The sequence below is a fragment of the Trachurus japonicus genome, chromosome 15, assembly GCF_045865225.1.
Source record: "Trachurus japonicus isolate A0001 chromosome 15, Traja_1.0".
Taxonomy (NCBI): domain Eukaryota; kingdom Metazoa; phylum Chordata; class Actinopteri; order Carangiformes; family Carangidae; genus Trachurus; species Trachurus japonicus.
The window spans coordinates 7,212,983-7,285,071 of NC_140921.1; the positions used below are offsets into that span (position 1 = coordinate 7,212,983).

At 39.0% G+C, this 72,089-nt stretch overlaps 1 protein-coding gene across 1 annotated transcript; it reads right to left on the minus strand.

Annotated features, from left to right (window-relative positions):
• Positions 1 to 23,440: 23,440 nt before the first annotated feature.
• LOC146973123 (sterile alpha motif domain-containing protein 3-like) lies at positions 23,441 to 27,281 on the minus strand. The gene is made up of 4 exons (XM_085801027.1): positions 26,311 to 27,281; positions 25,677 to 25,838; positions 25,491 to 25,586; positions 23,441 to 24,380 (listed from the first exon to the last, which is right to left on the minus strand). Exons 1-4 carry the CDS (start codon positions 27,271 to 27,273, stop codon positions 24,072 to 24,074), a joined length of 1,530 nt encoding a protein of 509 aa, XP_085657153.1. The 5' UTR covers positions 27,274 to 27,281; the 3' UTR covers positions 23,441 to 24,071.
• Between the last annotated feature and the right edge of the window lie 44,808 nt (positions 27,282 to 72,089).

Here is a 72,089-nt window from a genome sequence, read left to right on the forward strand (position 1 = left end):
AAATGAATTCAAATCAAATGACCTTGATTCCTTCACTTCTTGACCCTGCAAATGTACAGAAACGTTAGTATATAAAACACAATTTTCTTTCTATCACCATATTCCAATATATATTATAATAATTTCATTTCAATAGGCTACACTGAAATCTGCAATCTTTTGAGTTTTTCACCATATTGCATTGGATAGATGTAGCCATCTTTTATTGATAAAATTGATATAGTAAATTTCCTCTCTGACAACTTCTTGTAACCTCTCTGTTGTGTGCCTTGGGCACCTTGGGCTGCGTTCAATAGCTCAATGCTCTAATGTAAGCTAAACTGGCTATTAACCCATCTGGTTGCATATTTCTTAAGCCACATTTTATGAACACAGTCTTCAAACAACACTCTCACTTTATAGCAACAAAAATGTGTCGAGGAATGATGCTTGGGTGTTCCGTTTTGAAACGTTGCCTAATCCTATTGCCTTTGAACGCATCCCGTTCAGACCGCGAAACAGCGTGGCAGAAATCACGTCTAAACTAGCACTAATACATTACTATTTTTATATTTTATAACATACAATCTCTCACGATATAAACATATATGTCATGGTTATGCGTTTTTTGTTAAAGAATGAGCGAATAGACACTTTCTGAACCCTAGTGTGACAACCCCAACCCCAACCCAGGAGAACGACACAAGAACTACATGTTGCCATAGTGACACGTTGACTGTATGTGCGCTCAGCCATATTGGTTGTAGTTCTAATGTGTTTTCCCTATTATGTTTATCTAAGACCAGGAACATTGTAATCTTTTTATAGGTTTTCTGGGTGCCGAGCACATATGTTTGGTCAGATTTGATGTGTGTTCCTGTTAAAAGGGAGAAAATGTGTTTTGTGCCATATTTGACCCTATTCTTGACCCCTTCCTGCTGGTTTGCCATTGGACCTGATAGTAGAGGTCAAGAGCTTTCCAAAAATGTGTATAACTTGTCTGTAGCACATTTTGTTGCTGCTCTAGAAGCCTTTAAAAGTGTGTCAGGATCAAGGTTCAAAGGTCACTTGTGGGGAGCAAGAGCTGACCTAAGTTTTCATACTGACACATGTTACTCCCTACGTCAAGACCTTTCCAACGATGTCTTCATTGTTGTCCTACGACAAAGTTTAATTTTCATCTTGCTTGAAAACTATGGCCCTTTGAGATATACGTTCCTAGCCCTATCTATGAGCCTAACTGGATGAAATCAGTCAAACATGTTTTCAGGGGTAGTGAGTGGCCAAAAATTGTTCAAGATGTTGGTGTCTGACTTATACACTGTTAGACTTTAAAATTTTGACCAGTTTAGACTAATTTTCCTCATAATCTACATCTACACAAAGGTCAGACAAGGAAGACCAGCTGTCCTCTCTCTAATTAGGATGCCCTGACTACCCAGAAAGGAGGTCAGCAGCAGAGAACAAAACTTTAAATAGCCTAACCAATCATTCTATACAATTTTCCCACTTGCCCTGATAAAAATCTATCTATAAATCTAAATTTCTCTTATAAATCTACACCAAATTGATACTGCAGTTTTGATTTGTGTTAGCCCCTCCCCCAAATTTAGGATATGTTACAGTCTTACAATCACAAGTGCACTGTATGTTGGATGGGATACCCCTCCTCCCCAAGTATATAAAAAATTATTACATAACTCTGTTATAAATCTGTTATAACACCTTACTCTATAATGGCTGAAAGCCATATGGTCTCCTCACCTTCCTTTTCTCCAAGGCATTAGTGAAAGGTATTAGTGATTGCGGTTTCATTTGTACAAAACACACACACACGCACACACACACACACACACACAGAAACCATTGTTTTTGTCTATAGTAATTGTCAGTATTGCAGTGGCTGTGTTTGGGAAGTTGGATCACTGTTGAAATATCCTCTGGCCATGAAGCAGTCAATCGTGTTGGTTGAGTGAGATCAGCCCTTCCTTCTTGGTCTTCTCTTCTTCCACTGATGGACTTGTCAAGATGGGCTTATATGCAAATGCTCATAAAAACGAAATCTGAAAGATGACAGTCTAAGGCAACCTTTATTTAACACATACTACAAGGTAAACTGTACTCTGGAGAACATAGTGTTTCAAATGTACTACATTTCTTCAATTAACAGGCATGCATATTTTCCATTCGGGTTGATGAATGCAATACTTTTATTTTGTTATCTGTGGGAAGAGATTTTCAAACATGAATACAGTATACAACTGATGAACTCATGGACTACCGTTTAAAAAATGATTAAAAGGACAAAAACACACAAAAACTGTACAATTGGATAAGCATAACTAACCAATCTATCAACTAATCCACCACTCAATCATTCATAACAATATAACTATAATCATTAACCACATAATTGTACATTGTTTTAAGCTGTTTGTGTGGCACCCAGGAATCTCTCCATCATGTTGCTACGAGAAAGAAGAAATGGAAAAAAGAGAAATTCTTTTTAGTAACAGTTGCTTTAGTATCAATGAATCATGAATTAAACATGATGTTGAACATGACATACACACTTCTTTTAGAAATACTGTATGGTGTTACTTGCATTCAATGTTGATTGGTAACTACAGTGTTCTGAACTATATCTGTTACTCCAGCATGAATGTTCACCTTGTAACCCAGAAGCCTCTCATACAGCTACGCTTCATGGCAAAGTTGTGCACAGAATTTGAGATGTTGCATTTGTGGTAATGCATCTATGATGACACAACATACATACTGTACCTCTTCGAGCAGGGCAGCCATTTCACCTTCACCTCGCTTATCCCCTGAAAAACAACCAATAACCAAAATGACTGAAAATTAATACAAAAAATAAGCAGAAATAATAATCTATAATAATATCTATTATAACATTAGCCTAGAAATCTAGACGCAACCCTAGCGGCAGCAAAAATATTGTGTCGACCAATCACAGCGCTCTATCTGTTTAGAGAGTCGTTGGGCGGGCTTAACGCCATGACGACATACATTTTAATTGGCTTGTCAGGCTAACGTCATCCTGCTCTTTGCTCTGATTAGTCGTAAGGCTCAAGCACTACCCCATTACGTGCAGAGGCAGTTTGAAAGACAGCCTTCATCCCGCCCCCTGGATTGAGCCGAGGTCTACCGGTCGTTGCCAGACTAGACATTTTAATGATATAGTCTGGCTTGTCAGGCTATTATAACACAAGATCTTAACTTTAAACTGTGTGTGGTGAAATGGTGATTATAGAAAGTTTGCAGTAAATCTGTAGGGGAGACTGTGGTACGCATGCATTGGGCAAGCTGAGCCACCCCTTGTTGCTAGGGAACCATTAAGAAAAATAGAGCATGTGACCAGATATTTAGGACAGAGGAAGGCATCATTTCATGGAATTTGTGACGTAAGAACCACATGGGTTAAACGGTTAGACATCTATGTCCGAAAAACCATTTTTACTCTCGAAAGTGAATTTTTGTCAATCACAAGTTTCATGAGAATTGTGTTTAGACCAAAAGAGATTATTATAAATGTGTAGTATGCATCAGTTGAACCTTTTTAGCTGTGGGAAGTATTAAAGTCAATATGGTAACTGCGGGGTACGTTGTGCCACCTGCCCCATACACTACATGAATGTATTTTTTATATTTTTCCTTTTTTTAGTTCAGTTGAGAGAGACAGGAAATGGGGAGAGAGAGAGAGAGAGAGAGAGAGGGGGAATGACATGCAGGAAAGGACTGCCCGATGCGGGATTCGAACCGGGGCCGCCTGCAGTGAGGACTGTAGCCTCTACATATGCTCACTTGATGCTCCTAAATGAATGTATTTTGTCTTTACTTGTCCTGATTACTAAATCAGGATTCTGGATGTTTATGATTACAGTAAGTACGCTGCTGAAAACAAGCTGCTGTTTATGGTGAGCCATGTATTACTTTAAAAGAGAAAGATGAAGGATTCTTCCCAAGATGCAATGTAATCACAAAACTCCCCAAAGCTCAGTGAGTTGGTGGCTCAGCAGCAGGTCACTGCAGTTTGTGTTCACCTGCCACCTGGACAGGTGGAATATGAAGTAAAGGGGGAGGTGGGAGCTGGTGGGGGTCGGGATGGGACTCAACTTAGATGCTCCTATACTCAACTTGCCCAATTCTCCTCTGCATGGTGAATGTGTATATTAAATGGTTCATGTAGCCTACATAAAACCCTGAAAAGATGAGAAGTGTTGGTAGAAGCCCTTGTAATATCTGCACACTAGTACACAGTATTCAACTAAAAACAACAGAAACAACAACCACCACAAGGACAACTTACTTTGGTAATCCTTTGCCCCACAATCTTGGAATAAGGGAAGCTCTACAGGTTTATGTGGACGTCACAGTCTGGAAATGAGTGAAAGTTTGTAAGTTTAGCATAAAAGCACAAAAAGCTAAATTACTGAAATGACTAAAACACTTGTTTTGATAGAGACATCCATGAATGACATGAATACAAATATTAAATGACATGAATACAAATATTAATACTTAGAAAATAATTTGAGCAATTCTTAATATTAGTGATGCTATCTACATAATGGATGTGTGTGAATGCATATACACCTGCCTGTACATGTGCATCCCTGTATACAAGATCTTGTTGTTAACAGATAAAGTACTAAATAACTTGGAGAGAAGAGTATAGTGTCAGTCAGCTGAAAGTGCTGAAACAGTTACAGTTACCTCTCACTTGATGCCATATGCCTTGGCATAAAGCACAGACAACAAGGACGTCATGGTGGTCAGGTGGCTGTATTCAGGGCAGGCTTCACTTATGTAGGACCAGTACTTGCCAACTACGTCCATACAGAAGACTGGAGGACTTGAGAACATGGGATATGCGAAGATCTCTCCCCTGTAGGATTGCATACAGCATTAATAGCAGTAATTGTTGTACTGATGGTGAAAATATATTAACAGTCACACATAAAGTAGTAAGTAAAATTGCAATTAAACTCTTATTGTCTTCTTTCAAAAAACAAACAAACAAAACAAAACCAAAAGAGCCCAATAGATAGATTCATTCAACTGCTGGGTTTTTGTTAGTCTGTGAAAGTGAGTTAGTGAAACCTTAATCAATTATTCAAGTGTAGTACGGTTGTGAATAGATGAAGTGCAAAATGACTTGTAGAGAAGAGTATAGTGTGTCAGCTTAAACAGTGAAACATGTTGGTTGCATAGATTTAGGAGAATATGGTTGAGGACTATCAACAAGAATAAGAATGTTATTATACGGTACTTGCCTGTACATATTTAGAGCACAAAGAATAATGCCATGATGGCATAACTCTTATATGATACACACCTGCTCATCAAGGCAAATTGAATTATCATTTCATGACCGGAGTCAACAACATTTTGTTGTCAAGGTAACGTGTCGTGAGAGTGCTGTTCCAGTCATGTTTACAGCATCTGGACCCTCACAGACTCTCACACTCTGTCTTAGATCTGATGTCACTTTAGTCAGTGAGGGTTCAGGGCCTGAGTCTTTAGGGGGCGGATTGGAACTGGGCCTATAGTGTGGGTCAGCTGATGTGTGGATATACATACATATTTAGAGCACAAAGAATAATGCCATGATGGCATAACTCTTATATGATACACACCTGCTCATCAAGGCTGGAGCTATTCCCCTAGTCCTCCTCGTTGTCCTCGCCTTTGCTGCATTCAGCTGAGACCGACCACAGATGCCCTTTCCTGGTGCATACAAAGACAAAAAGTTTCTAGTGTTATTTTAAAAATAAACTTTCAAGTAGTACAAGAAGTTCAATGAGAATCTATGTGGAAAATACACAAAAGCACTTACTGTACATGCTTGGCCCTCATTTGGAAGTCATCATCATTGCAGAGAAGCACCCGTCAAAGTAGCCCCCTTCCTCAGAGCTGGAGAAAATAAAAAAATAAAAACAGTACATTGGTCACACCATGTCCATTTATGTCCATCTCAGTTGAATGAACCCAAACATGTTGCAAAAATGTTGCATTTTGTCATTATTGTGTGTCTCCTGCACCCACTCCCCATTTAACTAACTCACGCAAGCCAAAATAGTTTTGGCTCACTGAAAGATGACGGCAAAAATGGACGCATCTGTCCTTTTGGTTGTTTAACACGGCTGAAAATCATCATCTATTAATGGAGTTTCCGCTCCTGCCCGCTCCCGTTGATTTTTATTCCCGTCCCGTCCCAATCACAGGATTAATAAAACTTTGACTCCCATCCCGCGAGAATCACGTGACCCGTGGGAATTTCCAACAAGTGTCATCCTCTATTCTGCGCACAGCTTGTCCACCTTGAAAGAGCTTATCACCCACTCCATAAAACTCTGGTAAAACGGTGTTCAAACACACTTTGCCAGTCTGTTGACAGAATAATTGAAAATACACTTATATGTAGAATTAAAGGTGGCAATTGTAAATATTGCATAAGCCAGCCCACCCTGGCATACTCCATTTTCTGCCAGCATCCATATGAAGTTTAGGCGAGAGTTCTCAGGTGGTGTTATGTTGCGTGTGTTGGAAATATGATTGGTAAGAGCACCGGTGTGATGCTGCACTGAGCTAATTTAAGGTGGTACTGTGGCTTAAATCAGGCCCTGTGAAAATCACATTCTAAATGAAGTATTATGGTGATGTTGAGGTGTGCAGGCCTACGACTACAACTACTACAGACTTCAGAAAGCTTCTTGGACTGGTACATCCGCATAGAAATCCTAACATGATGTTTTTCTACCAAAATAAGAATAATGATGCACAAATTATCATGATCACATACCAAATCCTGGCTCTTGTTCATCAAGCATCTCCACACCGGTCTCCTCAAGGACACAGAGATGATCATCACGTTTTCTCCATTGTGGCAGGTCTGATGCCTTTGTCCTCTTTTTTGACCTAAAAAAAACACACAATATAATCAAAGTAATGCAGTTAACCACACAGAATTCCTGCACAAATGCATCATAATATCTGATCCCCATGCATGGAATAAGATATTAAACTAGAAAATTTCCTCTCGGGAAATTTTGAATGGGCCACGGGAGCTACTGCGGGTTGTGCCATCTCTGTCAACATGGGAATCAAACCCACGATCTTAAGGTCAAGACAGAGCTGATCAGACAGACACATGATCATCTTTCTATAAGCACTGATATGGAGGAGCTGTAATCACATTAGGTTAACTGTGTGTGTGTGTGTGACTGTAATCACATGAAGCTGGCTCTAGAGTCTGTGTGTGACTGACTTGACACATAGTTAGTTAGTAGCTGCATCCTGTGTCAGTCTGATTTAGCTGTGTCTGTGTTTATAAACATTTAAACGAGCGCCAGGTGGATTGTTTATGAAGTTAACGAGCTCTGGCCTGAGGATCAAAGAGGTTACCACGGCGATAGGGGCCCCCGCAGGCTGAGACAGACAGAAACGTGGAGAAAAAGAGCCATTTTCTGCCTCTAAACCGGTCTCACAATTAGGCTTAGCATGACAAAACGGTAACTCCTATCAGAACAAAACACAGATCAACGTTGCTCTAAGGACTTACTGAAAATTTCGGTACGATTTGGTGTTTCTACAGTAAATATTTTGGCGACGCTGGCAGTTTTAAAACATCAGGCCGTTCTGCTCCTCTCAGAAAATATTTGTATTGGACTCAATGAGGAGCAGAGACAGACGTGGCCGCACTCAGAGGCTGATTCTGTAAGTTCTGTAAGTCTCTCTGATATTTTGAGCACATGACATGAGAGATAACAAGTTTGTCTTACAAATTCTGAAAAAATTATGTCTGTAGAGTGTAAATTGTGGCCGTGCTCACAGTTTATCCAGAAAAAATACAGAATGTTTCTTCACTCTCTCCCACTCTAACCGATGATGTCACGCACTCTGACACGAACATTCTATGCAATACACACCCATTATAATCTCATAATTTCTCCAAAAATGATCATGGTCATTGATCAGGGATTGATCAAAAACTATATGACCTATCAAAACGTGGAGTAATGCGACAATACACAAGACTTGTGTCTACTGTTTAAAGTTTAAATGGAGTCTCTAGGTGAAAGTATGCCTGAGCAGTAGACGTTTGTTAAACTCCAATGATTGGTCTTTTTCGCTCTTTTTTTTTCGCCCGTCCCATTGACTTACATGCAAAAATTTTGCGCAGTTTTTCGCGACTTGCGTCGCGAAAAATTCGTACACTGTTGAGAAACGTAATAGCACACCGATCCCGATCAAGCCGCACGTTCTGATATATAATATGTCCTGCAACTCTTCGAGTTGCAGGACTAGTAGCGAACCGAAAGTCGGCCGGAAGTGGAAAAATAACTAGAAAAAGCATTTCCAAGAATGGAAATGGTGTGACTGCTGATAGCAACTGAACGCTGTTGCAGAATTAGCAAATAGTGCAAGCAGTGATCACCATACAAATGTTTGACCAAGGTCGGAATTGAACCCACAACCTCATGGTCATTAGACTTCCACTCTGCCTCTAGGCCACAGTTCACACGCAGTTGCAGAGACTGTTGTCTGTTAATGATCTGCACACTGTCAACATCAAGAAAGCTTGAGAGTCAAGCTTGAATGACTTAGAATGAAAATTTCTGTGAATTTCAGGCTGAGAGCAGCAGTTTCAACATGAAGCAAGTTATCAGAAGTCAACAGAGGACAACTGGGAAAATAATTCACTATAATTGTTGTTGAGGCAAGATTTGAACCAGCAACCTTCAGGTCTCTAGACCAGCAAGCTAACCACTAGGCTACAGACAGAGACAGTATGTGAGGGGTAAAGAAAACCTTTGATAAGAGGATCACTGGCTTCTGCTTAAAAAAAAAAGTAAGGAATCGAACCCATGACCTCATGATCAATAAACCTTTACTCTGCCACTTCGCCACAGAGAGCACAGACATAAGCATGTTTCAGACAGAGTTGTGGAGAATTCTCAGCATTGGGCTGAATGAGAGCAGAGAGCTCCCTGGCTGCATTTAAAAAATATTTAAAATTATTATCTAAGTCTCTTTGCATTTTTGACCAGAATTTTAGCCAGAAGACAAGTGTGGCTACAAAACTGGAGAAAATAATTTGTCTAGAGTTTAATTTGCAGAAAAAGTTAAATATTTTAAAAAGTATAAATAGTTAAAAAGAGAAAAGTAACGCCGATTAAGTTCAAAAAAAGCTGCACGTTTTGATATATGAATTGTTGAAATAGCACAACACCTAACACACTAACCATATGGCCACAGAGAACCTGAGTTACAATGAGCTTTATACTATGAGGAATCAAAGACTGTCCAATGACAGCTGAATAATTGGAATCAAAAGTCAAGCAATGATGTGAAATGACTGAGGCAGGAATCGAACCCGTGACCATATGATCACTAAACCTTTACTCTGCCACTCGGCTACAGAGAGCACACTGCTTTCAAGACTGTTGTCATTCATTGTAATGTGATGATGTGCTGCAAACTGGTACGAGTAATCAAGGAGATAACAAACACCTGTAACCAATTGAAGGCGGGGGAGGAGAGCAGAATTCAACATAACATAACAAGAATTCTTCCCTTGGATTCGAACCAGTGACCTTAGGGTTGGCAGGCAGTTACCCTAACCCCTACACTACAGAGGAGTTGTCAAGAAGAGAGGTTGAGACTTTGATGAATGTGAGATTTTTCAATGATGCTTAAAACAAAAATAAATTAATATAAATTAACCACACCAAGTAAGAAGAGGACTTTTTTGTGACCTGTGACTATTTTTTGGTGAATTCAAATGAATTAAAAAGCACTTAACAGCAAGTTACAAAGTTGAGCTCCTTCTCCTGCTGATGTGAAAAAAATGCATTGAGCTTAATGAGAGCAGAGAGCTCCCTGGCTGCATTTAAAAAATATTTAAAATTATTATCTAAGTCTCTTTGCATTTTTTGACCAGAATTTTAGCCAGAAGACAAGTGTGGCTACAAAACTGGAGAAAATAATTTGTCTAGAGTTTAATTTGTGGCCATGCTGACAGTTTAGCCAGAAAAACTCTAGAATGTTTTTTTGCCTCTCTCCACTCTGACACCACTCTGGCTCTGCTCGTTAGATGCAATACACACACATTATAAAGCTGAAAAAAATCAGAAAAAGTTAAATATTTTAAAAAGTATAAAGAGTTAAAAAGAGAAAAGTAATGCCGATAAAGTTCAAAAAAAGCTGCACGTTTTGATATATGAATTGTTGAAATAGCACAAAGTATGAAGGACTAGAAGAAGACCGTAAAAAGGCGGAAGAAAATGGCCAAACAGAAGAACAATAGTGTGACTGCTTCAGCTTTTTTTGAACTTTATCGGCATTACTTTTCTCTTTTTAACTATTTATACTTAAAATATTTAACTTTTTCACAAAAAATCTCACATTCATCAAAGTCTCAACCTCTCTTCTTCATAACTCCACTGTAGTGTAGGGGTTAGGGTGGATGTTTGCCAACCCTAAGGTCACTGGTTCGAATCCAAGGGAAGAACTCTTGTTATCTTATGTTGAATTCTGCTCTCCTCCCCCGCCTTCAATTGGTTACAGGTGTTTGTTATCTCCTTGATTACTCGTACCAGTTTGCAGCACATCATCACATTACAATGAATGACAACAGGTTTGAAAGCAGTGTGCTCTCTGTAGCCGAGTGGCAGAGTAAAGGTTTAGTGATCATATGGTCATGGGTTCGATTCCTGCCTCAGTCTTTTCACTTCATTGCTTGACTTTTGATTCCAATTATTCAGCTGTCATTGGACAGTCTTTGATTCCTCATAGTATAAAGCTCATTGTAACTCAGGTTCTCTGTGGCCATATGGTTAGTGCTCAGCCTGAAATTCACAGACATTTTCATTCTAAGTCATTCAAGCTTGACTCTCAAGCTTTCTTGATGTTGACAGTGTGCAGATCATTAACAGACAACAGTCTCTGCAACTGTGTGTGCACCGTGGCCTAGAGGCAGAGTGGAAGTCTAATAACCATGAGGATGTGGGTTCGATTCTGACCTTGGTCAAACATTTGTATGGTGATCACAGCTTGCACTATTTGCTAATTCTGCAACAGCGTTCAGTTGCTGTCAGCAGTCACACCATTTCCATTCTTGGAAATGCTTTTTCTAGTTTAAATTATTATCTAAGTCTCTTTGCATTTTTGACCAGAATTTTAGCCAGAAGACAAGTGTGGCTACAAAACTGGAGAAAATAATTTGTCTAGAGTTTAATTTGTGGCCATGCTGACAGTTTAGCCAGAAAAACTCTAGAATGTTTTTTTGCCTCTCTCCACTCTGACACCACTCTAGGTCTGCTCGTTAGACGCAATACACACACATTATAAAGCTGAAAAAAATCAGAAAAAGTTAAATATTTGAAAAAGTATAAATAGTTAAAAAGAGAAAAGTAATGCCGATAAAGTTCAAAAGAAGCTGCACGTTTTGATATATGAATTGTTGACATAGCACAAAGTATGAAGGACTAGAAGAAGACCGTAAAAAGGCGGAAGAAAATAGCCAAACAGAAGAACAATAGTGTGACTGCTTCAGCAGTCACACTAATAAAAACTAGAAAATTTCCTCTCGGGAAATTTTGAATGGGCCGCGGGGCTACTGCCGGTTTTGCCATCTCTGTCAACATGGGAATCAAACCCACGATCTTAAGCGCAAGAAAGAGCTGATCAGACAGACACATGATCATCTTTCTATAAGCACTGATATGGAGGAGCTGTAACCACATTAGGTTACCTGTGTGTGTGTGTGTGTGTGTGTGTGTGTGTGTGTGTGTGTGTGTGTGTGTGTGTGTGTGTGTGTGTGTGACACCAACAAGGTTTAACTTTAAAACCAGATTAAATCATGGTTTAAGTTTAAATTCTGTTGCACGTTAACTGTGTTTTAATCACATGAAGTTGTGTGTGTGTGTGTGTGTGTGTGTGTGTGTGTGTGTGACTGTAATCACATGAAGCTGGCTCTAGAGTCTGTGTGTGTGTGTGTGTGTGTGTGTGTGTGTGTCTGTAATCACATGAAGCTGGCTCTAGAGTCTGTGTGTGTGTGACTGACTTGACACATAGTTAGTTAGTAGCTGCATCCTGTGTCAGTCTGATTTAGCTGTGTCTGTGTTTATAAACATTTAAACGAGCGCCAGGTGGATTGTTTATGAAGTTAACGAGCTCTGGCCTGAGGATCAAAGAGGTTACCACGGCGATAGGGGCCCCCGCAGGCTGAGACAGACAGAAACGTGGAGAAAAACAGCCATTTTCTGCCTCTAAACCGGCCTCACAATTAGGCTTAGCATGACAAAACGGTAACTCCTATCAGAACAAAACACAGATCAACGTTGCTCTAAGGACTTACTGAAAATTTCGGTACGATTTGGTGTTTCTACAGTAAATATTTTGGCGACGCTGGCAGTTTTAAAACATCAGGCCGTTCTGCTCCTCTCAGAAAATATTTGTATTGGACTCAATGAGGAGCAGAGACAGACGTGGCCGCACTCAGAGGCTGATTCTGTAAGTTCTGTAAGTCTCTCTGATATTTTGAGCATATGACATGAGAGATAACAAGTTTGTCTTACAAATTCTGAAAAAATTATGTCTGTAGAGTGTAAATTGTGGCCGTGCTGATGGTTTATCCAGAAAAAATACAGAATGTTTCTTCACTCTCTCCCACTCTAACCGATGATGTCACGCACTCTGACACGAACATTCCATGCAATACACACCCATTATAAACTCATAATTTCTCCAAAAATGATCATGGTCATTGATCAGGGATTGATCAAAAACTATATGACCTATCAAAACGTGGAGTAATGCGACAATACACAAGACTTGTGTCTACTGTTTAAAGTTTAAATGGAGTCTCTAGGTGAAAGTATGCCTGAGCAGTAGACGTTTGTTAAACTCCAATGATTGGTCTTTTTCGGTCTTTTTTTTCCGCCCGTCCCATTGACTTACATGCAAAATTTTTGCGCAGTTTTTCGCGACTACGTCGCGAAAAATTCGTAAACTGTTGAGAAAAGTAATAGCACAGCGATCCCGATCAAGCCGCACGTTTTGATATATAATATGTCCTGCAACTCTTCGAGTTGCAGGACTAGATGCGAATCGAAAAAGCGTCCGGAAGATGAAAAATAACTAGAAAAAGCATTTCCAAGAATGGAAATGGTGTGACTGCTGACAGCAACTGAACGCTGTTGCAGAATTAGCAAATAGTGCAAGCTGTGATCACCATACAAATGTTTGACCAAGGTCAGAATCGAACCCACATCCTCATGGTCATTAGACTTCCACTCTGCCTCTAGGCCACAGTGCACACACAGTTGCAGAGACTGTTGTCTGTTAATGATCTGCACACTGTCAACATCAAGAAAGCTTGAGAGTCAAGCTTGAATGACTTAGAATGAAAATGTCTGTGAATTTCAGGCTGAGCACTAACCATATGGCCACAGAGAACCTGAGTTACAATGAGCTTTATACTATGAGGAATCAAAGACTGTCCAATGACAGCTGAATAATTGGAATCAAAAGTCAAGCAATGAAGTGAAATGACTGAGGCAGGAATCGAACCCATGACCATATGATCACTAAACCTTTACTCTGCCACTCGGCTACAGAGAGCACACTGCTTTCAAGACTGTTGTCATTCATTGTAATGTGATGATGTGCTGCAAACTGGTATGAGTAATCAAGGAGATAACAAACACCTGTAACCAATTGAAGGCGGGGGAGGAGAGCAGAATTCAACATAAGATAACAAGAGTTCTTCCCTTGGATTCGAACCAGTGATCTTAGGGTTGGCAAACATCCACCCTAACCCCTACACTACAGTGTAGTTGTGAAGAAGAGAGGTTGAGACTTTGATGAATGTGAGATTTTTCAATGATGCTTAAAATAAAAATAAATGAGTATACATTAGCCACACCAAGTAAGGAGAGGACTTTTTTGTGACCTGTGACTATTTTTTGGTGAATTAAAATGAATTAAAAAGCACTTAACAGCAAGTTACAAAGTTGAGCTCCTTCTCCTGCTGATGTGAAAAAAATGCATTGAGCTCAATGGGAGCAGAGAGCTCCCTGGCTGCATTTAAAAAATATTTAAAATTATTATCTAAGTCTCTTTGCATTTTTGACCAGAATTTTAGCCAGAAGACAAGTGTGGCTACAAAACTGGAGAAAATAATTTGTCTAGAGTTTAATTTGTGGCCATGCTGACAGTTTAGCCAGAAAAACTCTAGAATGTTTTTTTGCCTCTCTCCACTCTGACACCACTCTGGCTCTGCTCGTTAGACGCAACACACACACATTATAAAGCTGAAAAAAATCAGAAAAAGTTAAATATTTGAAAAAGTATAAATAGTTAAAAAGAGAAAAGTAATGCCGATAAAGTTCAAAAAAAGCTGCACGTTTTGATATATGAATTGTTGAAATAGCACAAAGTATGAAGGACTAGAAGAAGACCGTAAAAAGGCGGAAGAAAATGGCCAAACAGAAGAACAATAGTGTGACTGCTTCAGCAGTCACACTAATAAGAAAAAATCCACACAATAACAGTAGTGCCCGGGCTTCGCCCGGGCACTGGTCCCTGCAGCTATTTCATAGCTGTTGGGACCAGTGCCCGGTGCGATTGCCCGCGGCCCTAACTAGAGAATGCATTTCCTGAAGGAAATACGGGTGAATGCTGAAAGCTGGAAGCTGAATGAGCTGAATAAATTGTTGAAACTATGCTGAATTAAGTTAAGAAACTGCTGAAGAAATCTTGAATATATGAAGAGTATGAAATGGTTTGAAATTACTTGAATTGTTGAAGATCAGTATGAAGAAATTAAAAGTCTGAAGTCTACTCAGATTTACTTAAAACTGACAGTTTGAAAACATTTTTGAACCATTACTAATGTAGATTAAACAATATCTGAATGGTAAAAGTAGAAGATGAAAGATGGAGGATGTATGAAATGGGTGCTAATTACTTGAATTAGTGAAGAATAGTATGAATGAATTGAAAGGTTAAAGTGCACTCAGATTTATTTTAAACAGTTTGAAAACATTTTTTGAACCATTACTAATGTAGATTAAACAATATCTGAATAGTAAAAGTAGAAGATGAAAGATGGAGGATGTATGAAATGGGTGGTAATTACTTGAATTAATGAAGAATAGTATGAATGAATTGAAAAGCTTGAGTCTACTCATAGAAGTTTAAAACTGGTGGCTTGAAAACATTGTTGAACCATTACTAATTTATGAAAGAATATCTGAGGAATAAAAGTAAAATAACATAGAAGTTGTTACAATCCTTTAAAGGGAAGGATAAGTTAGAATAACTACATCATATCTGAAGGCTAAAAGTCGAGCATGTAAGAGTAGAAGGGTTGAAATCTGAAATACGTGAGAAAAGATTAAAAAGTAAAACTTATAAGAAGGACGTTGAATTTGTAAGAAATGTTTGGAAAATTACTTGTAAGCAGGAGGCTGAATGATATGGAATGGATGCATTTGTTGTTATTTAAAACAGTTAGAATTTTTTTTTTGAACCATTACTAATATAGATGAAACAATATCTGAAGTGTAAAAGTAGAATAATATAGACGAATTCGGAGAACGTTTTGTGTATGCCGCCATCTTGCGGCGGCGCCATTGCTGCGGTGACATGTGTCAGTCATAGTAAACTGATTCTCTATGACAGCATCATAAATAGGCTGCATTTGTGATGTTTAGTGCCCCCCAGTAACTGATTAAGGTATCTTACATGAATACCAATATTCATTTAGTAATTAATCATTTGTTTGAGCGATTAGCAGGAAAGATTAGAGTAACAGGGAGATAAGAGACTGTATCATAAACGATATAACATACCGGTACGTTATGCGTGCTGACGTTAGCAAGCCAGCAGCGGGATATTTAATCATGTGGACAGGCTACATGAATAAGATTATAAAAACAACAACAACTTTTGCTTTGTTTTAGATATTCAAGAATATTTTATTGACCAGCTGGCCTCCGATGATCAGAAAAAACGTCAATTACAGGTCTCTGATTTATGGTCAAAATTACCTGAGCTCCGGATGGGTCGGACATATTTTACACCGGCTTTTAGACGACCATGATCACATCATATTGAAGGGATCAGTGAGACATTCACAGACTGTCCACACGATGTGAAGGTAACGGTGAGAAGGGAGGGTAGCCAGGTTGTACAGGTCAGCTGTGACTGCGTCGCTGGCGGCTGCTGCTGCTGCTGCTGCTGCTGCTGACACGCTGTACGTAACGTTACGGTCTAAACACGGACACTCCTCCTGAAGTAAGGGGCTGTGTTTTGCTGATATTAGAGCAGTCGAGGACGGCACATGTCCTCCCAGCCTTCCTGGACATGTTCGCAGAAGAGAAAGGGAAGAGAAAAGGTCCACTTGCATTCAAATGCCCGCTTCGCGCACAGAGCCAACAGCTGCCTGACTGTGAGTTGTCACCGCAGTAATGGCGGCCGTTCGATTTCCGGTGACGTCGCCGAATCAGTCTATAGAAGTAGTTACAATCCGTTAAAGGGCAGAATAACTAAAAATGACTACAACATATCTGAAGGGTAAAAGTTAAACATGTTAATAAAAAGTTTGAGGAAAATGTAGAAATCCTGCATCTTTATAGTTTAACAGTTGAATGGTTGAAATCTGAAATAGGTGAGAAAAAAATTAAAAAGAAGAACTTATAAGAAGGATGTTGGAAAATTGCTTGAATTTTTGAAGATTGGTGTGGAAAAAATAGGTCTACTCAAATGAATAAATATATTAAGAGCTTGAAAGTATTTGTTGAACAAATATGTATAAAAACGAAGCAATACCTGAAGTGTATAACTTGTAAGCAAGAGACTGAATGATAGGGAATGGATGCAAATCCCAGAATTGTTTAAGTGTAAAAAATAGTGTGAAAATATAAATTTATAAATGAAAAATATGAAACTCCTTACATGGTTGAGAAATGGCCTGAATTGTTGGAATTAATGAGGAAAAAGTCCAAGTCCTTCAAAGTAAAATGTAAGGATTGAAGGTGGAAAAGTCTAAAGTCAGGACATGAAGAAGCTCCAAATCCTGAAATATCCATTATGAGAACTGGGGTATATATAGAAATGGGGTAGAAACAAGGAAACAAGGAATGAAGTAAAAAGAAAGAGAAAGGGAGTAGAAAGAAAGAAAGAAAGAAAGAAAGAAAGAGACTGAATGATGCCAGAATTGTTTAAGATACGTTTAAAAAAAGAGTGTGAAGATATACATTCATAAATGAAAAATGTGAAAGTCCTTAAATGGTCTGAATTGTTGGAATTAATGAGAAAAAGTTCAAGTCCTTCAAAGTAAAGGGTTAAAGAGGAAAGTCAGGACATGAAGAAGCTCCAAATCCTGAAATCTCCATTACAAGAATAAACTGAAATGTAAGAGAAATAAATTATTAGAGATGTTTAAAAATTCCCCTCAAAGATATGAACTCATTTAGAGGCTGATTATGAGCTGTAAGCCAGTGTGTCTCTGTGGTTGTGTGTCTCTGTGGTTGTGTGTCTCTCTGTCTGTGTGTGTGTGTGTGTGTGTGTGTGTGTGTGTGTGTGTCTCTCTCTCTCTGTCTGCACCACACAGAGCAGAGCAGTGAGATTTGAGCTCTGTGCAGCTCCGAACAACAGCCTCTGAAAAGAGAACCGTACCTCTTACCAGAATGTGGTCATGACTATCGGGGCAAGGAGACCTTCCTGAGCGAGCCAATGTGCATTAAATGTTTGTAGGGCAAAAACTTTTCTCACCGTCGCAGGAAAGATAAGGAGGTCATTTCTGCTTTTCTCAGAAAATCTGCTCCTACTTTACAATGGGAGTCAATGAGAGGAAGAGAGGGAACTGGCTGCACTTAGAGGCTCCGAGTTTAAATTCTGTTAGCCTCTCTGCGTTTTCGAGCACACTGTGAGACACAGGACAAGTTTGTCTACCAAAGTGGGGGAAAATTATGTGTCCAGAGTGAAATTTGTGGCCGTGGTGACAGGTTAGAGAGCAAAGTGTCAGAGGATTTTTTGAACCTCTGTCACTCTAGCTGATGTCATCACCACTCTAGCTCTGAACATTCCGTGCCATTGACTTGCATGTTAAATTTGAATTTTGTCAAAAAATTATCATGAACAGTTGAAGGGTACTGATCAATAATGGTAGAAGATATGAAAAAGTTGAATGTACCGTGAATACTTGAAAGTTTTGTGAACGTTTTAAAAGTTGAATGAAGTCTGTAGGTGAAAGTATGTTGAAGCAGTTGAAGTTCAAAGAAGGAGAAGATTTTAAGAGTTTGAAGACAGTTTCAATGTATTCCTATGGGAAAAAATTTTCAATAAAGTTTGAATATTTTGAAAAGTATGAATGATAATGAAAAAGTTGAATGGATCCAATGATCTCCTGAAGAAGCTGCACGTTTTGATATATGAATTGTTTGAATAGTAGAAAGTATGAAGAAGTAGTTAAAGACCGAAAAACGGAAGAAGTGTACAGAATAATAATAATAACTAGAGAATGCATTTCCTGAAGGAAATACGGGTGAATGCTGAAAGCTGGAAGCTGAATGAGCTGAATAGATTGTTGAAACTATTAAAGCTGAATTAAAGCTGGCCTGTGGAGTTTATACATATAAAACAATGTCCGTTACATTGCAGCCACTGCCAAACGACTTATTAGGATGATCATTGAACGCATCTCCACCACACAACAGTCCCTGGTTTACCCAGGAGCGCAATTGCCTCTGAGGAGCGACTTTCCCGCGCTGTCGCACAGGGAATTACGCATGCAACGCAACGTTCGGATTTGACGTAGGGTTTAGAGCGCTGGTAAACAGAAGAGAAGAAGAACATGTTATCTTATTTTTGTCTAGTCTGATATGCAGCCGGTGGAAGCACTGACACTGCAGCCACCGGAGCGGAGGAGACCCGACGGCGGATTCGTCCCGCCCCCCTCCCCCCCGACACGCACCGCACCGTAACTGGAGAGATCCGCCCGGTGAGCGTTCAGAGTCGACCACCGTACCCCCCCTCTCGCTGACCTCCGCGGTCCTGGCCCGCACAGGTACCAGGAGACCAAGACCCCCTGTCATGTCGGTCCTCCGCCCTCTCTGATCCGCCGCTAGTTGCAAGAGCCCCGCGGAGCCCAGTCTCTCCCTCCTCTCCCACACTTCAGCACCTGTCCTGGGCTACAGCTTGGCTCGCTCCAACGTCCTTTACTTTTGAAGTAGCTATAACTAATAATAATGCAACGTATAGCCTAACTATACACGCGTATGAGTGATCAGAACAGTAAATTGTTTACACTACTTTTAAAAGGAGTAAAGTCATTTACGAGGAGCGAGCCGAGCCGAGCCGACACGGTGCAGCCCAGGACAGGTGCTGAAGTGCGGATGAGAGGAGGACAGACCGGGCAGGAGCAATACAGAGGCGTCTCGTCGGTCCTCGGCCGTCTTTAATGTCCCGAGACACCCCTTTCAATCCGTTTAAGGTTATTTGTTTGTGTTTAGGGAGGCTATATTTGCTTAGAATATTTTTTGGCAACCAGAAAAGCAATGTTTGACCCGGCGTGGCGGCGCCATCACACTCGCTCGCAAAAAAAAAAGACAAGAAAAAAGGAAAGAAAAAACGCACTTACACACATTTTGGAGGAGGGAAGCGCGTCACAGCATCATTTTTATTAAATCATAGTTTTCTCTAAATTAAGACAGTGTGCGGGACTATTTTTCACCCAGCCCCCCCCCAAAATGTAGGCCTATGTATAAAAATATGAAAATAAATTGCGTGTAGGCCTAGATATCGTTTAGGGATTTTTTTTTTTTTTTTTACTAAACGTTTACAGTTTCATTCCGTGTAAACGTTTACACATGTATAAGGTCACACCCCTAAATAAATGCCAAAGCTGAATGACCACAACTTTTTTTTCTCTTCCTACTTCGCCAGTCATCTGGTTGCCTGGTTACCTGCACTTACCGTTCGGGGAGGGAGGGGGGGAAGGGGGGGGTTCAACGTCATCGAACGGCGCAGGCTGACTGTTGCAGTAGCCTACTCGAAAAAAAACACGGCTGATGGCTCGTAATGAGCAAAGCTCCACAGGGCAGCTTTAAGTTAAGAAACTGCTGAAGAAATCTTGAAGAGATGAAATAATATATGAAGAGTATGAAATGGTATGAAATGACTTGAATTGTTGAAGATCAGTATGAAGAAATTGAAAGTCTGAAGTCTACTCAGATTTACTTAAAACTGACAGTTTGAAAACATTTTTGAACCATTACTAATGTAGATTAAACAATATCTGAATAGTAAAAGTACAAGATGAAAGATGGAGGATGTATGAAATGGGTGCTAATTACTTGAATTAATGAAGAATAGTATGAATGAATTGAAAAGCTTGAGTCTACTCAAAGAAGTTTAAAACTGGTGGCTTGAAAACATTGTTGAACCATTACTAATATATGAAAGAATATCTGAGGAATAAAAGTAAAATAACATAGAAGTTGTTACAATCCTTTAAAGGGAAGGATAAGTTAGAATAACTACATCATATCTGAAGGCTAAAAGTCGAGCATGTAAGAGTAGAAGGGTTGAAATCTGAAATACGTGAGAAAAGATTAAAAAGTAAAACTTATAAGAAGGACGTTGAATTTGTAAGAAATGTTTGGAAAATTACTTGTAAGCAGGAGGCTGAATGATATGGAATGGATGCATTTGTTGTTATTTAAAACAGTTAGAATTTTCTTTTTGAACCATTACTAATATTCACCACTTTCCGTAGAACGCCGCTGGGCGTCGCCATGACACTCAATTCACCGACAAGTCGGTTTCGCACTTCTGTCTCACTTCAAGCAGAATGGAGCTAGCCTAGCAGTCTGTCTTAGAAGTGTTTTTATTATTATTACAAGTTCATAGAATGTCCTCCGGTACGACATGTGCTGTTGTTGGATGCACAAACAACTCAAGGAAAGTTAAAGATTTTATGAATGGAGCCTGTAACGACCATAAAGCCAATCGCAACAGTTGTGGATTAGAGGCTGACACGGGAGTGTTTTTTCAATCCCGCCCCGGTCCCGTGACAAAGTAAAAAAAAAATCCTGTCCCGTTCAAATCCCGAATAAATCACTCCCGATCCCGTCCTGTTCCCGATTTTTTCTATGAACACAGTCATCATAGATCCCCCCTCCCCTCTCTCTCCCTCAGCGCACTGCAGGCTGAATGACAGACAAAACAAGACGGTAGATGTGGCGTCAACACATCTACCGTCTTGTTTTGTTATTTCAATTAGTGATAATGAACGCCCTCCTCTTCCTTTCTCTCTCCCTCTCTCTCTTTTTCTTTCTTTATTTTTTGCTTGTCTGCATCAGCTGTTTAATGCGAGGTGGAGATTACGCCGCCGCCGCATCAGCTGACTCCTCTGACTGGCGGAAAACGTTTAATTGCCTACCGGTATGTTGATTTACACAGGTTTACACCTCTACGGAGCCAGGACAGTGATCACTGAGGGTGTGCAGTGTGCAGTGTGCATCAGCTGTTTAATGCGAGGTGGAGATTACGCCGCCGCCGCATCAGCTGACTCCTCTGAGTCAGTCTGACTGGCCGACAACGTTTCCCTACCGGTATGTTGATTTAGGTACACCTCTACGGAGCCAGGACAGTGATCACTGAGGGTGTGCAGTGTGCATCAGTCCACACACTTAAAATTTTTGGACCGTTTTGAGCGCACCATCCTGGCTTGTGCTTCTTTGAATGTCGCGCTTTGACTCCCGGTCCCGTTCACTCCCGTTTACATTTTTTCCCGTCACGTCCCGATCACGTGATTCAAAATAAATTGACTCCCGCGGGAATCCCGATAAAATGTCAGCCTCTATTGTGGATGTCCGGTTGCTACGTTAGCCGCTAGCTGTTGCTACGTAAACAACCGACTTCCGGGGTGGTGTGACGCAATGGATCATGGGAAAATAAAGTGGTGAATAGATGAAACAATATCTGAAGTGTAAAAGTAGAATAATATAGAAGTAGTTACAATCCGATAAAGGGCAGAATAACTAAAAATAACTACAACATATCTGAAGGGTAAAAGTTAAACATGTTAATAAAAAGTTTGAGGAAAATGTAGAAATCCTGCATCTTTATACACTGTAAAACCTGATGAGTTAGTTGAACTCAAACCATTTGAGGAAACCGATTGCCTTGAACCATTTAAGTTGGCAAACTTAAACCAAATATTTTTTCTGTAGTTTAATTGTTTAAGTTCTAGTAACTTAAGTATTTATTGTTACGGTACCTTGGGTAAATTGAGTTATAATTACCAGTCTACTCAGTTCAATGAACTTAAGACTAATAAGTATATTTCACTTGTATGTAACAGTTCTACAAACTCATTTAAAATGTGTTACTTGAATTCATCAGAATTAAATAATAGTAACTTAAATGGCTCTTTTTTGTAAATGTTACCCTCCAAGTTGAAACTACTCTGTTTTCTATCACTACATTTATTACAACATTCTAGTTCTGACAACTCAGTTCATTTGAGGAAACCGATTGCCTTATATAATTTGAGTTCTATTAACACAATACAAACTCAAAATGTGTAACTTAATAGCTTTATTAAGTTGAATGCTTAACACCCAAAATACAATAAAAACAGACTTGCCTCTATAGGGCACAGATCAATCACAGTATCGAAACTGGTGACACATGCACAGTAAAATGATTAACCATAACTACACTAAACACTTGTTTCAATAAATCAACTGGCCAGCCACATGGTATTTTGTTTAGAAACTGCTGACAACAAATGCAAGTTTACTTTAGAACTTTACTCCAGCTCATTTTTTAAAGGGATAGTTCAACATTTTGGCAAATTGGCCCATTGCCATAATTGCTATAGTCAGCAGTAGGTTCGTTACCTTTAATTGTAGGTGTAAGCTATTTTTAGTACAGCGGAGCGCAGCAGCAGGCTGCTCAGAGCTACGCTATGGAGGTTAAGGGAATTTCTTGGTTTCCCTCATCAAACTCATCAAATACAAAATCCCAAAACTCCACAGCGCTTTTGTAGACAAGTTGTGACCTGCACAACCACCACACTATGAGATGACGGAACGATACGAAACGGAGCCGTTTTCGAGGTAAATTCATACAAAACCGCTGATGCGCGTTGCGTTCAGGGACAGTTTTTCAGCAAGCAGTCTCCGTATTTACCCTGTATTTACCTCGAAAACGGCTCCGTTTCGTATCGTTCCGTCATTATCTCATAGCGTGGTGGTTGTGCAGGTCACAACTTGTCTACAAAAGCGCTGTGGAGTTTTGGGATGTTGAATTTGATGAGTTTAATGAGGGAAACCAAGAAATTCCATTAGCCTCCATAGCGTAGCTCTGAGCAGCCAGCTGCTGCGCTCCGCCGTACTGAAAATAGCTTACACCTACAATTAAAGGTAATGAACCTACTGCTATGACTATAGCGATTATGGCAATGGGCCAATTTGCCAAAATGTTGAACTATCCCTTTAAGGCCTGTAGTTTAGGTCTAAGCTGCTTCCTATTACCTGAATGAACTCAAAGAAGCCACTGAGCTTTTCCGGATACATAGTCTTTTAACAGAAAAAAGATATCACTTCCAATGAGCAATATGTTTCTGATCTCTTTAAACTCAGGCAAGGCAGCACGTGTCCAAGTACAATTAATATAAACAAATAAAAAATAAAATGAACATACAAACATGCCTACCACAAAAGTTGTGCCTTGAATGGTTGCCTGTTTTGTGCCATATACACTGCTGCTGTCTGTGATGCTTGACACTACTGGATGTGTATCAATAGGCAATGTTTCAATAAAGACAGACTGCATGTTTGAAGTCTGTACTGGTGGCTTGAAAAAGACAGATAGAATGCCATCATGTTTTGGTGTCTCTCGCCAATGTTTTCAATAGAACTGGTGACACAATATGCACAGTAAAATGATTAACCATAACTACACTAAACACTTGTTTCAATAAATCAACTGGCCAGCCACATGGTATTTTGTTTAGAAACTGCTGACAACAAGTTTACTTTAGAACTTTACTCCAGCTCATTTTTTAAGGCCTGTAGTTTAGGTCTAAGCTGCTTCCTCCCATCATCCAGGTCAAGGAGGATAACCTGAATGAACTCAAAGAAGCCACTGAGCTTTTCCGGGTACTTCAAATGCAGTGCATACACCAATGCAAACAAAATCACCAGCGAATCGGTCCATGATCTATGTGACATGACAACCATATCTTCAAGAACAATGGACACATGCTGGGTTTCGAAGGGAACTTGAAGCACCTCCTCCTCATTCACCACTGCCACCAGAGCCACTGTTCCCTCCTGGGCGGCTTCCGAGTCATCCTAAAAAAAAAGAGGAGAAAGGAACATCTAAGTATAATTTTACAAATCAAGCTTATTAAAGTCTGATGATAAACACCCATAACATTATGGATTCTGAAGATGGCCTGAATCAGCAGCCCAAGGAGCAGGATGTAGGCCTCCAAATGGAGGGCAAGACATCCACTGTTCATCTGATGGAGGACAAACCATCTCTTCAGTCAGATAAACTAAAGAAAGTCATACTACCCGGGTCAATGGACATTGGCTGTATTACCATTTAAAGTTACTGAGCTAAATCCAAGGTTCGATTATTCACTTGTCTATACAAAAAGAGACCCAGGAGGCACTGTGGTTTTCTTTTTGTGGATTTACATATTACTGATACTGTCAATAAATATAGTTTCTTCTGTTTTCAAAACCTCGTCCGGATCCAATCTTTCCTCTTAAAACTAAAATGAGTGTCCTTTTCACATACCTAATGTACATTAAGTTACATTGTGCTAAACTAAGAGTACTTGTGCTAAACTAAGAGTACTTATTTACTACCATCATGAGGGAAGAGTCTGTCTCTTCTGGAATCAGATATTGATATTTTATTAACCCTTATACCTGATGTGAACATTTATGTCCACAAGGGGGCACATTTTCTTTTTTTTCATTGTTAATCAAAATAATAGTCAAAAATTAGTAAAGTGGACATTTTTGTCCACTTATAAAACAACCTAAAAATAGCATACATTAATATTTTTTTTAATTTTTTTTATTCATAAATATTTTTTCCCACTTCAGTTCTACTCAAAACTACCCCGTTTTCAATTACTACATTTTTTTTTAACCCTTTAGATGCCAATCTGAACCAAAATGTCATCTTTCCCCAGGTATGAGGGTTAAAAAATATAATGTTCACATTTTGATATATAAAGAAATAATCTGAGCAATAAATCAGAATTTAGCACCAAGAAAGTGAAACTAGCAGTTGCTAATATTCTTTTCCAGATATGGAAGCAGATAATCTGTTAAATTAATCTTAATGTGCATGATGAGACCTAATTTGAACCACATGTTAAAAAAGGAAAGTGATCCTCACATGCTCAGATGTTAATTGCATTGAGAAGCAGAACCCACAAGTACCTTGCATGTTCTGAAGACTTCTGATGAATCTTCCTTCAAGTAGTGTGGTAGTCCGGCCAGGGCTGCTGTTCGAGCTGCACAGATATCATTTTTGTCCTGTTGCACAAAGACAGCGTATGCAAGGGATGTTAGTGTTCACTGTTCACATTCAATAATGTAATGCATGAAATAAAAATAAAAGATTACCTGTTCCTCAAATGCCATCATAATCGCTTCCAGATTCTGTCCAAAAGGGCCAGTCTTCCTCTTTTTGTAGAGCCGTAGCAGCTGAGGTGTGTACTTGTCGAGTGAAGCATAGAATGTAGATGGCAGATTCAGATTTGTGATCCTGTGGAATTCACTGTAGAGCTGCATGGGAAAAAAAGGACAAGGAAAGGAAAGTTTATTAGCTCATTTAAAAACAGTTTGTCTCTCTCTCATCATCTGCCCTTTAACCCATCGACTGAGGAAAAACAATGACTGAGGAAAAACTCCCAAGAAAAAACAGGAGAAACCTCAGGGTGAGACAGAGGAGGGATCCTTCACTCACGACAGGCAGATGTGCAATAGATGTTGTGTACAGACAAGGAAAAAAAAAAAACTTAAGTAATGTGATATTGTAAAAGTGGGCTTTTCAGACATAACAGACATACCAAATAAAACTACCGTACTCAAAATTAATGATGACTTTGGTGATACATGCATACAGTATTTTTTTTCTGTTTTTTTTTATTATTATTATGCATAGAGCTTTTTGAACATTGTAGACAGTGTGGAGTACAGCACCAGCCACAAGGGATGCATACAGTATTTTAAAGAATTATTTGTAGTTTTTACTCACCTGGGCTTCACAAAAGAGTGCAGGCCATCTGTCCTTCAATTCAACAACTGGAGGAGCTAAATCCACAATTTCTTCACGTCTGAGTGCAAAGGTACGTTGCATATGTTGATGGATGGATATCATGTCTCTTTCCATCGATGTCCTCTTGAACTGCTCGACCATTGCAAGCCTCTTCATCTCGAGTGTCTGCCTCGTTTCACCATGAGGATAGTTTGGAAGGAAATTAATTTCCCCTCTTCTGGGTCTTTTGATGCTGGCCCTGGATGCTGCACCCTCTGGATTGGTCCTGCTACGCTTTCCCGCATTAACAGCCACATCCTTAATGCCAGCCTTGGTAAGTTTGGTCCTGTAGTTGCCCATCTTGAAGCGCAAACTGTTCTGCCAGCCCTCATATCCTTTTTTGGATCCATTTTCTTTAAGACAAGGGTGCTTGCTCACAAGAGCCTCTGCGGCCAAGCCAATCTGTTTGGTACTTGGATATGCTTTGTGCTTATATATTTCAGCAGCCATAACATCTAATATGTTATGCTTTTGATCCCTGGTCAACCTGACAGTTTTTCCCTCTCCCAGGGCAGAGTTGCTCTCTCTTAACATATACTCCACCTCGTATGAGAACGTCGGAACGACAAAGATGGCTGGCCATCGACACAACCGTTCTGGTGAGTCTGTGTTGTCTGATAATAACACAGTGTCATCTGTGCTCGTGGAACTGAGATCTGACTCAATAACTCTAACTATCTTAATGGTTGCCTTAGCTGTTAGGTCTTCCATGTTCACTAAGTTGTTGAGAGCATTGTTAAACTCAGGGTCTTCATATTGAAGGCGGAAGTCATATGTCAGATTGAACTTATCTTTAATTTCGGATATGAGGGCTTGTACAGTTTCAGGACGAGAGGGCAGAATGACCCTCTCTGCATTGACGTCATCAAGGATGACTCTTAATTTGAGGACATCAGTTGCCATTGTCGCTGTGTTGGAGAAGCCTGAAACATACAAAAAGAGAAAGACAAAAAAAAAAAAAGACGTCAATGCTCTCCTTTCCTGCTAAACACATATCAATATATTCACTTGTACATTTTTATTTTGTATTGGTGTGCAGCAGGTTAACACAAATGTAGTCCAGCTAATAGTTTTCAGACATTAGGATGCTTACTAAACAATCCTTTATTCAGACACTGAAATGAAATGTTTAGTTGTCAGAATGAGCCTGCCTGAAACTTTGTAGGCAATCTGTGGCATTTGGTCAGTTAGTTGACTCAGAGATTTCACAGAATGGCTCTTGCTTGTATGTTCTGTTAGCTCATATGACCGCAAATGCTCAAGATACCAGGTCTCATAGTCTTTTAACAGAAAAAAGATATTACTTCCAATGAGCAATATGTTTCTGATCTCTTTAAACTCGGGCAAGGCAGCACGTGTCCCAGTACATACAAACATGCCTACCACAAAAGTTGTGCCTTGAATGGTTGCCTGTTTTGTGCCATATACAGTGCTGCTGTCTGTGATGCTTGACACTACTGGATGTGTATCAATAGGCAATGTTTCAATAAAGACAGACTCCATGTTTGAAGTCTGTACTGGTGGCTTGAAAAATCTTTGTGATGACAGATAGAATGCCATCATGTTTTGGTGTCTCTCTGCCAATGTTTTCAATACATTTTTGTAGTTGTGAGTGTCACGAACAATCTTCTTAAAAACCTTGTGCTTCCCTTCAAATCTCATTGTCCAGAGATGCACGAGAGGACCAAAGCACTTGATGAGAGACGGATAATGTTCGAGATAGTGATGCTTTGGTCGCAGTCTTAAGTTGGGGAAGACTTCCTGAAGGAGTTGCCTGTGATCTAAAATCTTGCTGGCCATGTACTGAATGGTATTATCTGTGAAACTATGAGAAACAGCAAGCTCAACTATATCCTTCAATTCCATTAGGATCTCCCACATTTTGTCCCCCTCGGGCACTCTGGAGCCAATGAAAACAGGTAGCAGTCTAAGAAGAGTGTGGTTTTCATGCCCATTCCCACCAATTGTTCCTCGACTAGAAAAAGTTTGAGGAACTGGGTGAGGGCGGTCAACCTTGTCAGAATGCTGGTAGGGAAAACACAGGATTGCTTTATTCAGCTCCTCCAACGTGAAATATTTTTTTGCTATCAAACCTTTCAAACAGTGTGCCAGCTCCACAGGGACCACTCCCTCAAACAGGTCATGGAGGACATCCGGCGGAAATCCTGTAATGGGATGGAAATAGGAGAGATGATCAGAGAGAACACAACTCCGTTTTACACCATAATTCTCCACAGTTTCATTTGTCTGTATTTCTTGAACCAGGGTATCATGGGAATCTTTTTTTCTCCTTTCAAAACCACCGGTCACTGCATCTGATTTCTGCATTTCTGTCTGGGTGGCAAGGCAGAATCTGCAGAAATATGTAGCCCTGAAACTCTCACTGAAACCAGCGAGCCCATGGGCTGCGAGGTTATCAGCCACAACAGAGTAGACTGTGCCTTTGAGACAGTCACCAAATGTTTCAATGTAGACACCCACTTCTTCAAGTGTTTTTAGATCAGCCAAGAGAGGTGCAAAAACCTTCTCATATCCAAACTGTCGTACATCATTTGCGTTGCATAAAAGGGCCAACTGAGTAGAATGGAGGACTGAGCGATACTTAACTGGTATGTTAGCTAATGTCCAGTACACTCCACATACTTTGTGAATTTTTCTCGATGTCCCTAGGGGATTTGCAATTTCAAAATCATCAACATAAAGAATTATTGATAATTTATCACCCTCATCTGAAAGAAGCAAATTTTCCTGATAGTGGGAGCCATCGCGATATGAAAAATACTGTCCAGGCATATGTGATGTTGTTTCTTTGACTTTCTCAAGTACATCAGGTTTTTGCAACAACTGTTGTAAAGATGTGAGAATAGGCACATACATGTAGGTGCGTTGTGATGACTCAATTAGGTATTCCACAGGCTTAACATATGGAAACTTCTCCTCAAAATAGGATTTTCTCCTCTTAGCTGTTGAGAGTGGTCCCTCAGAGGTAACAGATTTATGCAAAACATTACTCTCTGAAACCGCCTGGACAATCTCACTTACAAGTGTGTCAGTGAAAGAACAGTCATGTTTTTTCAATATATTGATAACAGATTTTCTGACAACAGGTTCAGACAGTGAAAACAACTGATCAATGTGTTCAATAATTTCCTGTATTGCCCTCTGTGATACATGGAGAATAGTTTGCATTTTCAGAAAGAAAGCAGCCAGATTGTACTGTAACTGCTCTGCTAATCCCTCAGTGCTAGTGCCTGCTACTGGGGCAGATTCATCCTCATGTGATAGCTCCACGGAGTCATGTTCAATGTCACTTTCCTGGGAAACATCTGGAACGTTTTGCACTACAACTGCTACATCATAGTCTGATGCATTCTGATGTTCTCTGCATTTGTGTGCATTGTATGTGGAGTAAACATTTGTTTTAAACGTACAGGCCGTAAATGGACATGGCACCATTTCCTTCTTTCTTAAATGTCCCCTTAGATGATTGTACATTTCCCTCTCAACAAATGGCTGTTTAAATTCACAAACAGGGCAATGAAATGCCCGGTCAAACATCAAATCATGACCGTCACCACCTACTACTCTTCTAGCGGAATGATTTCTGGACAAATGAACCTTCAGTGAATTAAAAGTAGTAAATGTACACATGCAACTGGTATACAGGCAAGGCAAAGGGGAAACCGTAGAATACTGGCCATGGTAGAGCCTGTAATGTCTCAATAACTGTATTTTCAAGCAACTAGAAAACTCACATAATTTACATTTCCACATATTTTCATCAACAATTACGTCTTTCTACAAGTCTGCTCGGTAAACAAGTTTTTCTGTCCACTGCAGAAATGTACTTTTCTCACAGACCAAATGAGTTGACTTTTTTTTTTTTTTTAATTGACTTAACGGTTATCAGCCAGCAGAGCAGAGACGTTATGGAAAGCCCCAAATGGAGTCGAGGCTCCCGCTTAAAATTAAGTTCACGGTAGCTACACAGGAAGCCTGAAAACTAACATCTAGGTTGTATTTGCAAGCACTTGAACAGATATACACAGACTCAGCAGCCGAATTTAACTGCAACAAATAAAAAGCACGACGGTTATTTTTCGAACCAGGCTGCGTGCTAGCTAGTTAACCGTTAATGCGTAACATTTGAAAAGTGTAAGCTAACGTTAACTTACCCTCACTCCAGCGCGCACGTTCTGCTTTTTCAATCCAAGAAGTCCGATAAAAAAAAACAGCTCGCCGAAGAAAGAAAGGAAAACCCGTACAAAACCACCAAGAAAATGACACAACAACGTCACTTCGTCTGTTCGTCAGGAGGAGAGACACATGTGCTCATGGCGGCAGGTTACAGATATCCCATCATGCTTCGTGAGCGACGTAGCGACGTAGTCCTCCTGCCTCCCGCTCAAGATGCAGGTATAGGCTTAGCCTTGCAGAGGCAGCCAATCAGAGGCGGAGTAAGGCGGGTCTTGGCGTGACCATAGTAGGAAAAGAAAATATCAGAAGAAGCTCCCGCTCCGTCTGCAGCACAGGAAAAAAAAAAAAAAAAGCCCCGTCTGCACAGGTGGCGGAGAGGCGTTGGTGCCACTCTGTCTGAACTCTGTCTGAACCTGGTCTGAACCAGTGAAAAAACTAGAGCTGAAAAAACTCCAACTAGCTGCCCGGCATAGATCTATGGCTGCCCGGTAAGCCATTCTTTTGGATTTTTTGCCATTTAAAAAAAAAATATTGAACTTAAATATATATATATATATATATATATTTTTTTTTTTTTTGACAAAAATATAATAGCTTGACAGATTTATGAGAGCTTAATTTTTTTTTTTGACTATAAACTGATTTCTGAACCAAAATGACAACAACAGTATGAATTATGCTAAATGGCAGCCCGGTCTTAATTTTTTTTTAATAATAATATAAACACAACTTATAGAAAATGAGTTAGTGGAATGAAATTTAATTACATCACCAACACTTAAATGCTCCAAAACTTTAAGTGCACCCAAATCAACTGAGTTGTTACATCAACATTTCATTTTTGAGTTAGTTTAATTCATGGAAATGAGTGACTCTAACTTTTTTCAGAGTTTGAGTTACGTTAACTTACTTCTTTTATTAACATGTACTGTTAGGTTTTACAGTGTAGTTTAACAGTTGAATGGTTGAAATCTGAAATAGTTGAGAAAAAAAATTAAAAAGAAGAACTTATAAGAAGGATGTTGGAAAATTGCTTGAATTTTTGAAGATTGGTGTGGAAAAAATAGGTCTACTCAAATGAATAAATATATTAAGAGCTTGAAAGTATTTGTTGAACAAATATGTATAAAAATGAAGCAATACCTGAAGTGTATAACTTGTAAGCAAGAGACTGAATGATAGGGAATGGATGCAAATCCCAGAATTGTTTAAGTGTAAAAAATAGTGTGAAAATATAAATTTATAAATGAAAAATATGAAACTCCTTACATGGTTGAGAAATGGCCTGAATTGTTGGAATTAATGAGGAAAAAGTCCAAGTCCTTCAAAGTAAAATGTAAGGATTGAAGGTGGAAAAGTCTAAAGTCAGGACATGAAGAAGCTCCAAATCCTGAAATATCCATTATGAGAACTGGGGTATATATAGAAATGGGGTAGAAACAAGGAAACAAGGAATGAAGTAAAAAGAAAGAGAAAGGGAGTAGAAAGAAAGAAAGAAAGAAAGAAAGAGACTGAATGATGCCAGAATTGTTTAAGATACGTTTAAAAAAAGAGTGTGAAGATATACATTCATAAATGAAAAATGTGAAAGTCCTTAAATGGTCTGAATTGTTGGAATTAATGAGAAAAAGTTCAAGTCCTTCAAAGTAAAGGGTTAAAGAGGAAAGTCAGGACATGAAGAAGCTCCAAATCCTGAAATCTCCATTACAAGAATAAACTGAAATGTAAGAGAAATAAATTATTAGAGATGTTTAAAAATTCCCCTCAAAGATATGAACTCATTTAGAGGCTGATTATGAGCTGTAAGCCAGTGTGTCTCTGTGGTTGTGTGTCTCTCTGTCTGTGTGTGTGTGTGTGTGTGTGTGTGTGTGTGTGTGTGTGTGTGTGTGTGTGTGTGTGTGTGTGTGTGTGTGTGTGTGTGTGTGTGTGTGTGTGTGTGTGTGTGTGTGTCTCTCTCTCTCTGTCTGCACCACACAGAGCAGAGCAGTGAGATTTGAGCTCTGTGCAGCTCTGAACAACAGCCTCTGAAAAGAGAACCATACCTCTTACCAGAATGTGGTCATGACTATCGGGGCAAGGAGACCTTCCTGAGCGAGCCAATGTGCATTAAATGTTTGTAGGGCAAAAACTTTTCTCACAGTCGCAGGAAAGATAAGGAGGTCATTTCTGCTTTTCTCAGAAAATCTGCTCCTACTTTACAATGGGAGTGAATGAGAGGAAGAGAGGGAACTGGCTGCACTTAGAGGCTCCCAGTTTAAATTCTGTTAGCCTCTCTGCGTTTTCGAGCACACTGTGAGACACAGCACAAGTTTGTCTACCAAAGTGGGGGGAAATTATGTGTCCAGAGTGAAATTTGTGGCCGTGGTGACAGGTTAGAGAGCAAAGTGTCAGAGGATTTTTTGAACCTCTGTCACTCTAGCTGATGTCATCACCACTCTAGCTCTGAAAATTCCGTGCCATTGACTTGCATGTTAAATTTGAATTTTGTCAAAAAATTATCATGAACAGTTGAAGGGTACTGATCAATAATGGTAGAAGATATGAAAAAGTTGAATGTACCGTGAATACTTGAAAGTTTTGTGAACGTTTTAAAAGTTGAATAAAGTCTGTAGGTGAAAGTATGTTGAAGCAGTTGAAGTTCAAAGAAGGAGAAGATTTTAAGAGTTTGAAGACAGTTTCAATGTATTCCTATGGGAAAAAATTTTCAATAAAGTTTGAATATTTTGAAAAGTATGAATGATAATGAAAAAGTTGAATGGATCCAATGATCTCCTGAAGAAGCTGCACGTTTTGATATATGAATTGTTTGAATAGTAGAAAGTATGAAGAAGTAGTTAAAGACCGAAAAACGGAAGAAGTGTACAGAATAATAATAATAATAATAATAATAACTAGAGAATGCATTTCCTGAAGGAAATACGGGTGAATGCTGAAAGCTGGAAGCTGAATGAGCTGAATAGATTGTTGAAACTATGCTGAATTAAGTTAAGAAACTGCTGAAGAAATCTTGAAGAGATGAAATATATGAAGAGTATGAAATGGTTTGAAATTACTTGAATTGTTGAAGATCAGTATGAAGAAATTGAAAGTCTGAAGTCTACTCAGATTTACTTAAAACTGACAGTTTGAAAACATTTTTGAACCATTACTAATGTAGATTAAACAATATCTGAATAGTAAAAGTAGAAGATGAAAGATGGAGGATGTATGAAATGGGTGGTAATTACTTGAATTAATGAAGAATAGTATGAATGAATTGAAAAGCTTGAGTCTACTCAAACAAGTTTAAAACTGGTGGCTTGAAAACATTGTTGAACCATCACTAATATATGAAAGAATATCTGAGGAATAAAAGTAAAATAATATAGAAGTTGTTACAATCCTTTAAAGGTAAGGATAAGTTAGAATAACTACATCATATCTGAAGGCTAAAAGTCGAGCATGTAAGAGTAGAAGGGTTGAAATCTGAAATACATGAGAAAAGATTAAAAAGTAAAACTTATAAGAAGGACGTTGAATTTGTATGAAATGTTTGGAAAATTGCTTGAATTTTTGAAGATTGGTGTGAAAAAATTAACATTTCAGTCTACGTCTATGAATAAATATATTAACAGCTTGAAAGCATTTGTTGAACAAATATAAATAAAGATGAAGCAATACCTGAAGAGTATAACTTGTAAGCAGGAGGCTGAATGATATGGAATGGATGCATTTGTTGTTATTTAAAACAGTTAGAATTTTTTTTTGAACCATTACTAATATAGATGAAACAATAGCTGTGTCCCAATTCAGGGGCTGCAGCCTTCGGAGGACCCAGCCTACGCGGTCTCCGGAGGCAACGGCTTCGGAGGCTCCTCCGGGGGCCGCATCAACGGTCGGTAAATGGGACGGTCTAGCCTTCAGAGCTTTTCCTGATCCGAACGTAAACAACGGCGTAACGTAAACAACGGCCGAACGTTAAACATTTAAAAAATGGCGCTTGCAACGGCTCTACTGCTCCTCCGCCCCTCACTTTTTTTTTTTTTTTTTTTAAAGAAGTAGAATCAATACAAGGGCAGTTATCATTAATATACTAATAAACAAACCATTGAACAGCAGCCAGGGGGCTAAGCTTCAGGCTGTTAAGGCTGTTAAGTGAGTAGAGAATAAAGAGCACAAGTAATGTGTTTTCATAGCTTTCTTATTAAAAGTTGTCACACTCAGATGCTTTGCCTCCGCTCCTCACCTGTGCAGCCAGAGCAGAGCAGAGCTCAGCAGCGGGCAGCCACACCTCCGAGCCGGCCGCAGAGCCGGGTTACCATGGCTACAGCACGGAGCTGCTACGTTCGATAGCTAGCGGCTAGGTTGCTAATAACAACAACGGTGCAGCAAAGCATCTTGGGATACGGGAGGCCGCGAAGGATAGTAGCGGTGCATCCTCCGAATGCAGGGGAAAGGAGGACGCATTTGGAGGCTGCATTTGGAGGAGCCTTCGAATTTAGACGAATTGGGACAGCCTTCGCGCAGCGCTGTGACGTAATCGGCCTTCAAATCCACCCTCCGAAGGATGCAGACCCTGGATTGGGACACAGCTAATATCTGAAGTGTAAAAGTAGAATAATATAGAAGTAGTTACAATCCGTTAAAGGGCAGAATAACTACAACATATCTGAAGGGTAAAAGTTAAACATGTTAATAAAAAGTTTGAGGAAAATGTAGAAATCCTGCATCTTTATAGTTTAACAGTTGAATGGTTGAAATCTGAAATAGGTGAGAAAAAAAATTAAAAAGAAGAACTTATAAGAAGGATGTTGGAAAATTGCTTGAATTTTTGAAGATTGGTGTGGAAAAAATAGGTCTACTCAAATGAATAAATATATTAAGAGCTTGAAAGTATTTGTTGAACAAATATGTATAAAAATGAAGCAATACCTGAAGTGTATAACTTGTAAGCAAGAGACTGAATGATAGGGAATGGATGCAAATCCCAGAATTGTTTAAGTGTAAAAAATAGTGTGAAAATAGAAATTTATAAATGAAAAATATGAAACTCCTTACATGGTTGAGAAATGGCCTGAATTGTTGGAATTAATGAGGAAAAAGTCCAAGTCCTTCAAAGTAAAATGTAAGGATTGAAGGTGGAAAAGTCTAAAGTCAGGACATGAAGAAGCTCCAAATCCTGAAATATCCATTATGAGAACTGGGGTATATATAGAAATGGGGTAGAAACAAGGAAACAAGGAATGAAGTAAAAAGAAAGAGAAAGGGAGTAGAAAGAAAGAAAGAGACTGAATGATGTGGATTGGATGCAAATGCCAGAATTGTTTATGATACGTGTAAAAAAGAGTGTGAAGATATACATCCATAAATGAAAAATGTGAAAGTCCTTAAATGGTTGAGAAATGGTCTGAATTGTTGGAATTAATGAGAAAAAGTTCAAGTCCTTCAAAATAAAGGGTTAAAGAGGAAAGTCAGGACATGAAGAAGCTCCAAATCCTGAAATCTCCATTACAAGAATAAACTGAAATGTATGTAAGAGAAATAAATTATTAGAGATGTTTAAAAATTCCCCTCAAAGATATGAACTCATTTAGAGGCTGATTATGAGCTGTAAGCCAGTGTGTCTCTGTGTCTGTGTGTCTATCTGTCTGTGTGTGTGTGTGTGTGTGTCTCTCTCTCTCTGTCTGCACCACACAGAGCAGAGCAGTGAGATTTGAGCTCTGTGCAGCTCCGAACAACAGCCTCTGAAAAGAGAACCCTACCTCTTACCAGAATGTGGTCATGACTATCGGGGCAAGGAGACCTTCCTGAGCGAGCCAATGTGCATTAAATGTTTGTAGGGCAAAAACTTTTCTCACCGTCGCAAGAAATATAAGGAGGTCATTTCTGCTTCTCTCAGAAAATCTGCTCCTACTTTACAATGTGAGTCAATGAGAGGAAGAGAGGGAACTGGCTGCACTTAGAGGCTCCCAGTTTAAATTCTGTTAGTCTCTCTGCGTTTTCGAGCACACTGTCAGACACAGCACAAGTTTGTCTACCAAAGTGGGGGAAAATTATGTGTCTAGAGTGAAATTTGTGGCCGTGGTGACAGGTTAGAGAGCAAAGTGTCAGAGGATTTTTAGACTCTCTGTCACTCTAGCTGATGTCATCATCACTCTAGCTCTGAAAATTCCGTGCCATTGACTTGCATGTTAAATTTGAATTTTGTCAAAAAATGATCATGAACAGTTGAAGTGTACTGATCAATAATGGTAGAAGATATGAAAAAGTTGAATGCAACATGAATACTTGAAAGTTTTGTGAACATTTTAAAAGTTGAATGAGGTCTGTAGGTGAAAGTATGTTGAAGCAGTTGAAGTTCAAAGAAGGAGAAGATTTGAAGAGTTTGAAGACCGTTTCAATGTATTCCTATGGGAAAACATTTTCAATAAAGTTTGAATATTTTGAAAAGTATGAATGATATGAAAAAGTTGAATGGATCCAATGATCTCCTGAAGAAGCTGCACGTTTTGATATATGAATTGTTTGAATAGTAGAAAGTATGAAGAAGTAGTTAAAGACCGAAAAACGGAAGAAGTGTACAGAATAATAATAATAAAGATTTGAATAACAATAGTGTGAATGCTTTCAGCATTCACCCTAACTAGAGAATGCATTTCCTGAAGGAAATACGGGTGAATGCTGAAAGCTGGAAGCTGAATGAGCTGAATAGATTGTTGAAACTATGCTGAATTAAGTTAAGAAACTGCTGAAGAAATCTTGAAGAGATTAAACAATATATGAAGAGTATGAAATGGTTTGAAATTACTTGAATTGTTGAAGATCAGTATGAAGAAATTGAAAGTCTGAAGTCTACTCAGATTTACTTAAAACTGACAGTTTGAAAACATTTTTGAACCATTACTAATGTAGATTAAACAATATCTGAATAGTAAAAGTAGAAGATGAAAGATGGAGGATGTATGAAATGGGTGGTAATTACTTGAATTAATGAAGAATAGTATGAATGAATTGAAAAGCTTGAGTCTACTCAAAGAGGTTTAAAACTGGTGGCTTGAAAACATTGTTGAACCATTACTAATTTATGAAAGCATATCTGAGGAATAAAAGTAAAATAACATAGAAGTTGTTACAATCCTTTAAAGGGAAGGATAAGTTAGAATAACTACATCATATCTGAAGGCTAAAAGTCGAGCATGTAAGAGTAGAAGGGTTGAAATCTGAAATACGTGAGAAAAGATTAAAAAGTAAAACTTATAAGAAGGACGTTGAATTTTTAAGAAATGTTTGGAAAATTACTTGTAAGCAGGAGGCTGAATGATATGGAATGGATGCATTTGTTGTTATTTAAAACAGTTAGAATTTTTTTTTTGAACCATTACTAATATAGATGAAACAATATCTGAAGTGTAAAAGTAGAATAATATAGAAGTAGTTACAATCCGTTAAAGGGCAGAATAACTAAAAATAACTACAACATATCTGAAGGGTAAAAGTTAAACATGTTAATAAAAAGTTTGAGGAAAATGTAGAAATCCTGCATCTTTATAGTTTAACAGTTGAATGGTTGAAATCTGAAATAGGTGAGAAAAAAATTAAAAAGAAGAACTTATAAGAAGGATGTTGGAAAATTGCTTGAATTTTTGAAGATTGGTGTGGAAAAAATAGGTCTACTCAAATGAATAAATATATTAAGAGCTTGAAAGTATTTGTTGAACAAATATGTATAAAAATGAAGCAATACCTGAAGTGTATAACTTGTAAGCAAGAGACTGAATGATAGGGAATGGATGCAAATCCCAGAATTGTTTAAGTGTAAAAAATAGTGTGAAAATATAAATTTATAAATGAAAAATATGAAACTCCTTACATGGTTGAGAAATGGCCTGAATTGTTGGAATTAATGAGGAAAAAGTCCTTCAAAGTAAAATGTAAGGATTGAAGGTGAAAAAGTCTAAAGTCAGGACATGAAGAAGCTCCAAATCCTGAAATATCCATTATGAGAACTGGGGTATATATAGAAATGGGGTAGAAACAAGGAAACAAGGAATGAAGTAAAAAGAAAGAGAAAGGGAGTAGAAAGAAAGAAAGAAAGAAAGAAAGAGACTGAATGATGCCAGAATTATTTAAGATACGTTTAAAAAAAGAGTGTGAAGATATACATTCATAAATGAAAAATGTGAAAGTCCTTAAATGGTCTGAATTGTTGGAATTAATGAGAAAAAGTTCAAGTCCTTCAAAGTAAAGGGTTAAAGAGGAAAGTCAGGACATGAAGAAGCTCCAAATCCTGAAATCTCCATTACAAGAATAAACTGAAATGTAAGAGAAATAAATTATTAGAGATGTTTAAAAATTCCCCTCAAAGATATGAACTCATTTAGAGGCTGATTATGAGCTGTAAGCCAGTGTGTCTCTGTGGTTGTGTGTCTCTCTGTCTGTGTGTGTCTCTCTGTGTGTGTGTGTGTGTGTGTGTGTGTGTGTGTGTGTGTGTGTGTGTGTGTGTGTGTGTGTGTGTGTGTGTGTGTGTGTGTGTGTGTGTGTGTGTATGTGTGTGTCTCTCTCTCTCTCTCTGTCTGCACCACACAGAGCAGAGCAGTGAGATTTGAGCTCTGTGCAGCTCCGAACAACAGCCTCTGAAAAGAGAACCATACCTCTTACCAGAATGTGGTCATGACTATCGGGGCAAGGAGACCTTCCTGAGCGAGCCAATGTGCATTAAATGTTTGTAGGGCAAAAACTTTTCTCACAGTCGCAGGAAAGATAAGGAGGTCATTTCTGCTTTTCTCAGAAAATCTGCTCCTACTTTACAATGGGAGTCAATGAGAGGAAGAGAGGGAACTGGCTGCACTTAGAGGCTCCGAGTTTAAATTCTGTTAGTCTCTCTGCGTTTTCGAGCACACTGTGAGACACAGGACAAGTTTCTCTACCAAAGTGGGGGAAAATTATGTGTCCAGAGTGAAATTTGTGGCCGTGGTGACAGGTTAGAGAGCAAAGTGTCAGAGGATTTTTTGAACCTCTGTCACTCTAGCTGATGTCATCATCACTCTAGCTCTGAAAATTCCGTGCCATTGACTTGCATGTTAAATTTGAATTTTGTCAAAAAATTATCATGAACAGTTGAAGGGTACTGATCAATAATGGTAGAAGATATGAAAAAGTTGAATGTACCGTGAATACTTGAAAGTTTTGTGAACGTTTTAAAAGTTGAATGAAGTCTGTAGGTGAAAGTATGTTGAAGCAGTTGAAGTTCAAAGAAGGAGAAGATTTTAAGAGTTTGAAGACAGTTTCAATGTATTCCTATGGGAAAAAATTTTCAATAAAGTTTGAATATTTTGAAAAGTATGAATGATAATGAAAAAGTTGAATGGATCCAATGATCTCCTGAAGAAGCTGCACGTTTTGATATATGAATTGTTTGAATAGTAGAAAGTATGAAGAAGTAGTTAAAGACCGAAAAACGGAAGAAGTGTACAGAATAATAATAATAATAATAATAATAATAACTAGAGAATGCATTTCCTGAAGGAAATACGGGTGAATGCTGAAAGCTGGAAGCTGAATGAGCTGAATAAATTGTTGAAACTATGCTGAATTAAGTTAAGAAACTGCTGAAGAAATCTTGAATATATGAAGAGTATGAAATGGTTTGAAATTACTTGAATTGTTGAAGATCAGTATGAAGAAATTAAAAGTCTGAAGTCTACTCAGATTTACTTAAAACTGACAGTTTGAAAACATTTTTGAACCATTACTAATGTAGATTAAACAATATCTGAATGGTAAAAGTAGAAGTTGAAAGATGGAGGATGTATGAAATGGGTGCTAATTACTTGAATTAGTGAAGAATAGTATGAATGAATTGAAAGGTTAAAGTGCACTCAGATTTATTTTAAACAGTTTGAAAACATTTTTTGAACCATTACTAATGTAGATTAAACAATATCTGAATAGTAAAAGTAGAAGATGAAAGATGGAGGATGTATGAAATGGGTGGTAATTACTTGAATTAATGAAGAATAGTATGAATGAATTGAAAAGCTTGAGTCTACTCAAAGAAGTTTAAAACTGGTGGCTTGAAAACATTGTTGAACCATTACTAATTTATGAAAGAATATCTGAGGAATAAAAGTAAAATAACATAGAAGTTGTTACAATCCTTTAAAGGGAAGGATAAGTTAGAATAACTACATCATATCTGAAGGCTAAAAGTCGAGCATGTAAGAGTAGAAGGGTTGAAATCTGAAATACGTGAGAAAAGATTAAAAAGTGAAACTTATAAGAAGGACGTTGAATTTGTAAGAAATGTTTGGAAAATTACTTGTAAGCAGGAGGCTGAATGATATGGAATGGATGCATTTGTTGTTATTTAAAACAGTTAGAATTTTTTTGTTGAACCATTACTAATATAGATGAAACAATATCTGAAGTGTAAAAGTAGAATAATATAGAAGTAGTTACAATCCGTTAAAGGGCAGAATAACTAAAAATAACTACAACATATCTGAAGGGTAAAAGTTAAACATGTTAATAAAAAGTTTGAGGAAAATGTAGAAATCCTGCATCTTTATAGTTTAACAGTTGAATGGTTGAAATCTGAAATAGGTGAGAAAAAAATTAAAAAGAAGAACTTATAAGAAGGATGTTGGAAAATTGCTTGAATTTTTGAAGATTGGTGTGGAAAAAATAGGTCTACTCAAATGAATAAATATATTAAGAGCTTGAAAGTATTTGTTGAACAAATATGTATAAAAACGAAGCAATACCTGAAGTGTATAACTTGTAAGCAAGAGACTGAATGATAGGGAATGGATGCAAATCCCAGAATTGTTTAAGTGTAAAAAATAGTGTGAAAATATAAATTTATAAATGAAAAATATGAAACTCCTTACATGGTTGAGAAATGGCCTGAATTGTTGGAATTAATGAGGAAAAAGTCCAAGTCCTTCAAAGTAAAATGTAAGGATTGAAGGTGGAAAAGTCTAAAGTCAGGACATGAAGAAGCTCCAAATCCTGAAATATCCATTATGAGAACTGGGGTATATATAGAAATGGGGTAGAAACAAGGAAACAAGGAATGAAGTAAAAAGAAAGAGAAAGGGAGTAGAAAGAAAGAAAGAAAGAAAGAGACTGAATGATGCCAGAATTGTTTAAGATACGTTTAAAAAAAGAGTGTGAAGATATACATTCATAAATGAAAAATGTGAAAGTCCTTAAATGGTCTGAATTGTTGGAATTAATGAGAAAAAGTTCAAGTCCTTCAAAGTAAAGGGTTAAAGAGGAAAGTCAGGACATGAAGAAGCTCCAAATCCTGAAATCTCCATTACAAGAATAAACTGAAATGTATGTAAGAGAAATAAATTATTAGAGATGTTTAAAAATTCCCCTCAAAGATATGAACTCATTTAGAGGCTGATTATGAGCTGTAAGCCAGTGTGTCTCTGTGGTTGTGTGTCTCTCTGTCTGTGTGTGTGTGTGTGTGTGTGTGTGTGTGTGTGTGTGTGTGTGTGTGTGTGTGTGTGTCTGTGTGTCTGTGTGTCTGTGTGTCTCTCTCTCTGTGTCTGCACCACACAGAGCAGAGCAGTGAGATTTGAGCTCTGTGCAGCTCCGAACAACAGCCTCTGAAAAGAGAACCGTACCTCTTACCAGAATGTGGTCATGACTATCGGGGCAAGGAGACCTTCCTGAGCGAGCCAATGTGCATTAAATGTTTGTAGGGCAAAAACTTTTCTCACCGTCGCAGGAAAGATAAGGAGGTCATTTCTGCTTTTCTCAGAAAATCTGCTCCTACTTTACAATGGGAGTCAATGAGAGGAAGAGAGGGAACTGGCTGCACTTAGAGGCTCCGAGTTTAAATTCTGTTAGCCTCTCTGCGTTTTCGAGCACACTGTGAGACACAGGACAAGTTTGTCTACCAAAGTGGGGGAAAATTATGTGTCCAGAGTGAAATTTGTGGCCGTGGTGACAGGTTAGAGAGCAAAGTGTCAGAGGATTTTTTGAACCTCTGTCACTCTAGCTGATGTCATCACCAGTCTAGCTCTGAACATTCCGTGCCATTGACTTGCATGTTAAATTTGAATTTTGTCAAAAAATTATCATGAACAGTTGAAGGGTACTGATCAATAATGGTAGAAGATATGAAAAAGTTGAATGTACCGTGAATACTTGAAAGTTTTGTGAACGTTTTAAAAGTTGAATGAAGTCTGTAGGTGAAAGTATGTTGAAGCAGTTGAAGTTCAAAGAAGGAGAAGATTTTAAGAGTTTGAAGACAGTTTCAATGTATTCCTATGGGAAAAAAATTTCAATAAAGTTTGAATATTTTGAAAAGTATGAATGATAATGAAAAAGTTGAATGGATCCAATGATCTCCTGAAGAAGCTGCACGTTTTGATATATGAATTGTTTGAATAGTAGAAAGTATGAAGAAGTAGTTAAAGACCGAAAAACGGAAGAAGTGTACAGAATAATAATAATAATAATAATAAAGATTTGAATAACAATAGTGTGAATGCTTTCAGCATTCACCCTAATAAAGATTTGAATAACAATAGTGTGAATGCTTTCAGCATTCACCCTAACTAGAAAATGCATTTCCTGAAGGAAATACGGGTGAATGCTGAAAGCTGTAAGCTGAATGAGCTGAATAAATTGTTGAAACTATGCTGAATTAAGTTAAGAAACTGCTGAAGAAATCTTGAAGAGATGAAACAATATATGAAGAGTATGAAATGGTTTGAAATTACTTGAATTGTTGAAGATCAGTATGAAGAAATTGAAAGTCTGAAGTCTACTCGGATTTACTTAAAACTGACAGTTTGAAAACATTTTTGAACCATTACTAATGTAGATTAAACAATATCTGAATAGTAAAAGTAGAAGATGAAAGATGGAGGATGTATGAAATGGGTGCTAATTACTTGAATTAATGAAGAATAGTATGAATGAATTGAAAAGCTTGAGTCTACTCAAACAAGTTTAAAACTGGTGGCTTGAAAACATTGTTGAACCATCACTAATATATGAAAGAATATCTGAGGAATAAAAGTAAAATAATATAGAAGTTGTTACAATCCTTTAAAGGTAAGGATAAGTTAGAATAACTACATCATATCTGAAGGCTAAAAGTCGAGCATGTAAGAGTAGAAGGGTTGAAATCTGAAATACGTGAGAAAAGATTAAAAAGTAAAACTTATAAGAAGGACGTTGAATTTGTATGAAATGTTTGGAAAATTGCTTGAATTTTTGAAGATTGGTGTGAAAAAATTAACATTTCAGTCTACTCAAATGAATAAATATATTAACAGCTTGAAAGCATTTGTTGAACAAATATAAATAAAGATGAAGCAATACCTGAAGAGTATAACTTGTAAGCAGGAGGCTGAATGATATGGAATGGATGCATTTGTTGTTATTTAAAACAGTTAGAATTTTTTTTTTGAACCATTACTAATATAGATGAAACAATATCTGAAGTGTAAAAGTAGAATAATATAGAAGTAGTTACAATCCGTTAAAGGGCAGAATAACTACAACATATCTGAAGGGTAAAAGTTAAACATGTTAATAAAAAGTTTGAGGAAAATGTAGAAATCCTGCATCTTTATAGTTTAACAGTTGAATGGTTGAAATCTGAAATAGGTGAGAAAAAAATTAAAAAGAAGAACTTATAAGAAGGATGTTGGAAAATTGCTTGAATTTTTGAAGATTGGTGTGGAAAAAATAGGTCTACTCAAATGAATAAATATATTAAGAGCTTGAAAGTATTTGTTGAACAAATATGTATAAAAATGAAGCAATACCTGAAGTGTATAACTTGTAAGCAAGAGACTGAATGATAGGGAATGGATGCAAATCCCAGAATTGTTTAAGTGTAAAAAATAGTGTGAAAATATAAATTTATAAATGAAAAATATGAAACTCCTTACATGGTTGAGAAATGGCCTGAATTGTTGGAATTAATGAGGAAAAAGTCAAAGTCCTTCAAAGTAAAATGTAAGGATTGAAGGTGGAAAAGTCTAAAGTCAGGACATGAAGAAGCTCCAAATCCTGAAATATCCATTATGAGAACTGGGGTATATATAGAAATGGGGTAGAAACAAGGAAACAAGGAATGAAGTAAAAAGAAAGAGAAAGGGAGTAGAAAGAAAGAAAGAGACTGAATGATGTGGAATGGATGCAAATGCCAGAATTGTTTAAGATACGTGTAAAAAAAGAGTGTGAAGATATACATTCATAAATGAAAAATGTGAAAGTCCTTAAATGGTTGAGAAATGGTCTGAATTGTTGGAATTAATGAGAAAAAGTTCAAGTCCTTCAAAGTAAAGGGTTAAAGAGGAAAGTCAGGACATGAAGAAGCTCCAAATCCTGAAATCTCCATTACAAGAATAAACTGAAATGTATGTAAGAGAAATAAATTATTAGAGATGTTTAAAAATTCCCCTCAAAGATATGAACTCATTTAGAGGCTGATTATGAGCTGTAAGCCAGTGTGTCTCTGTGTCTGTGTGTCTATCTGTCTGTGTGTGTGTGTGTGTCTCTCTCTCTGTGTCTGCACCACACAGAGCAGAGCAGTGAGATTTGAGCTCTGTGCAGCTCCGAACAACAGCCTCTGAAAAGAGAACCGTACCTCTTACCAGAATGTGGTCATGACTATCGGGGCAAGGAGACCTTCCTGAGCGAGCCAATGTGCATTAAATGTTTGTAGGGCAAAAACTTTTCTCACCGTCGCAAGAAATATAAGGAGGTCATTTCTGCTTTTCTCAGAAAATCTGCTCCTACTTTACAATGTGAGTCAATGAGAGGAAGAGAGGGAACTGGCTGCACTTAGAGGCTCCCAGTTTAAATTCTGTTAGCCTCTCTGCGTTTTCGAGCACACTGTGAGACACAGCACAAGTTTGTCTACCAAAGTGGGGGGAAATTATGTGTCTAGAAAGAAATTTGTGGCCGTGGTGACAGGATAGAGAGCAAAGTGTCAGAGGATTTTTAGACTCTCTGTCACTCTAGCTGATGTCATCATCACTCTAGCTCTGAAAATTCCGTGCCATTGACTTGCATGTTAAATTTGAATTTTGTCAAAAAATGATCATGAACAGTTGAAGGGTACTGATCAATAACGGTAGAAGATATGAAAAAGTTGAATATACCGTGAATACTTGAAAGTTTTGTGAACGTTTTAAAAGTGGAATGAAGTCTGTAGGTGAAAGTATGTTGAAGCAGTTGAAGTTCAAAGAAGGAGAGGATTTGAACAGTTTGAAGACCGATTCAATGTATTCCTATGGGGAAAAATTTTTCAATAAAGTTTGAATATTTTGAAAAGTATGAATGATATGAAAAAGTTGAATACATCCCATGATCTCCTGAAGAAGCCGCACGTTTTGATATATGAATTGTTTGAATAGTAGAAAGTATGAAGAAGTAGTTAAGGGCCAAAAAAGGGAAGAAGTAAGAATAATAATAATATTAATAATAATAATAAAGATTTGAATAACAATAGTGTGAATGCTTTCAGCATTCACCCTAATAATAAAGATTTGAATAACAATAGTGTGAATGCTTTCAGCATTCACCCTAATAAAGATTTGAATAACAATAGTGTGAATGCTTTCAGCATTCACCCTAACTAGGAAAAAATCCACACAATAACAGTAGTGCCCGGGCTTTGCCCGGGCACTGGTCCCTGCAGCTATTTCATAGCTGTTGGGACCAGTGCCCGGTGCGATTGCCCGTGGCCCTAATTACCTTTGTGTCAGGCTCTTCGTTTTACTGAGCATCTCATTGAACTCAGCTTCAGCTGTAGCCATTGTAGGTATTATCTGTTACCTGTAAAACAGTGAGAAAAGTACAGTGAGGGCTGGCATGTAGCATTAATGTTAGCCTAGCTATGTTAACGTTAGCCTAATCATTAAAATCTACATCAAACAGTGCAGCTAGTAAAGTCAGCCAGTTTAACAACTTTGATCAACCACATCTGTCAAACTTTGTTTGTGGTTGACGACACTGGCTGGTTTTTGGAGGTAAAATAGCTTTAACTGTTAATTATTTAATCACAATTTTCCATGTTGTTTGTTTAGGCCTACGTTACCTGAACGGGGGCTGCCTGTCGGTGAGACGATGACGGACTTGCCGGAAGCTACGTCAGTCACAATGAAATCAGCTGATCGTTCACTGTAACCATAGCAACGATGGAAATCTGAGCAATCTTCGTAATAACTAACAAACGAAATACACATTAACTGAATAAATATAACGTTAATGATTAAAATAATGCACCAAACGTTGGCCTACACAATAATGAAAAAAAAAAAAAAATACATTCATAAAATAGCGTTTAAAACAACCACGACATCTGCTTTCATTCAACATATATTTAGAGAGTAAAACATACATTTCTCGCTAGAAATGTCCTCAAACAATGCCAGATATATCCCGAAATGTTGTTTTTATGGCCAGAAAGCTGAATGAACATTTTGTACACATTTTAACAGGTTCAATTTGCCAAACAAAACATAATTTGAATTCGTTCAACATAGATTTTGAAAGTAAAACACACATTTTTCGTTAGAAATGTCATAAAAAATATGTTGAAATGTTATTTTTGCGGCCAAATTGCTGTATAAATATACGAATTCAGCTGCAAATGGTACGAGGTTCAGTTATCCAATGGGAGGGGAGCTCACGGCGTCTTTCAGCACCGCGGCCGGATCGGAATAGGAGTGAATGGATGGCTGGAGCACTTGCTCTGAGCGTCACATATCGCCGCGGAGGGGATTGCATTAAAATCAATTGAAATCCCTGTGCGTTCAGGTCCCACGCTGAGGGGTACCTTGAGCGTCTGGAAACAACGCGAAAGGGCCCTGACCAAACGTCCGTTTATTACGCCTTGGGAGTGAGACTGTGTTGTGTTGTCACACCTTTTTAGAGGGAACAGTAATGAAACTTTGGTAATAATTTACAATAAGGGTCCCTTAATTAACGTTAGTTAGTACATTATCAAGCATTAATGAACTGTTTACAGATATATTAACAATCATTATTATGTATTACTTAGAATTAGGAAACATTAATTAATGTAGCCTATTAGTAAGCAGTTAATTAATGTTTACTACTCAAAGTTAGTTGATAATAATAAAAGTTGGATAATGTAATTAGTTATCATTATGTATGCATTACTCAGCATTAATTAACACATTAGTTTATATATTAATGCTTAATAATGTACTAACTAACCCTTATTGTAAAGTGTTTTTTTATTGTAAACTTTCAATATTCCATCTATCTGTCTATCTGTCTGTCTGAGATGTTGTAGTATATAATTTAGTTTGTTCAGTGGCTGAAATGAATCAAAACTGCATAGAGAGCTGCCTCCTTTCAGTCCTTTCCTATGACTACTTTTCCACACTGTTACAATGTCCTCAACTGGGTCTGAACAGAAATTACATCTGCTTTCAAACTTTCCACCCCGGCAGCGACAGGCCCAGTGGCTTCATCCCACATTACCACAGACTGTGCAGGTGAATGTGGCCTCTCAGATCTGTGGCTGCCTTGAAACACTGTGTTCCCAGTGTGCCCCGTGAAGGGCCCGAGGTGAGGACAAGCTATTTTCAGCCTCCATATTGCGGCGCTGCCCTCTTCCGATGTGACTGACAGCTCAGTTTGAGGGTGGAAGAAAGGCTTTACGTTGCCTCTGGATGATCTGCCAATCACAAGTGGACCAACTGCTGTTGTTAAGCATCGTGTGAGTATGTGTGACTGTGTGCGTGTGTGTCACATGTGTGCATGGATGTCTAGTTAGTCTACATCTGGTATGAGTCAGGATTGTAGTGGGTGGACTTTAGGAAACAAAGTATACAGAACAGGTCGTATTCAGAGAACGGAGGAATTAGTTGGACATATTTGCATAGTGACAACTCTCCTCTTAGTGGAAGCATCTTTTAAAGGTTATATAAGGTATACTGTATTCATCACCTGTCGTTTCTTTAGCTCTGTTGTTCCAGTGTCCACTGTGCATCTAGCAACAGTCATGCACTAAACACCAGCTGTCTTGCATATCATATAATTATTATTACACTGCGCACTAAACCCTTGAACCGCCTGAATTAGAATATAGGCCTACATATTTAATACATACATATGCACACACACACGCTGCAGAGATTAAATTAGTTGTGTCTAATGAAACCTCCTCGCCCTCACCTTGCCTTGATTACTGTAATCTCTAGTCCTCCTCTTATTAAAAGCGGATCATGTGATCTCATTATTCTTCTGCCTGTGGTTGGTTTTGTCTGCACGATATCTTCAGGATCTTTCCACCCCCTCTGAGCTCTAACTGTTTCACATCAACACGGCTCTCTGGTTTCTGGAGAGCTTCGTCAGAAGACTGTAGAAAATAATGAAACAATAGACATCATTTGATGATTAAAAATATACAGATAAATGAATAAACAGATCTAATAGTACAGTAGCTTAGAGCAGTGAATCATGAAAGGCAAAAGTCGTTGAATATTCATAAAGTAGTTTAGATGCGATACGACACTTAACACAAGTATCACAAATGCTAATAGTTGCTCTATCCTCTGTGCATTAACAGTGACAATTTGTAACGCCGCTTTCTGTAATTCAAATAAGTGCAAAGTAGATTCATGGCTCATCATTATATTTAAATAATAGCATAGTGTTTGTTGCAAAACAAATTGAAGTATCAAAGGGAGTAAATCTCAGCAGTGTCTCAGCTTGAGGAGCACGAGCTGAATAAATGTGAAACTCATGTTAATTCTAAATACAACAGTTCTGTGCCTCGATTTGATGAAACTTATTTTTATACTGAACAGGTTTGATTTGAGACTTTTCTCCACTGAATCCCGATGTAGTCCTCTACGCTGTGGGATCAAATGAATATGTTGCTCCAGAGTCTTAATGCATGCTCTCTGAGAAGGGCGCCACTGATCTCTCTGTCTATACCTCACACATCTCAAGTTGACAGAACTGGCTTTTTTTTTTAGATTTGAGATATGACACATGCAAATTTGAGCTGACACGGCTCTCGTTTTTTTTTTGTTTTTTTTTTTACATAAGAATCTATAATATACAGTATTAAACAAAACAATTTCAACACTGTGTCAGTGTCTCATCGGGGGACTTGATAACTTTATGTATGTGCATAATGTATGTAACGCCAGCTAGCAGCGTTACGATACAATACGTTGTGTGTGTGAATAAACTTTATAGATTACCCCCAGCGTTAGCCAGCTAGCAATGGCAACATTTGCGAAGCACATTCATACTTTTGGTAACAGGTTGTCAGTTACCCTACTGTACTGTACCATTTGTCAAATCTGCACTCTTACACTGTATTTTCCCATTTTGTACTTTTATCTGTATATTGTATTTTTGAAATGTATTTTTATTAATTTATTCATTATTTTTTTTGCTATTTATTTAAAGCACTAGGTTGTTTTAAGGTGCTATATAAACGTGACCTTGACATCAATGAGAAGAAAAGCCAGAAGCCCTTTAGCAGCCCGTGCTCTCCCCATCTCAGTAAAGTTAGCTTTGTACTGGCTTTGCAGTCAGACTGGGAAATAAACTCATCTCCCAGTTTCCCTGTGTTACTGTATGAAGCCATTTAACATGGTTAATGCAACTTCTTGGCACGTTTTGTTTTTACTCAGCTTTAGAATACAAATAATAATCCAGTAATGGTATTTAAAATTATGCACTGTGCTAATCAATTAAACCCAATGGCGTTTAAATGTTTCCTGATAGATTTACTTTTGAAAACAATGGGAGATTATGAGTCTCACTGGAAGTAGCTGAATACTGTTTATTGTTCTATACAGGATTTACAGAAACTCATTTATGTTTTATAATCTGAAATATTGTGAACAACTGGGGCCGTCAACAGAAAACTGCTGCCTGTTCTGATACAGCTGGAGTAGTGACAGGGATCAGCAGAACTGATTAAATTAGTGCTGCTCAAACCACACAACTGATGACAGCAGTTATCTTTTTGCAGTTAGAGCTATTGTCAGAATAATTTTCAAAATTTAGTGGGAGATTAAGAATATCACAAATGGCAGGTCGGAGAGCTTGTCTTACAGTACACACTGGTTAGCCAATATAGCCATTGATTGATATTTTTTTCATGCAGCCTCAAGGTTTCTCTGCCCACATCTCCATAAAAGTCAGAGACAATCCATGGTCTTGTGTCAGGATATCAGGTACACACACAGTGTTTTGAGTATAGCAACCGCTAATTAAATGCTATGTGGTTCACAGACTCGACAAATATAAATAAGAGACAGGAATTCGTTGTCAGTAAAAAGTTTTTTGTTTTTTTTCCCCTTTAAAGAAGACATCGTATTTACAGAGCAGATCTGTGGCAGAATAAAAGAAAAACAGGGAATGTACTGTCACCTGGACTTAAAATCTTCACATTGGCTTTCAGGTATAGAGAAGATGTTAAGGTGCTGCTGCTGCTGCTTTATAAATCACTGAGTGGCAGGGAGCCAAAATACATTTTTGATATGCTTGAAGAATATAAACCCAGCAGGTCCCTCAGATCTTCAGGAGCAGTCAGTTAGCTGAGCCTGTAGAAGAGAAACCACCGTGAAGCTGAGTGTCTGCTCCGCTTCACTCGCCTCTTGGTTTTATTTCCCTCGCCTCAGTCTTAACACGGTGTTTGAATCTCTGTGTTTTACCTTTATGTTCACACAGTGTCACAAACAGGATTGTCCTGTCCTGGTTTGCTTGTGTATGAATTACCTCTACTGCTGCACAATCATTTATGCATTTTCAATAGGACAAAAAGAAAAGCATTCAACGACTGCACAGGACAAATTGGTGCATTTATGGACACAGAGGAATTCAGAAAGAGTGTTGCAAAAGAACTAAAAAAAAAAAACAGACAGGTTTTGTAAGACTCATAAATAGGTCATGGTGTACTTGCACATTTACTCATCTTCCAGATGCTTTTATCCAGCGATTTACAAGTGCAGGACAGAAGGAAACTTTTATGTTAAGGACTTAGCATTACAGTACATCTGTCCAATAAGGGATGATGAAGGAGATCAATGTAAAGAAGTGCAGAAAAAGTGCACAGTAAGGCTGAGTCCTATTTCTCCTCCTTAACACTAGCACTTGGTTTCAAGTGGCCTCCAAAAGGAGATACCCCTTGACGATGAAGTGAGAAGGGTTGGAGGTAGAGATCTTACCCTCAGACCTTCATCATGCAACGACGTAGGAGCAACAGTGGTGGATTTTCATTCAGGTTTGAAAATGCTGGCTCCAGAGGTTGTGTTACCTGTCGCGTGGTCTTTATTTGATGAACCAACAAAGAAGAAATGCAGAAAACAGAAGACTCCTTTGCAGCTTTTCATCTTGCACAACGTTCAAAGTCTGCACCTGGCCTCCATCCGACTAAGGGGTGGTTTTAAGGGTTGAAAATCACTTCCCCTGGCTCGTAAATGAATTGGGACAATGCTCTTACATGACAATGTGCAAAACCGAGTGCTGGGGCCAAAATTGAATGGAAGTGGTTAAAATGGGACAGGGCCTAAGTGCTTGTTAGACATGTTAGAGGTGTCAGGAGGAGGTGCTTACAGAGGAGGTGCATCTCCAAGAGAAAGATGCTCCTGCTCTAATAGTGTTTGGTAGCTGGTTTTACCATCAAGGAACAATAGGCCAGAAGAGTTTGGACTGAGCATAACATGTATACAAGTGTTCAGAGCCCGAGCATAAGGATGCATGGTTGAGTTCCCACAACTAAAAGTTACTCTGGAGGCAGAATCAGCGACTTGAATTTGACTGGGGTATCTAGTAGAGGTCAACAAGCCATTAGGTTGAATTTGGATACTCCAGTGATGACAGCCTTGGTGTTACTGAAATGTTTACTGACTGTAAGGTGATAATGAAAAGTCAATAAAAAACATTTTATCCCTTTAACCTCTTAATGCACGCCCCTATTTTTCATGTTTTTTGCCATAACGCCATGCCCAAGTTGTGAGCAGCACAGATCCCACATAGTTTAAGATTCAGAGATGTGCCTGGTATCATTGTAAAGGTAACACTCTCAGGATTACTGTTAAGGTGTTTTTTTTGATTCTGTGACTTTACTGACAAAAATGGCAAAGGTTAGAATGATTAAATTGTTTCCCCGCCCATAGGTTTGCCTATAGAATGACATGGGTACAGACATTCAGGGACCTCTCAGCAGGCTATAGACACAATTAGGCCACAGCCACAGGTCTTGGCTTCCTGCAGTCCAAATTTCAAGTCAAAAGACCAAAAGAAACAAAAAAAATACAACCGCTAAACTCCTGGCACGCAGTAGAGGGCGCACCCCTAAAAGCAGTGGATTATAGAACTATATGCCTATCTGCATTGTGTATTTCTATGCCGCGGAGCGGGTGGCACGCACGTCGGATACACGGGGGTTTGTTTATCAGCAACCAAACGTGATGGCGTAGTGTCATACACCGTTGAAAACCTCAGACTATTGGCTAAAAGGTTATCTGCTTCATTTCACGGACAATTTCTATTGGCTCAAGCAGCTGTCAATCAAAGTCACGTTGTCAGTCTCATCGTCACGTGTCCTCATTGGCTTTCGAGACATGTCCCGGCCCATCCTCGCCACCGATTGGCTACTGAGTGGTGTCGTTAGAAGCAGGAAGACCTCACGGATGTAAACATTCAGTCACATGTAGTCACAGATCGCCGTGCAACTCGTAAAATGCGGTAACGGGGCCGGTTTTTGTTTTGATCCGCGTGTATTACGTTACGCATTGGACTAAACACATGGACATATTGAGGAAAATACTTTGGTTAGAAGGAAACAGATTTCATATTTCACAAGCATGGGTACTTGGCAAGCTGTACAAACGGTCTTGTGTCATAAGATGGTCGCTGTAGATCAGCTGTGGATAAAGGGAAGACTTGAAAGGTATGTACGCATCATACGTTAGCTTAGCGGCTAGCCGACCTAACTGCTAATCCTGTTAGGGCTGTGAGCAACCAAAAAAATCATGGGTGGTCTTGAATTGATCGGGGCGATCTAAGCTTTCTAACAATGTATAACATGAATATATATGCTTAAGGGCTGCTGTTAAAAATGCTCGGGAGTAATTGATGCTAGTGCCACCTTCTGGAGCCGTACCGTGGGAGGTACAGCGTGCGTTAACTGGTTAAACACTGAAAATGGATAAAACCCAGTTTCTGTGGCTTTTATGGATAAAATTGTATTTTACTATGTTGTAAACTAGAGAAATTACATTGTGGTTCCTCGGCATATATTTTCGTCAGCATTGAAAAGGCCATTGCTTTATATGTCATAAAGTCTTAGGATATAAAACCAACAGACTTGAAGAAATATGAATGCAAAGAAAGGCACAACAATAATTTGCAATGCATGCACTGAGTTGTCGGTTGTCTGAGTCAGATGAGGAAAATATGCTGAGTTAAATCTGCACAACAGCTGTATAATTGTGTTCAATCTGAACTGGGCCCAAACATTTATGTAAGACAAGAGGAAAGTCTTCAGATGTGACATGAAATGCTGAAAAATAAGGTTGACAGCATCACAACCCAGAGACTTCTTACATCATCCTCCTTCAGCCATCTCGTCACTCCATCAAAGTGGCACTGTTACATGTTACATGATGTTGAATTCCAGGTTTTAATCTGCTGCTGTCAGCCTGTGCTATACAAGGAAACGTCAGCGGGTGGTTTTGTCTGCAGGATGAGTGAAAATTGCTCCATTATCCAGATCTGAGTTAGTCCATCATCAGCTTGTCCATAAAATGAGCACTTCACAGCATGGGATACAATCTGTGCCTGGACAGACCAGTCAAATCGTTGAATCACTTCATTTTTGAATTGTGTCTGAAAGCCAATTATCTATTGAACCCATCCTCCATCAAATACAGATTTAATGTGCACTGAAGCATCAGTTGGTACAGTACGGCATCCTGGCTGCGGTCACCTTTCAAAGCAGTTCTCATGTGACCCAGAAAAACACCTGAACAGTAGGTAGAGAATTGCCATCGACAACCGATTGTTCTGAATAGTCCTACCTTTGGGTTTATCACGCTCTGTTGCCTCGGGTCTGTTTCCATATCCCATGTTCTCCGATGCAGCTTACCTCATTATTTCAGCTTTTTACCTCCAGTGCCTTGATACACATGAGAAGAAAATGAAAGGCGGAGGTTCGGATTGAACTTTGATCTATTGGATGCACACATATATAAATGGATAGCCTGACTACCAAAGTAAAAAAAATAAAATAAAATACTTCACTTCATGTTTTGGAAAATTTTATTTCCATTTAAAAGTATAATTTCCAGTCTTAGAATATTTTATCTCTGGATCACTGAGAATCTTAAATTACCTGATCTAAATCCAGGTCAAGTGCTTGATCACTCCTCATATAAATCAAACACAGATTTCCTCAAATACCTTTACACTATTTTTTTCTTCTTCTGTCAAGTTCATTTTTGGTTTTTGCTGTCCGTCACCGGGTATACTTCTGTTTGGCAACAGACGGAAATCTATGGTAAGGCATTGTGTAATTTAATTTCAAGAAGTTGTCCAACCTACACAACCACATTGATTGTCTGTTTCTACCTTTGGATGTGACCTGCAGGTTTGTACCAGCAGCAGGTGTACTAGAGCTATGTTAGGTTACAATGAACCATTGACACAAACAGTGATCGACTGTGTTAAAGACTCTTTGTCCAAACCTTAACCCAAAGTCATGATGCAAACGCAAACTTCATTGTTCAGTACACAACATCATTCACTTTCCTGCATAAACATCAAGGTGACGATAGGTCACCCCTGCATGGGTCGTGGTAAACCGCTGACACAGGCGCTCTGTGGGGAGGGGATTTTCAGGACAGTCTCCATAATTCATCTCTTTTAAACAAGAAACCTCCATGTTCTCATCCAACTCTGAGGGCAAAACCCGTCACAGCAAACATGCCTGTTGTGTTCTTCAGGTCGAGACCTGTTAAGGGTAACACAAAAGAGTCTCTGCACTGTGGTGCCACCACAAATAGTATCTCATTAATAATACAACCCTGTGTATGACACGGTCTCATCATTTCTTTATGTGATTTAGTGTAGGGTCGCAGGGTCTCACTGCTGAGAGCCTGGTGAACATTTGGTCATATTCCAGCTCACTATCATGGTGAGGGGCTGCTTCATTGGCTTTTGGTGACCGCCTTGGTGTTCAATATAGTTGTTTTTTTATTATTAGTTATTTATTTGTGTGTGAAAACTTCTGTAAATTAAAAAAAAAAAATCATCACATCCTGAACCTGCAAATATACACATCTATTTTTATTTCATTTTTTCAAGTATAACCACTGGACACAGGAGTTGTGTCCCGTATCCTTTAAATTGATCCCTGATGTGTGGCTCCTTCATGGTCCAACCCATCCCAAGATTCATTGTAATAGAAGCAAACAATGCCCACCTAAAGCCAGAGGATTACACGTTGACTTGTACTTTTTCTGTTGAACTGAGCTGATACCCAATACTTAATACAACAGTTAAAACCAAGGACCATAAAACCTCTAGCTTGAAAGTGGAAAAAAGGTTATGTGTTGTTAAAATGGTAGGCTACAAGGTACAAAATGGTACAAATGTCAAGGACAAGCAAACAGAAACATACCGTCTCATTTCAGCGTGGCATTTCAGCACCTGAGACGACACAAAGTGTTGTTCAAGATCAATCAATCAAGATTTCCTGTTATTATATCAGACATAAGAACTGCTGCGTTGTGGATCCTCTCTGACCATTGACCACTGTCTAGATGAGTCACACATAAAAGTAGACACCCAAACACACACTCACACACACTACAGACATGTGGATACCCCCACACCCACACACACGCACATACTACTCCAGACACACCGTCCTCCTATCTCTAACTCTGCTTTCCAAAAGCTGTCAGGAAGATCAAAGTGGGTAAATGTGTTTGATGGAATACTCCACTTTCTTCATTTACCACATAGACAAGCTTTGACTTGAAAGAGTTTCCATTGAAATGAACTTGATGCTGGAGTGCATTTCGAAACAGGAGTGGGTGATGGAGGGAAAAGAAGATAGCAGATAGCTGTGTGAGAGCCGAGCCTGTGTGTGCTGAGGCTGCTCCTCACTTCCTTCTATTATAATTTGTGGTATCAGCTCCCAGTACAAAGCAGGGCTCAGAATCAAGTTGAAAGGTGGTTTAGATAAGCTTTAAGTTGTTAAAAAAAGAGAGTGAGACCCTATTCTTTTCAAATATAAAGAGGCGACACACTCTCGTTCCAGTGCTGTGAATGTGATATGAATCAGGGTTAATGTAAAATGTCAGCATTCAGTAGCTTTTGCGTCTTTATTCTGTTTAAGTCGTCTTTTTTTTTCAGATGTGTCACCTCCCTTCTTCTCTAGGCTTTCCTTTTTACTGCATTCACCAGAACACAGTCCCATCTTCTTCTTCCTCCTCCTCCTCCTCCTGCCTTCACTAACCAGGATCTCCTTGTGTAACCTGTTATAAGAAAGCCCTTCCCTAAGGGTAATTAAGCGGTCGGGCTACCCATGTCAATGAACAAACCCCAACTGTTTCTTCCCTTCATTAGTAAAACTTTGACATGAGAAGAAACCATGGCAACCATCACAGAACAGCGGCAGCGGCTGTGTCACACGAGAGAGAAAAGAGAAGGATCCCCAGTGTAGGACGTAGTCAGTGTGTATACATCTGTATGTGTGTGAGGGGGCAGCTATCTCCTGTTAATTAGCCCACACGTCTTCTTTGGTCTCACTGATCAATAGCTTTGATGGCTGTTAATAGGGAGTCAGGAGTATAACTGCTTTATTTGGAGATAATTGAGTAGCGAGGACAAATGTGTTAACAAAATGTACAAGCCACTAAACTCAGCCGAGAGTAATAGAGTCTCAAACTCTCAGCACCATGTGAAACAACTGGGATGTGAAATTCACTTAATTTTTAACTTTATTAACGTTATAGTATATATTTTATATGAGAAAAAAACAGTCGACACATGAGAAAAATGTACAATCAACACAACTACTGAGTATTTCCACCTTGGTGCTTCAGTTAGCAAATTACTGTTTTATCACAGTCATGGCAGCTTTTATTTGTAGAGCACATTATAAACATGAGGATTAACAGAACAATAAAATGTAAATAAAACACAACAAAAGTCAGAGATTTACATGATAAAGTGAAGGAAAAGATAAAAGATTAAATTAACTTCTAAGTGATTTAAGATTTTAAACAGCAGGAGATCTTAAATAGTTTATATTCCTGTTAGCTAGTAGACATTATAGTGCATAGTAGGCAGTGTTAAAAAGCTTAAATCAGGGGTGGGTCTTATTGAACATCAAATGAATCAATCCTGTCAATTTGCAGGGCTGGTGGGCGGGGTATATTGAACCTAAAACTAAACAAAGTGAGAGATTGCATTACACTATCTTCACATTGGTCGCTGCCATTTATAAATCAACTCACAACATAGCCTGAATAAATACAAGATGCTATGCTAATCGTTCTGATGCATCTGTCAGTCCCTGATTGTGGTCAGAACAGAGTCCTCGTCTGAGTCTGATGGTTCTTCCTAAAACCATCTTAGTGCTCTGTTGCTGTTCAACCATGAGGCTTTGCTTTGTTTAAAATAATACGTCTTCGATGTTCCAATGGTATATTCCATAGTTTTCACACATTATATTCCCTCTCAGCTTCGTAGCTTCTCACATTTTTACCCTCACAGAACTTAACTACCGGTTGTTCCTGAGGACATAATCCACTCAGTGATGCGTCCTCACCTTTGTTTCCAGTTGAAGTCCCCCAGTGGATGTTTAATCTCAGTGCTCATGTGAGGACAACGTCCCTGATTATTAACTTGTTGCTTCAGATCTGCAATTATCTGCAATCTTTGATGACTGACTTGAATTTGCAAACCTCCTCCATTGTGGTGAGCTCAGCTCATAATTGGCAACCTTAATCAATGTTGCACCAACCTTTTGGGAAATAATTGGCCAGCTGTTGGCCACCACTACCAGCTAATGGCTCTCAGAAACAGCTGGATTTATGGGAGGTGTTACCAGCTCACTCATAAGACTCAGTAATTGAAGTTGGTTTGAAGAGGTTTGCATGTGCAAAAACATGTGCAAACTGGCAAACAAATGTGCAAGCTGATTTACTAACAGTTTACTAAAGGACAACATCTTTCAAATGTCCATTTAGCACCTTAGCCTCAATGAATATGCAATATGAAGCGTTTGCCCAGTTGGGAGGAGAAACAGTTTGATTTAGCACATGCAATGTGATTTACCAAGTGTGGAAATAAATTGCTGTGATTGTGATTGCGTCTGATATTAGTGTGTTCGAAAAGGAGGTGCTATACAGCCCAGCATTACGCACAAGAGGAGACATAGGCACAATGAAAGTGTACGTAACATTATGTCGAAGACTTCAGGTGGAGGACTTAGTTCTTGTGTTCCTGGATAATGAATAGGCAAGAACAGGGGGTGATATTTAAAGGGATATTTCACCCAAAATCAACAATTCACCAATTAGCTACTCACCGTCATGCCAAGGAAGGGTTTGAGTCATCAAAACGCTTTTGGAGTTCCAGGGGGGGTCCGGCTGGCAACGGATTTTCATAAAAACACACACTATGAAACATCTAAATACCTCCATACTGACCCAAGTGTCCTGAAGCCATGAGAGATCAAATCATTTTTTTCCGAACAAGCCTTTCATGTTGCAGCTTCAGGACACTTGTCATTCATTGGTGATTGTTGAGAAGTGATGTAGTAATGAGTAGCCTCATTACTGCCACCTGCAGGCAATTGGGTGACATGATAATTATTATTATACAAGACAGTCGGGAGCACCACTCTTAATCCTTCAAGCGCTTTGGGGCTTGTAGAGCATAAACAGATTTTTCATCCTTCATTTTTACAACTTTTTCAGTACAATATTTAATATTTAACCAGGATCATAATTGAAGATTTTGAGTTGTCTAAAGATTAAAATAAAAAGTTAATCATGTCTCAGTTGCCACAGGCTGACGTATATACTATAGTAGGCAAAGCACCACTGCCCTAATTTTCCACCCAGCTTTGCATACATCCACATTCATCCTGATGAAAGTGGATTTTATTTAAGTGCCAAATATATTGAGTCAGAAATTACAGTGCTGCTGATCTTTCTGGCACCAAATAAGTGTTCCCATTAGTGCACAAGTCCAAAGCAATTCATAGTCAACCCACAGTGTGGGCTGTATTGTGTGTTTGGTAATACTTCCCATAAGCTCTCTGTAGCTTATTGTAAATTTCATCAGGCATAGTGTAGCTCGGTGGCTGTTTCTGCTTGTAAGTGCTACATCTGTTGTAAACTCACCATGTCCTGTTTCCTTTCATTCAAGCCCCCGCATCACTCTCACACTGCAGCTTTTGTCTTTGCCTGTGTGCCACCATATGCTGCTTTGATGCTATTTTGTTTTGTCGACACACTGGTGAATAGCATAGGTGTGATTAGCTTAAAATACAGCTGACATAACTGGATTCACGCAAGCACACACACAATGTTCACATTCATATTCCAGATTTCTATTGTAGCTTTGGATGTAGCTGCTCATTGTGTGTCAAAGGGCTGCAAAGATCAGCCCGAAATGGTTTAATGAAAAAATAATAATTGTATTCAATGACTGCCAACCCCCCAAAATAATGATATGAATAGCTTTTAGTTGCCAATGGTTTCATTCAGACAAGTGACCTATCAGTGTGAATGTACGGAGTCTGAACATGTGGTTAGGACAAGTTTTGTTGGGGGGGAAAAAGAGATGGCAAAAACAAGGGCCCAACAGACCTCATTTACTTTTTTAATAGAATCCCTAATCAGAGATAAAAAGAATAATGGAGGCTTCAGGCAGCTTGAGTGTTTGGAGGGCTTAATGAGATAACAGAGGATCTATGCACAAACAACAGCAATTTTCGGAAGAGAGGAAACGACTGAGATGGGGGACGAAAACAAACAAATGAAATGAGGGCAAAGGAAATTCATCCTGAGGTTGATTTGTTTGCATAATCAACAATAAGCCCGGTTCAGGAGGTGCGTCGACTCTAACCGATTTAAAATTCACAGACATGAGTTTATGAGTTACATACTCCACATGCCAAACAGACGCCCGACTGAATCTGCTCACATGGACGGACGGACAGCAGCGAGGAGACTGAACGCTGAGTGATTATTTTCAAAAATGAAAATCATCAGAGGACTGTTTTTTTTTTTTGTTTGTCAGACCACAGCCTCAGGCTCAAACGTCTTCAACATAATGACCAGACCAGTTCTCATCAACAGGTTTCAGACTCAATGATGAAAAAAAAAAATCTCATTTGTTGTAACAATCAGAAATAAGAGTGTTAATATCAAAGTGTTTGCGGCAGCAGTTCAGTTTAAATGGATTAGAGAGTTTATGAAATCACAGTCGATAATAAAAAAAAACTGATTTAAGTTGGCATTTTTATATTAAAGAATAATAAGAGAGTTATCTTCGTACAAATAGTCCCCACATACAAAAAAGAGTTCATTTTGAAACTAGTTGCAGTTAATGTGCAACAATCAGTGGAGAGCAGGTCATGATTTTATTCTTATCTGCCACGTCTGTCATTTTTTATTTCTGTGCTAATAAAGGAAATGAATGACGCACATTTCTCAGGTTTACTCACCACATCTCATAGAGAAATCAATATACGTCTGTGATTTGAAGATACACAGCGATTATTTCAGCTTACAACTCTTTCAGTGTGACACCAGACACAACCTCCCTGGTGTTGAAGTCCATTGACAGTCGGCTTTTCATCCAGGCCGTCAATGAAGTTTACAGACAGCCAGCTGCTCTGCTGTGACCTTCTCTTATGTTGGATGGAAAACACGGAGCAGCCTGAGAAGACCGAACTGCTGATCTCTGGTCAGGTTCAGCTCCCTGAACAAAAGCAGAACCAGCAGACTGACTTCTTGGTTTGCCAAGCCCTCTGTTCACTCTGGACTGAGAAGGTGTATCCAATACCAGCGATGCTGTTTGTTCAAAAGTTGATTTTGAAGCTACCAATCAGTGAAGAGCAGGTCATGATTTTATTCTTCTCTGCCATGTCTGTCTTTTTTTTTTTTTTTCTGACGCACGTTCCTCAGGTTTACTCACCACATGTCATAGAGAAATCAATATACATCTGTGATTTGATGACACACAGTGATTATTTCAAACAGCACTTCCATCAGAAATGTGTGAATGAAAGCAGCAGCAGCAGCAGCAGCTTCCTGCAGCAAAACCTGATGGACCCGTCCTCTGACTGGGAGCTAAAGATGCTGAGCAGTCACTGACTCAGTTTTGGCATGATGCTGAAAATGAATATCCTGAGTTTGGGGAAACATGCACCCAGTGAACTTTTGCCTTTTTGGATCTATTAAATGTGTGAAGTGACCTTCTCGGTTTTGACTCGCGCCCAAAAACCAAGCACAGGAACAAGACTGAATGTGAAACACATGTCTGAACATTAGTACAGACAAAAAAAGTTAAGTTGCTCTTAGTTTACACTTTTCTCACCAACTTCGAACTTATTCAAAATGTATTATCTTTGACGTATTTCTCTCTCCCCTCTACTTTGTCTTGTCTACATCTCTGTGCTGCACTTTGGACTTTGTCCTCTCCTGACTTTCCATTCTCATGTGTTTCTTTTTCTTCCAACCTCAGATTTACTGAAAATGTCAACACAATCTTCAGAGCTTCATTCTGACATAAATTACAACCTCAAGGTGACATTTCTGAGTCATTTGACTCCATATTGGTGGTTGAATACTTAAGACGCTTCAAGTGTGGGTAAGTATAGGTGTAGTCAACAGGTCAGCATTGTATTTCATCTTCAGTTGCCCCTGGTTCCACTGTATTTCAGTCATGCACATCTCACAGAGGTATAATCATGTCCAGGTCTTGACAGAAATCTGTAAGTATGTGCTGTCAAGACTCCATAAAGCTTGGAAAAAGCAGTTACCATCTCCCACAATGCCTCTGGTCTGACATGGTTGTTCCATCTCAAATCCCTCCAGCGTATCAGCATTTTCACCGGAGACAGGTTCAAAGTTCAGTTTTAAGTGCAGGCTTTTCCTCTGATGTACTGTCAGAGGGCAGAAATTGGAAGGTGCTGTGCATTTCATTGACCAAACCCTCACATTCATCACTTAACTTGGCTCAGAGTGTGCTGGTTGACAACTGCACTCGGTGGAAGACAGTGCAGACACATCTCTGCTTCCCCGGGGGGCTGAACTCTTCCTGTCACTGGACTGCAAACACCTGACAAGGCTTTTCACAGCTGGGACAACTTACAACAGTCACACCAAACTGAGTGTGAGAGAGGCCTTGTCATGTTTTGTAGATGTGTAATGACATGAGATTTCCATGATTCACCAAATTACTTACATACTCACCGTAGATGTTACCAGCTGCATCAAATGAATGCAAGTCAATAAGAGGGTACCAATCTCTACTCTTTCAGGCACTGCTTCATTAAAGGGGAATTTCCATTTTTTTACAATCTGGACCTTATTTTTAGCAGAATGCAATCATTTACTCACCTAGATAACTTTGGTGTCATTACGAGTCCTTCCAACAAAATTAGATCCGCGCAGCGCTGCACTCAGAGATGATGTCATTCAGCTTCAGAGGTTAGTAGGTCAACCTACAGACCCCAAATGTTGATAACAGCTAACCCCGGACTCAGAGGGGAATAGCACTAGCCTATCATAACAAAATATTGGTGAAATGAACGAGTTTCGTGGCAGATAATGTGTTATTTAAAGGCTGCATTCCGCTGCCCTGTAGACTCACATTATATGGATATACGCGGCTCTCGGCTGGATCTAATTTAGTCGGAATGACACCAAGTTATCTGGGTAAGTAAATGGTTGTATTTTAAAACCCAGCAACAACTATTCAGAAACAGAGAAATTGTTATTCTTCCCAGTGGTGAACTTTAATGTAGCAACTCATCGTCGGTGACACCGTGGTTTGGTTTCCGCCTCCCGTCCTCGCCGATTTTTCATCAAGACTTTCAGCTCCCACTGATACGGAGAGAAGTGAGAGGGCCCAGTGCAAAACTGTACAGGTGGATAAAAATGTCAGACTCTCTAGGTTTAGAAAAAGAAAAAGAAAAAAAAAAACATGCCCTCAGGTCTTTAGCTGGCAGCTTTATTAAATAGTACCCACAAAACACCAGGCTCATCTTTAACAGTGAAGAGGCTCTGGAATACCGGCCTTCTAGGCAGAGTTTCAATCAATATCCAAGACAAGCCAGTGAAGGGAAACAAGTGAAATGGGCCAAAGGAAACAGATATTGTGTGGAGGAGGTTTGCTACACCACTGGAGACTCAGGAACTCCTGCATAGCTGCATTGTTCTTACTGTTGATGTGAAACATGGACTCTACTTAGACTGAGGGCTCACCTGCCTCTCATGTGCATGTACGAACTGAATTTGCTGATTTATTGTGGCACATTTGGTCAGCACACATCCAGTGTTTAGTGGATAGTTCAACATTTTGCCAAATTGGCTCATTGCCATAATCCCTATAGTCATACTGTAGAAGTAGGTTCGTTACCTTTAATTGTTGGTGCAAGATGTTTTTAGAACGGCAGAGCAGAGCCACGAGGGCAGTTTTTCTGCAAGCAGTTTCTGCATTTGCCTCAAAAACAACTCTGTTTCATAACATTCAGTTATTAGCTCTGAGCAGCTCATGGCTCTGCTCCGCCATTCTAAAAAATAGCTTGCACTGACAATTAAAGGTAACGAACCTACTGCTATGACTATAAGGATTATGGCAATTGACCAATTTCCCAAAATGTTGAACTATCCCTTTAAGACAAAAGTCTCATACAGTCTGTATGTCCCATTGCAGTATATCCTGTAATTGGTCAAACACACTGTCAAGGTGGAACATTAACCTCCAAATAAAACAGCACTTTTAAATCCTATTTTAAGAGTCTCTGCAAAGAACACCATGCAGCCCTCCGAACCGCTGGCAATAAATGGTTGGTATCAAATTAAATAGAGGTGGTTATTTTCATGAAGTAACCAATATCAAAACCTCAAAGAAGAGAAAAAAAAATCCTCTGTCAATGACATTTTTCAAAGCTGAGGACAAGAATCCACTCATCTTGTCATCTTCACCCCAGAGAAGTAGGAAACGTTTTGTCTGGCAGCTTGTTCTGGCAGACCAGCCTGCCAGCTCTGGGTGACCTGAAGCATGTCGATACACACCAGATTTAGAACTCAGGTATGCTGTGAAATATAGAGATTTACCAAGGCGCTGCCAGTTTTCTCCTATTATGTGAACTTGTTTGGCAGAGGCCTGGATGTAATGGAAGGAAGTGCATTAATATGTAAAAGTCCTGCAATCCGGTTTTTAAAAGCTACAGCCTGTGTGCATGCCCCAAAACTGAAGAGGGTGTTTTTTTCTGTGGCAGCTATAGGTTGTGCCTGTCATAGATAAAACCCACAGTGAGACTGTGCCTGCAGGGAAAACGTCCCGGGGCAGCTGAAGGAGATTGAACCTGGTGTAATCAACACCTGTGGTGCATTTGTGTCTCTCAGGAAAAGAGGGTTAGAGAGTGTACAGTCAGGTTTCGCTTCATTCAATCTCCATATGATTCTTATATTTTCATATTTGTATTGGTTACAAATGTAATATTAATATTCTAAAATTAGGGTATTTCAACACTTTCAATTGTCTTGGTGCTGTATATATAAAGTTGCCTTGTCTGACACTGCTCCATTATATCCATAATATTCACTTTGATACAACAGTACATTCAATACAAGCCCTCTCAGACCAATACCACAGACGAGGTCACAGTGTTGTGCTGAACATCAGCGAGGCTGTGATCCGGTCAGAGGTGTGAGTCCGCGGGCCAAAGACAATCAGTAAACTTGTGGCCTCTTCTTCCTCTGCTGATCTTTACTCGTGCTGTCAAACCGCTGCAACTGGAAGCTGCTATAAAGAAGGTGAGTGGAGAGGAGGATTACTGAGTTGTTATTTTATTTGTGCAGCAGAACAGGAGACAGCGCTCAGAATTAAAGTGTTGATCTTAGTGCTTAAGAAGTTTGATGAGCCCTCTCCTCCTTAACTAAAATAACAGCATCCACACTGCAATAATGGGACATGCAGATTGAAATCAATCAATTGTTGGTTGTATTTTATACTGAGTGAAGTGTCCTGAGACGTTTGCCCTTTAAGTTGTCCAGAGTGACACACTACAAGACTTCTGCTTGCTGCAACTATTGAACATGTTTGATAACGATCAGGAATCCGGAGAGGAGGTTGGGAGCACTGGATGGCAATTAAAGCGTGGGAGCGTGTTGACCTTATCAGCGTGGAGGGAGGACACGACAATCATGACCTCGCCGATGTCACTGAAATCAGCTGTTTGATCAGTGAGCAATCCAGACCTGGCCAATTGTGTGTAATAGAGCTCTACATCATGGTTAGTGTTCCCCTTAACACAGTATACAAGCTCAGAATTACAGTAATTGGGCCAAGGGACACACCTTGTTATTTGTTTGCTCATTGATTCACGCATGACATCGGACCCCTGTGAATAGATTTTGACAAAACTGTGACCAAACCACCAATAAGCCCGTCACCGCTGGCAGCTGTCTCGCCCTGCTAATGAGGTTCACCACTGGCGGGTGGGGTGGGTGGTGGGAGAGGGGTACCAGGGGGTTTTTCTTAGTTTTCTTAGTTTGTTTGCCCTGAGTTGAAACTCAAATCCTACTTTTTTTTGTCATTGGATTGGCAGAACGTAAACCACCCGATGGCTTCGGCAGTAGAAGTACATTTCAGTGGCAAAGAAGCGGAGTGAGCGACGGAAGAGAATCCACAACAAGCTGAAGGACACATGACCTGAAGTCCTGTTTGGTTTGTTTCCACATGATGAAATCTTTTGCTGTTTCAACTCTGGATTGATCTCCACCACCGTCAATACAGCCTCCAACTGCTGCTATGAGATATTAGTGGATTCCTGTCGATACAAGAAATGTGGAGCTGTAGCCTATGCTAATTTTTTTTAAATGTTAAATTTCCTCTTCAGATGTTCACTTGTAAAGGGTGGATTTGGAATATGAAAAGCGCTCTGAGATGTAGTACAAAACACAAACACACCTCTTAAATGGCTGAATGAGATATGCACTGACCCCTAACCCCTTCTGTTTTCCATCCCACAGTCAATGTTTATAGGCCGCCCCCTGGGGCTTATCATGAGGTCTCCAGGGTGGGAGCGCAGTCAGAAATCACTGGTCCGGCATTTGCATTGATTCAGCAGAAATTTCCATGTGATGATGGCGGCGGCAGCGGCGGTAATTCAGGAAACTGCTGCCTCCAGTGCTTTAAGGTGGAGGGGAAGGAAAAGAGCAAAGAAGTGAGTTTTTTTAACCATTGATTTTCTAATTATAAATCTGTCATAGCTGAATGTTTATAGTTGCAGACATTATTTACAAGATATGGCTTATTGGTTTTATGCAGGATAAATGTGTCTCCTGTCTTATTTTGTTATGTCACTCATACTCACATGAAGTCTTATCTTGTATAAATGGAAAACAAACAGCCCCATTTTTAATACAATATCCTTTTTTAGCATACTATAATAGATATTGTTGTTCAGGATGGGACAGAGACAGACTACAGGACTATAGGGGGAGCACTTGCACTCATTTGTGTTGCCTCCATAAATCATTGTGTGAAACTCCTATGCAACCTGTCATGCTGCCATGCAGGACCTCAGCTGTGGGAAATCTTTATGCACATGTACAAGTGTGTGTACGTGACTCATAGGTCTCCTCCCCAAGCCCCCGGGGGGCCTGACCCCACCAGGCCCGGCAGACACCGCTGCCATTTTAATGCAAGAAGGATGACATTCAGACAGACATAAAACCTTTGTGTCCTGCGATGATCGCTCCATTTTATTTTTATTTTTTTTAAAAGAACTGTGTATAATGAGCTGCAGGTTTTTATTAGTCTGCAGCCTCAGTCACTTAGGTTGGTGACTGATACACACCTTCTGCAGGACACCTCAAACACAGACTTATAGTTTATTCCCAATCATTTTATATTCAAAACTCCAACCTGGTGCTGTTTTAAGATTAGTTTATATTAGCATAATTGCTTGTCGTAGGCCTAATGTTGGGTCTATAATCAAATACTGGAAATAATGGTGGTGATTTTTGCTTGACGAGAGCTTTGCATCTCATTTTTTTCTTTTGCATTGAGCGGCACATTATCTTCTGGGCAGAGCAGAGGGAAAGTGACAGGATGGACTGGGGCTAGCTGGCTAGCATGCTAATGTCAGTAGAAGTGGTGACTCGACAGAGACAAGACTTAACATCCAGAGGTTTGCTACAGCTTTTGGTGAGTAAAGGAGTCATTAGCGTTGTTCTTCTGGACGGGTAAGTACTGTAAAACAGCAAATGCTAACATCGGCTGTGTAGCAATAGTAACATTTACAAATGGCTTAAAGTGTAATAATGTGACACAGTCAATATAAATGTGGATATGTACATTAGATTCTTCTCAAACATACATTTCATAGGCCTGTGTAGTCACAGCAGACTCTCTTTGATGCCTTTGTATTTGTGTTTTGGCCAGAAAGATCCAGTTTATTTGGATTTGGGAACAATTTCAAACATATCACAGAGCTGTTTGAGAAGACAATTAAAATCACCAAGGCGACTCTGTTTCATCTGGGCTCTAAACACTGGGTTTGAGCTGAATTTTTTATAACGCACAACGATTGAGCTATTTGCAAATATTGTACTAATTCAGCCAACTTTTTTTTATTTTTACACATTAATGTGGGAGCGATTTAACAAAATTACAACTTGTTGCAGATAATTTGAGCATCGACTGGTTCTCTGTGATTGGAAAAACCCAGACAGGCTGATTAAGCCGAGATCCCTCTCTCTCACTCTCTCATGCACAGCATTATTATTGCACTGGACAAATAACTACAACTCTGACCTTTAGGAATGGGTCTGATTTGTTGTTGTCTCCTTGTGATTGGAAGAAATACATTTGTTTGCCCTTTAATTAAAAAGCAGGTTGCAGCAGTCTCTGAGGTCTGGTAATACCAGCAAGCAATATCATCAAAAACCTGTGCAAGCACAAGACTTTCATTTATCTATTTATTTATTTATTTTGCTGTCGGTGTGGATCAGGGGCGGCTTGTAAGCATTTACATCTGCATATATCTCTTTACTCCTTCGTTCCCCTCGTTCATACATCTCTATATCTGTGTGCAGCAGTGCATTGACTGTTTCCATCCTGTAGCCTTCTCTTGTCATGGTATTATGAAAGTGCATGTTTCTGTAGGTTAGTAAATCTATTGTTTAACTTTTTATTGAGGCCTTGTTGTACAGTAACGCGTCTAGGTGGAAGTTTAGGTCCTTAACGTTAAAATAACCACAGTATCAATGTAAAAATATTCCATTATTAGTGCATCAAAGTCCTTGGTACTTTTAATTTATGTATTACTATTACTACTGTGTGACATCATTAGATGATTAATACAGAAGCATGAGAGTGTGAGCAGCATGATGCAGATGTAGCTACTGGAGGTGGAGCTAGTTTGACCTACTTTATATACAGTTTTAAATACAGAGGAACAGCAGATACATCTGAGGAGTGTGGAGATGATAAATGAGGAGGGGAAAGCAGAAACAACACACATGCATTTTCACTTTTTAGTCTTTTCCTTAAAACCTTTGTTTGTTTGTTTTTCAAAAGATATTGGATCAATTCTACATTTACTGAAATGAAACTTGTGTCTAACAATCAGCCATACTAGTCATTATTAATACCAAAATAAATCACAGGAGGAGTGTGCTTCACTTTTAAGTTATTATTGATTTCTATTTTTGAAACTGTGTCATCACAGACAATGACAAAAAAACAAAGATGCTGTTGGTTTTATATTTATTCCAGTACATTCATCTATCCTTCTATTCTTCTATCTATCTATCTGATTGCTTCATTAGCTTAGCTCACAAATAACAAAAACACAACTCAATCTCAATCGCTTTTGAACTTTTTCCAAAAAGCACATTATAAAACTCTCATTTACTCAAATGTTTTAACGAAGGTGAAGATTGCTCCCTTCATCTCCAGATATTTTGTTAGAATAAAGTGCTGTAGAAGAACCAGAGTGGAGATTTAACTGTTAACTGCCTCTCCAGATCCTTTTAAAGGTGCGTCTGGAAGATTTTTTAAATGCTGAGTACAACTCAAGTGCTCATTGAGCAGCCTTTGATGGGTATTTCAGAGGTGGAGTCAAAGCAGTGGGATTTTTTAATGGGATAATAGTGACGGTCACACAATTTGCAAAACAAATACGTCACTGTAATCTAACACTAGACCTACTTTATGATATTTGACAGGATTATACAGCGCCATGGTAAACAGCAGATGGCCCGGGGATGTAGACAACAGCAGCACTGAAAGTGATATTTACAACTGCTGCATAATGAGTGACAAAAGCTTAAAAATAAAACTATGAGCAGGGTCTAAATATAAACCTGGAGGTGACAGACAGATCGAGTTAAACTGACGGATTATCAAAGAAACAGAAACATAACATTTAAGGTAATGCCTGAAATAACAGAGAGGAGACAAAAGGGTGATCGGTGACTGTTGTCTGTCTTTGTGTTTTCACCGTTTGATGATGAGACTTTGGGGCTGGAGAGTGTGTGATTTGCATATGACTGTTGTTTAAGATGACAATATTGATCAATCAGCCACATCATCACACCACACAACGGTCCACTCATGTTTACTGTCTAATATCATACAGCCAACGCAATTATTCTGCTCATTCATCTGCTTTTTCCTGTAAACCTCAGCGTTATCCTCTGCAGGGTCACAGTTGGTCACAACCTTTCCCAGCATGCATTAGGAGAGATGTAAAATAAATAAATTAAAACCTGGATGAGTAATCACTGTATTGGAGGGAGTCCATCTATTTGTGATATTGTTTTTTATTTTTTATTTTTTTAATGTCATATCCATCAAGATGACATGATGTTAGTCAGAGCAGGAGAGCTGTGTCATCGCTCCGACCACCACAGAGCTCCACCATAAAACGCACAACTGAAACACAACAACACTTTAGTGTATTTGAGAGTTTATCTGTGTCTGCAAGGAAACTGTCATTTAAATATAACCACAAAACAGAAAATATATAAAATTCATGAAACTCAAAAACAGACATTTGAGAATAAAATGCATGCACAATGACTGACACTTTTTAAATGGAGGACACAAAAAAAACCTCACACTCAGACGAAGAAGTTTAACATGAGTGTCGTGCAAAGACACACTGACCTTGTTCACCATTGGATTCCACTGCGCACACACTCCTCTCACTGTGGGTAACGACGGGTAATTAATCTATAATCTTGCACAGGTCGTGATACAGTAAATTATAATTAAGCAGAGTTAACATTCATCTCGTTGTCAGACTTTCCTGCAGTCAATTACATACTGTTCTACTTTGGAGGTAAAGCAGCTGATGAGTGATGTTACAAAGTGTTTAGTTACTTTTACAGAACCATTAACCAAAAGTGCAGGCCAATCAGGTTTTGGTTAAACATATGGTTAAAGGGATAGTTCAACATTTTGGCAAATTGGCCCATTGCCATAATCACTATAGTCATACCAGTAGGTTTGTTACCTAAGGAGGCTAATGGAATTTCTTGGTTTCCTTCATCAAACTCAATACACATTCCAACAACTCCCAAACGCTCTTGCGACCTGCACATTCACCACACTATGAGATAATAACAGAACGTTACGAGACAGAGTTGTTTTAGAGGCAAATGCAGAGTCTGCTTGCTGGAAAAACTGTCCCTGAAGGCAACGCGTATCAGCGGTTTTGCATGAATTTACCTCTAAAACAACTCTATCTTGTAAGGTTCTGTTATTATCTCATAGCGTGGTGAATGTGCAGGTCACAACTTGTCCACCAGAGCGTTTTGGAGTTGTTGGATTGTGTATTTGACGAGTTTGATAAGGGAAACCAAGAAATCCCATTAGCCTCCGTAGTGTAGCTCTGAGCAGCTCATGGCTCTGCTCCGCCGTTCTAAAAATAGCTTACACCGTCAAATAAAGGCATAGAACCTACTGCTATGACTATAGGGGTTATGGCAATGGACCAATTTGCCAAAATGTTGAACTATCATCAGCAGTGAAAAGGTTTTTGGATCCTCTGGTTCTGTAACAGCACCATCAGAACTGTCACCGTCCAGTGGAGGTGCAGATGTGTTGGTGTTTAATCTGTGTCCCTGTGGCTTCTTGCCAGTGTGATTATTGACGATTCTTTCAAACCACCACAGTGTCGCGACGGCTGCTTTAACACACTCACGCTGTCACGAGTCCCCCAAAAACCGGTGTGTGTCAGAAAGCAGAGAGGTGTGAGAATCCTTGACTCCCACCCCCCACGGGAC

Excerpts from the sequence above, each read along its gene's own strand:
- LOC146973123 (XM_085801027.1), bottom strand. The coding sequence starts at position 27,273 with ATGGCAACTGATGTCCTCAAATTAAGAGTCATCCTTGATGACGTCAAT. Across the intron at positions 25,839-26,310 it reads CACTCTTTTGTGAAGCCCAG|CTCTACAGTGAATTCCACAG; the intron begins GTGAGTAAAAAC and ends TTTCCCATGCAG. Across the intron at positions 25,587-25,676 it reads TGATGGCATTTGAGGAACAG|GACAAAAATGATATCTGTGC; the intron begins GTAATCTTTTAT and ends TTTGTGCAACAG.